This window comes from Schistocerca piceifrons, chromosome 8 (genome assembly GCF_021461385.2).
Source record: "Schistocerca piceifrons isolate TAMUIC-IGC-003096 chromosome 8, iqSchPice1.1, whole genome shotgun sequence".
In the NCBI taxonomy this organism is placed as follows: Eukaryota; Metazoa; Arthropoda; class Insecta; order Orthoptera; family Acrididae; genus Schistocerca; species Schistocerca piceifrons.
Genome location: NC_060145.1, coordinates 46,808,053 through 46,880,141, shown reverse-complemented (window position 1 = coordinate 46,880,141; position 72,089 = coordinate 46,808,053).

Sequence of the window (72,089 nt, the reverse complement as noted above, 5' to 3'; positions counted from 1 at the left end):
AAATTTATGAAGGAAAACGTAAAATTGAAAGGAGGAGAATTCCAGTTTGAAACAAAAGGAGCCTTTTCTGCAGTAAAATGGATGGATAACCATCCAGTCAATTTCCTGTCCTCAATTCATGACCCATGAGAAACAGCCACAGTGAAAAGGCAAAACAAGGATGGTACTAGTACAGAGATTTCTTGTCCTGAAGTTGTGGCAGAATACAACAAAATAATGGGTGGTGTCGATAAGTTTGATCAATTACGAGAAAGGTATGCCATTGGCGGACGTTCTGTAAAATGGTGGCACAGAATATTTTATTTGCTGCTGGAAGTTGCTGCAGTGAACAGTTCTATCCTGTGGAAAATAAGCAAAAGAGAAAGTGGACAGCACGATCAGCTCACATACAGGATCCATCTAGCCAGACAACTGATCGCTGGCTTCTCATCCCAAAAAAAGTCGTGGACAAAAATCTGTCTTTCTGGCAAAAAGGGGTAAAGTACCTGAAGATTTTCGTCATGTGGCTGTAGGGGAGCATCGACCCATTTTAGGAGAAACCTACTGAACGTGCCGTCATTGTAGTACCAAAGCTGCGGAAAAGAGCACTCGCTGTGTTTGTACATATTGTCAAATACCACTTTTCTTAGACTCATGTTTCAGAACATTTCATGGCAAGTAATTGTGAACAATCATTGTAACAAGAGAAGTAAATTTATCAAATAAATATGACCTATATTGAAAAAGTTGTTTTTGTCATTTAACTCCAAGGAAGGGCAGTGGGAAGAATACTTCCCACCTTGTTGTGTGACCTCACTTTCACAGCTGGAGCAAATTTGATATTCTGTATGATAAATACACCTATCTGTTAACTACTATCTGCTCTGCATTCATTTAAAAAAGCTGCTCAATAATTTTGCCCACCAAAGGGTTAAAGTACTGCGGTGTCCAGCTCAGTTTTCGTGTCGAGCACAGTGCTGTTACTTGAAGTTACTAAACTGGAAGTTTTTCTTGCGCACATTCCATTGTATGTGATTTCAGTGTTTTACCACCAAGTTTTATCATCGACCTCCTCCTCCCCCCCCCCCCACCCCCCTCTTCCACCGGCGCAGTAGATTTTGGTCCTCGCATACTACGCTGACAGTTACTTGAGGCGTCTGCCGCGCTGTTCTGTTGACGTGCGTGCAGCGGTTGTCGGCGTGACGTCCTTACGACGCCGGCGTGGGAGTGCGGAAGTGTGTGTCGCAGCCGGCGGTTCACAAGCCGGGAGGTACCGCGACAGGGAAGTTCCGCGCGGGCCCCGTTACACTCGCGCACTTGGCATTCTGCGGAGCACCGCCGCCCCAATAGGCGCACAAGGCTGTAACTGTTCTGGCGATGACAGGCGCGGAAAATGAGGTCAAATGGTCTTGCGCAGCCGACGTGTGAGCGCTAAGCAGTTGCAGACTTATTTGTTCGCCCATCTGGTGTGCATTTCCTACAAGTTATTTAGGCCGCTATTACACTATCAAATTTCTTTGTCAAATATCTTTGTCAAAATTTGGTGGTGTAATAGGGAACTTTGTCAAATGTCGTCCAATATTTGTTCAAATCTAGGGCCTCGCTGTAGATTTGATCAAGGAAGTCGTTTGTCTTCTGTTCACTGCAATGTGACATGTTACCACGTGGAGCGCTAGCATCGCTGCAGCGTTCTGTCGTCTGTAGTGTTTGTATAAACATTGCCGGTGAATACAATTGGTGTGTGCCGACAACTACAAAATTAATAGAGATGTATGAAGCTGATGAGGCCCTTTACAACGTGAGGCACCCTGAAAACAAAAATAGATAAAGAAGATTGGAGACCTAACCTAACCCTCTCCTGTAGCCAGGAATCGGATTGTTACAGTGAGCATGTCCTCTGCAGATGTAGCAGTTCTTAAAGTGAATATTGTGCTTTGTGATATGAGGATACACTTCCACTGAGCACATACAGAAATGTATGCTCATCCATTCTTAAGTAATTGATGTACGAATTGACTTCTTCCACTGTAAGCTCTCGTAACAAGTTTTGTTGAATGCTTTTATCGTGTCGTCGTAAAACCCACGGCTTCACCCAGGTACGTTACCTCCCCCCCCCCCCCCCCCCCACTTCTCTTCCGCATGCGCACACAGTGCAATTGTGGTACATGCAACTGCTGCGGTTAATAACAAGTTGTTGTTGTTGTTGTCAGCCATCTTGAACTTTGACGAAAAATATGATGACAGTGTAATACCCCTTCTAGCGCTACGTCAAAGATCTTTGTCAAATATATCTGACGGAATATTTGATCACATCTTTGATCAAATCTTTGACAAAGAAATTTGATAGTGTAATACCGGCCTTACATTCTAGGACTCAGTGGTTCCCAGCCTTCCTTAGAACAGTACCCCTGAGTGCCATCAGACATTAGAGCCAGTATCCCAGCCCTCCTCCTCCTCCTCCCCCCTCCTCCCCGTCCTCCCCCCCCCTCCTCCTCCTCCTCCTCCTCCTCCTCCTCCTCCTCCTCCTCCCCCTCCCCCCCCCGGCCTGTGCTAAGCGTTGACCTCCCCATCCCCCACAACTTTAGCACCTAACTAAACTGCTGTAGAATGAAACACTTTTCTTGGAACACTTTTATTTTTAAATACATGAAAGATGCCAGAATGAGATTTTCACTCTACAGAGGAGTGTGCGCTGACATGAAACTTCCTGGCAGATTAAAACTGTAACTCCTTCACAGTTGAGGAAGCTAGCTATTCACAGTGAGGGTACACACCTGTTACAAAACAAGCTTTCCCTGCACCACTGGTCTCCATTGTGGCACTTACTTGACATGCACACTGCAGCCCCATTAAAACCCAAACAGGCTCACCTTTGTGCACTATGCTTACTGTTCGTAACTCACTTCATTGTTGCACTCCTTACTTCTACACTGACAGAAATTGCACGACTTCTGGCTGTTAATGCATTGTGTCTAATCACTCTAATAATAACAACAATAATAATAATAATGACACTGTACATTACTACAGTAACACTTATGTAGTTAATGCTCTGTCGTGGTGTCAGTTCATTTATCTGTTTGGAAGAGAGTAACCAAACAATTTCTGGACTATTGCATGTTCGATCTACAACTTGGAGAAAATATTTTCCTGAGGTATTGAGCTTTCATTACGTATATGTCTCACTTTTATCATCATCGATGTTCAAATTCAAATGGCTCTGAGCACTATGGGGCTTAACATCTGAGGTAATCACTCCTCTAGACTAAGAAATACTTAAACCTGACTAACCTAAGGACATCACACACACCCATGTCCGAGGCAGGATTCGAACCTGCGACCGTAGCAGCAGCGCGGTTCCGGACTGGAGCGCCTAGAGCCGCTCGACCACAGCGGCCGGCATCAGCGATGTACGGGAAAAACCACTACACACGAGTGTTATGGGTGGACTGCGTGAGAAAGCTGTAACCTATACCGCATTAACGCTACTGAGAAAAAGTAATTTTTGATAACTTACATAATCAATATTACAGTCTTCACTATTATGGTAATAGCAGTGATTTTTTGAAAATAATTTAGTTTCGTGACCGCAACAGTTTCGAATCGTTTAGTTTTTACCCCTCAGAAAATTTCATTTTACTCCTTAGGGAGTAATTAGTAACTACCTCCACATTGGGAACCACTGTTCTAGGAGTGTCAAACATTCGCGAAGCGCTCAATTTATACTTCTCCGTATTTCTAACTACTTCTTTCTTTTTTTGTGATACCTCAGCCTGTCACCATTTATTAATGCGGAAGTTCTGTGTTCTGTCCCCTCCTGGTGCTGGCAGTGTGTTTTCGTTAGGAACGAGTAGAATTAAAGTTCTGATCAACCCTGGGATGTAGATGGGTGGAGGGGGAGGGGGGGAGGGCGGCGTGGTTTCAACACCTCAGTGATGTAATGGATTCCGCTCTATCGTAGGTGGCAGACATTACATTCCTTCAGTGGTTGAACTGACTCAGCCAACTGATTGTAAGAATGCCTTCCTACTCCACACGGGTTCTGGACCTTTGGAACATGGCATTTTTCACATCAACAAACCACTGGCAGAAGAATATCTTCTACATGTGGCGCTCTGCAGCTTGGAAATTTTCAGGGTGAACCAGAACTCCACCGACAAAACTTCAGAGATGGTAGTACAGATCAAAACAAGAAAAAAAGTCTGGTGAGCATACCCTAAGAGCTATTATGACTAACTCATCTTCACTAGTACGAAACACCTCTTCTGCTGAGCAGGTGCCCATAGCACTTAAGTTATACGTTTTAGTGCTCATGTTTACAAGATCTATTCCTTGTTTTGATCCGTACTAAAACTTCTGAAAATCTGTCGATGGAGTTCTGGTTCACCCTCTGTATACACTGTGCTCTGGTGTGAAAAAATTTACGGATGAAATTAACTTTCGCATGTTGGGCTACTGCCAAGTTACATAGCTCGATAAAAATTAGATTACACATAGAGAGAAATGTTGCAGCATAGTACGGAGAATAACTGAAATAAATACTGAATGAGACGAACAGAGGTGATAATTTTAATTCAAAGACAATAATTACACTGAAATCGTGAATTGCGGTGGTCGCCTGGACGTTACAAAAGGCGGGAAATGTTTCTTACAGGGGTTGTGATCACCACGGGTGCAAAGCGTGCCCTGCAACGAGCTCCAATGGTGACCGCAAGATTGGTAAGGAGTTCTTGTGGTAGGGCTTTCCATTCCTCCACCAGCGGTCGACAAATGCTGGTTGGTCATTGGTGCATTCGGACGTGCTGCAATACCTCTTCACAACGTATTCTAGGGGTTTATACCAGGGTCAGGCCGATCCATTCGTCGAATATTCTCTCCTTTCACGAGTACCTCCGCCTGCGCAGTTCGATGCGGTCTTGTATTGTCAACTATACAAATGAAGTCAGGACCGAATGCACCACTGAAAAAACGCACATGGTGGAGGAGTACAGTGTCACGGTAGTGTTGACCAGTGAGTGCACCATTTTGAAAAACTTGATGTCAGTACACCGTTTACACCCTTGCAACGTTATGCCTCCCCACACCATAACACCTGGACTACCAAAACAAGTCTGTTCGCCAAATTTCCTGGATGCATTACGTACCTAAAAAGACGAGAGATGGGAAAACGTAATGCACATTATTGGTATAGTTGACCTGTCCTGAACTATACTTCATTATTTATTTAAAAAATGAATAAATGCGGCTAAAGATAACTGCATCAATAGTAAACGTCAAAAAAGGGTAATATGCCACTATTTTACCGGAATATGTAGTTTAAAGTTCATGTACTAAATAAAATTATACTTAGTCATTGCCCTAACATCCCTGTGTTGTAGATTACATGCTGTATTAATTTAGACTCATCGCTGATTTCTATTCACAGCCGCAGGGCACTCACAATGTTGGAAAAGTAAAGTTGATACGTATGTAATCCAAACGGCAACAAAACCTGATGTCAGCATATCAAAATATTCGTAATACACATAAAATTTGTGTTATGTATTTCAGAAACAATGAGTAAAAACCCTCTGAGGATGTCATAACTTGGGTGAAACATGTCTAGTGATTAAACAAAAAAAATATTTCTTGCAAGAAGGTTGGCTATCTTTAATTCACCGAATTAAAAGTGGAGTCTGCGTGCTATATATTTCCAACATTGTCAGCGGACTGAATCTTAGAGTTGTGAATTCTTGTGTTCTTATAAGCAATACTATTAAACTTTTTTGTTTTTTTAATTTTTCAGTTTTCTGTTCGTGTTTTATATATCAAGTGAACGTATCTTCCTTATCTATGTCATCTTGGTTAGGCGGTGTAAGGTTAACTATGTATAGTGTCCTTTATGCGTTAGATAGGGCGATGAATAAGTAGTTTCGAAACGATTTTTAATATTTGTGGTTCAGCCTTATTTTCACTTCCCAATGTTGGTTTTATAAATAAGACTATAAGGCGATCCAACGACGAATTGACATTTTTCAGGCAATAGTGTATGTATCCAATGAAAACAGGTTTGGAGGGAGTTGACAGCTGCCGGCTGGCTGAAGAAGGTACTCTTTATCAACTGCGTGTGTTGCCGTTCTGTTAAGGAGGACCAATTTTTCCCCTTTCTCATTTCCAAATTCGATCTTGATCGCGACAGAAGAGAAGATAACAAGTAGCTGCGGTCACACTTCTGTGTGGGCGCTACATGTATTCTCTATTGTTTCTCTTTCATTGCTGCCGTGTCACTGCTTACATCGCAATAAACACAGCTAACTGACATTACAGCAAAGGGTGGTGAACGTCCAGCTAACACACGATGCTGTTGATTCCAAGCTAAATTTCAGCTCTCAGTACGTGGAACATGATACGTGAGCCGATGCTCAGAAAAGTTGTAAGCCAATAATACCTCCAGTAGGATCAGACGCGATTAAGTCGGTGGATATTTGAGCCTTCGTCCGTTCCTCCGGACGTAAGCCTGCTCTTTCTGTCTTCGACGCGGACGTCATCGAGCAAGGATTATGTAGGTTTTACGTACGTGGGTAAAAGCTCTCCCAGCCCACTTCAGACAAATGACAAGTGTAGAAAAATACATCATTTCAGAGGCATCAGGAGGGAGAAGAAAACCTGCATGTTTGAGAAGTCCCAAACGCAGTCCTTGTCTGTGAGATGGTATCTCCCTAACTGTCCATGCTTCAAACTCCGATTTTTTGCCTTACTTTTCTTGCTTTTCTTGCTTTAGTGTAAAATTAAGTTCTTCCCTAAACCAAACGCGTATGTGCTGGTTCATTGCAATTATATTGGACTTTTTCTACATTTCGGTTCAACACGTAATCCGTATTGTAGCTTTAAGTAACACCCCGTTATCTGATTTCTAGGAGCATCGGCTAAAACTGCGCTGATAAGCTTGAATTTTATTCATACTGATCTCTACTTTGGTGTTACCTGATATCCAGCAAAACGTCACACCTGGTTTTTGCACACATTTAATATCAGAGGAAGGAAACATTTTTTTTTTTTTTCGGAAGTAAAATACCATTCGATGACGTGTTGGATCGAGGTTTTCTTCAAACATAAAACCTTCACGAGTCTGTTCCCTGTCTAGTCCACAGGATTAAAGTATCATTATTTTCTGTAGTTCGTGTAAGACGTCCCACGAGGTTCTTCTACAAAGATGATTTCGTTCCCCAAATCCGAGCATGTGCTGCATCTCAAGCGACCTCATCGTTAATGGGAAAATAAACATTGCTCCAAGCCTTCCCTCCCTGGGGGCACGAAGGCGCAATACAATAGTGTATTTGAATTAACATTTTCACGAAATGTGTCTAGTATCTCCTTATTACCGTTAATGAAATTTGCACAGGCATAGCTGGAAAGCCGACAAATTTGGCTGATTCGTTCACATAAGCTTCTTTGTCTCAAGAAAATTTATTATATTCGAACTCAGAGTATCTTCAAGAATTGTGCAGCAAGCCGATGTTACAGATGTTCAGGTTTAATTCCACAGGAGAATGTTTGTACCCAGCGACTGTATTTATTTAAAGTAGAAACGAATACAGCAATCAGTCGCAAATGATGTTTGTTGCATCTAGATTTCGGTCACTGTGTGGCCATCTTCAGTACCGCAAGTGTAATTTAAAACATTACAACTTCTTGTACTGGGTGGGACAAATAAAAGTGGCCCAGAGGACAAAGTTCCAGGGTACAAAGAAACACAGCATAGTAAAGGAACTACAGTACTTAAAGTGACTAAAAGCAGATGTTAAAAGTAACCACCAATCACATCTTGGCGTTTTTGGACCCGTTGCTGAAGGAGGATCGAAGCTCAACTGCTGGAATTGCTGCAGTCTCATGCGAAATACTCGACTGCAATTCTTGAAGACTACGCGGGTTGTTGCGATACACCTTCAGCCTTGAGGGATCCCCATACAAAGTAATCGCACACTGACAGATCAGGTGACCCCGGTGCTCAACCATGGCCGCGACCGGACTGACCTCTGCTAATAACTCCGTCAGGCGTGAAGATTGTGTAACTGTGCTCCAAGGTTCAGCCAGCTATATGCGCAGTTGCTCCATCATCTTTGAAGTAACTGTAGGTCTTTTCCTCCTCTGTTAATGCTGCCACAAATTCGTGTCCAATCATATTCACTAGTCTGGGCCCCATTTATTTGCTCCACTGTGTGTGTACTTTGTTCCAGTTGGCCCGTTCAGGTCAGAGACTGAGAAATGAAATGAACCTCTGATATGAATAGTGCATTTGGGACTATGTGCATAAAGTAGTTGTTACAATGTTTTGATTTACATTTACTGCACTGAACATGGCCAAACAGTGACCGAAATATAGATATACAATAATCGTCATTTGCAACTGACTGCTGTACTCTGTACTGCTTGATAAGGATGTTTCCAGAGAGGCTTTGCATTTAGTAGTGAAATAGGAGAGATGGTAACAAACACGTTTTTGTGCTGTGTGTAAAAAGCTAGTTTCCGACATGTTGCGCAAGGGTTAGGAAGCGGTTGTTATCGCGACTTGTCACCGTGCAGCGATTAGAGAGTCGCCGATAAGGACTCGCTGCGTGACGTCCGTCCTCTCGGCTGAGTCACTCGCAGGCAGCGCGCGACCGATTCACGTCGGCCTGTGTCCCACTCATCGCCTACGAACGCGCTGCGACCTGCTCACATTCCAGCGGCAAACCGACCGCACTAACATGATTATGACACGGCAGTTGGGTAGTTTACTGGGTCCTTCACATCTCACAACCAACGTTCACTCTCCGTATTGTCATTTTCGGAGGACTGGTCTGAATCACAGTCTTAATTGTTCTAATTCAAGATACTTCAATTATAGCCGTATACCACACCAGAGATCTAAGCTGGAAAGCTGCGTTTGCCGGGCGCGACTCTCACAGGCCCGTCCATACAACTTCATCATTATCAGCACCTCCTTCCCCCTTTTCATACGCCGGCCGCTATGGCCGATCGGTTCTAGGCGCTTCAGTCCGGAACCGCGCTGCTTCGAATCCTGCCTCGGGCATGGATCTGTGTGATGTCCTTATGGTTGGTTGGTTTGTGGGATTAAAGGGACCAGACTGCGATGGTCATCGGTCCCTGTCCTTATGTTAGGTTCGTTGTTGTTGTGGTCTTCAGTCCAGAGACTGGTTTGATCCAGCTCTCCATGCTGCTCTGTCCTATGCATGCTTCTTCATCTCCCAGTACCTACTGCAACCTACATCCTTCACAATCTGCTTAGTGCATTCATCTCTTGGTCTCCCTCTACGATTTTTACCCTCCACGTTGCCCTCCAATACTAAATTGGTGATCCCTTGATGCCTCAGAATATGCCTTACCAACCGATCCCTTCTTCTAGTCTATTTGTGCCACAAAATTCTCTTCTCTCCAATTCTATTCAGTATCTCCCCATTAGTTACGTAATCTACTCATCTAATCTTAAGTATTCTTCTGTAGCACCACATTTCGAAAGCTTCTATTCTCTTCTTGTCCAAACTATTTATCATTCACGTTTCACTTCCATACATGGCTGCACTCCATACAAATACTTTCAGAAACTACTTCCTGACACTTGAATCTATACTCGATGTTAACAAATTTCTCTTCTTCAGAAACGCTTTCCTTGCCATTGCCAGTCTACATTTTATATCCTTTCTACTTCTACCATCATCAGTTATTTTGCTCCCCAAGTAGCAAAACTCCTTTACTACTTTAAGCGTCTCATTTCCTAATCTAATTCCCGCAGGATCACCCTATTTAATTCGACTACATTCCATTATCCTCGTTTTGCTTTTGTTGATGTTCATCTTATATCCTCCTTTCAAGACACTATCCATTCCGTTCAGCTGCTCTTCCAGGTCCTTTGCTGTCTCTGGCAGAATTGCAGTGTCATCGGCGAACCTCAGTTTTTAATTTCTTCTCCATGGATTTTAATTCCAACTCCGAATTTTTCTTTTGTTTCCTTTACTGCTTGCTCAATATACAGATTGAATAACATCAGAGATAGGCTGCAACTCTGTCTCACTCCCTTCCCAACCACTGCCTCCTTTTCATGCCCCTCAACTCGTATAAATGCCATCTGGTTTCTGCACAATTTGTAAATAGCCTATCGCTCCCTGTATTTTAACCCTGCCACATTCAGAATTTGAAAGAGAGTATTCCAGTCAACATTGTCAAAAATTTTTCTAAGTAGTTCTAAGTCTAGGGGACTGATGATCTCAGATGTTAAGTCTCATAGTGCTTAGAGCCATTTGAACCAAAATTTTCATAGAAACTCACCTGCATACCTTGCTGGATCCCCACAGCTGGAAGCTAGAATACTGCGGAGAAATCGCTTAAGCACACTCTGGGATATAGTTTTCGGAATGAAAAATTCATTCTGGTGTTGGTGTTTCAGCCGTTCTAACTGAAACGCGCGGTAAGCGTTAGAAAGCTTTGCCATCAATTCGTGAGTGTCAACAGACCATTACCAGCCTTAGAACGATACTCATCTATAGTTTCACTCTCAACCCTGTATACAATCTCGACTGGAGACATACCAATAAGAAAATAGTCTGCTCACTGGGTAAATGCCACGAATCCTGAGGTTCGGGGTTCGACCCCAACTCACTTGCAGTTTGTTCCCGGAGTGTCGGCTGAGAGACTGGTTCTTTATACAGATGTTTGATACTGCAAGAAAAAGACGACGACTTTAAACGTGCACTGAACCAGCTGATTTACCTCTGTAAGTAATGTGTTGAGCTTCCGAAAACCAAGACAAAATAGTTTCCTGGAACAAAGGTGCGGTCCCATCCAGAATAAAAGCGGCTAATGTGATTTTAGAACAAGTGTTGTCCTTCACTTATTTGGGATGTCAAATGAGGCTAAACATTAATAAAGATCTACATGTAAAATTGACTAGATTTTAAAATATTCGTGACACCACTGATCAGTTCAGCGTGTCCCCCTAACCGAAGTCAGGCGCATCTTCTCTTGTGTTTCAGCAGATATTTGCAAATTTCGTTTTTGCATTGTGTAGTTGGAATCAGCCCCGACGAATTGGTTTATTTCTGTTTACAAACAAAGTTATTTTTAATAGGGAATATTACGTCCCCATGCGATTGAGCTGTACCATATTAGTATATATATATATATATATATATATATATATTAACAAGGACAGGAAAACAGGAAGAATAAACCAGTTCTCCAATAGCCTTGGACTGCTCCGACCCCTTCTGCCTTTCAGTGCCAATGAGTCGTTGCTGGATTGCTGTTTATTCTTCGTGTTTTGCTGTCCCTGTCCACACACAGCGATAAAACGAATATCGGATTACACTAATTCTGGAGCCCTCTGTCGAAGGGGCACGTAAAAATTCCGATTTGTAAAATGATTTTGTTCGGAAACAAACCAATGGTTTCTGTTGACAATGTATGTCGCATGAAAGACGGACAAGTAGTAATTAAATGGGCTGACTGCAGCTACACAGTGCAAAAACGAAATTTTAAACATCTGCCTAGATACCGAAGAAAATACACCTGACGACTCTTAGGAGAACAGTGGTTCCCCCAACACTTTTTCTTTGGCGTGAATGCTGGATACCTACAAAAAGAACATCAAATAAAATACAAAATTTCTAGGAAGCACAAAAGACAAATCAAGAACAGATCACATAAAAACAGAAACAGTGAAACAAGAAGTAAAAGTAGTGCAAGTTGAAAGCAGAACAATGACATATCCGGTACGAACCAGCTAAACGATTTCCCAACCTAACCTTAGCTTAGAAACTCGTAGGAAGAAAGAAAGAGATGGAGAGACGTTTGAAAACAGAACGGGCGCAATGTCTACTCCATGATCTGTAGACGAGGAAGTGGAGGAGGAGGAGGATGTGGAGGATAAAGAAAAAAAAAGAAGAAAAGGAGGAGAGAGTTCTTTTTTAATCGCTCTCTAGAAATCTTTACTCAGCGGTATCTTCAGATAAGACTGTGAACCGCCTCACAGCGAAGCAACTCTGTGATAAAAGACGAAACCGATAGTGATTTAACAGCGCTAAATCGACGCCACAACTGGATACCGAAACGTAGATTACTATGTTCCACGAACGCTTATTTGCTGTGTATAGAAAAGTGGCTCAGCGGCCATAGCTCATAATTCACCGGTTCATTCCTAAATAGATCCTAGGATATTTCCTGAATCATTAATTCCTGCAAAACAATTGCCTGCAATGTTGTGTTAACGTGGAAAACGCTTAAACTGTCGTTAGTAGTTCAATGTGGACCCGCCATGTAACTGGTTGTTCAGTAGTCTGAGGAAGGTAACGACGTATCGCTTCCACTCCAATGCGATCAGTAATTCATTCAAACCAAACTTGGAAGTGAGAACACTTGCTCACCTGCAGAGATCAACCTGCTTTTTTTTATGAGAAAGGTTTTCTTTTACAGCGCAGCATGAAACGCACTTCTTCGCCATTTACAAAACCGGTACGGCAACAGTTGCTTTATTCTTTTCACTGACTACGAAAGTAACGCAATTTTCTACCGCTGAAGTACATAACACTCAAGAACTGAATCACGTTTCATTTGCGAACAGACATTAAGTGACCGCGGAATGGAAACGCAGCTACAATTGCTTAATAGAGGAAAGGCGTCAGGGCTAGAAGGAATACCTGTCAGATTCGACGGAGATTACGTGAAAAAACTTGCTCACTGTAGATTGCTGGAGCAACGAAGGGCACGTAGAGACTATGAAAAACCGAAAGTCGTTCCCTTACAAGGGTCATAGGACAGATGCACATAATCATAGGCCTGTATCGTTGAGGTAAATCTGTCGTAGATTTACGGAGTATCTTTTATGCTCAAGAATTATACGTTTTTGGAGTACGCAAGTCTTCTCTTTTGCGAAACTCAGCCTGTACGGTTCGCCCATGAGATTCACAGCGCTCAGGTTGAGGACACGTTCCTTGACTTTAGGAAGGCATTTGATACCGTCCCACACTGCAGTTTACTGAAAACAAAACAAAAAACGACCTTACCGAGTATCGGACCAGATTTGAGACTGGATTCAAGACTTCCTAGAGACTGAACTCAACATGTGGTTCTTAACGGAACAAAAATGGACAGACGTATATCAACCAGTGTCTTTTATTTACATGCTGTTCCTATGTACAGTCGATTCTTAACTATGGCATTCTTTTCTGCGGATTAAATGCACAAAATGCGAAGACCGTTTTCCTACGGGGCTCGATCCTATCACATTTTTTTATTTCTTCTCTGAAAATTCTTGTGCATGGAGAAGATGCCAAGCTTCGCCCTGGATCGAGTTTAGAATTGTACGTTACACTAAACGCCTGAGGTTCCATTTTTGTTTTCAACCTCCTGAAGATCCGATGAAGATAATAAAGTAGAAGATCCAGTAAGTATGTGTGTGCTCTAACCTGTCAAACACAGAAAGTGGGAAAAATTAGAACTGATACTTTTTGTAAATCGCTTTTAAGTTGCTACTCTCTTTCTGTTGGATGTATTTGTCGCGTGGCATAGAACATAAAGACAAAGTAGGTAGCCAATGAAAATGTTACTTGTGCAAGGGGACAGGTGTGTTCAATAAGCAGTAATGTACCGTATCCTCCTGAGAATCGATTTATGTACCTTTTAGATCGTTTGATAAAGGTCTTTCTGCAGAGACCTTTAACGATAAGATTACGTACGGCTTCGAAGCGGAGCTGCTCTGCGATAAACGACGAATGTGACTAGCGGACCAGTGGTGACATCTGTCAGAAAAAGTGGATCCCTTTTTTGTGATGTAATGCTCTGTGGATTTCTGTTCCTAATTATATCTATAGGAAAAGTAAATCGATGGTCAGGTGCGTGTTACGATACTGTTCTTATTCAGCTCCAACTGTGAATTTACTTTAAAACGTAATCGTAGAAGTATGGCTAAATTATCAGATTTCACTCTCAAGGGCATGATATCAAGTGTCTACTTTCATGACCATTCTGATGGGTACCATAATACTAACACACGCATCTGAAAACAACTTCACAGTCGAATAATAGTAATAGAAACGAAATAACAGCGAGTTTTATTTCTGCCAGTGGCACGCAGTGTTGTAAAAGTCTTACAGTTGTGATGACTGTGGATCATGCTACAACCGGCCGGGGTGGCCGAGCGGTTCTAGGCGCTACAGTATGGAACCGCGCGACCGCTACGGTCGCAGTTTCGAATCCTGCCTCGGGCATGGATGTGTGTGCTGTCCTTAGGTTAGTTAGGTTTAACCAAGTTCTAGGGGACTGATGTCCTCAGAAGTTAAGTCCCATAGTGCTCAGAGCCATTTGAACCCTTTTGATCATGCTACAACCAAATAAGGAATCTGCACCAAAGTATAATTCGTACGCACCCTTTCAGATTATCTGGAAATAGAAAACCAGCGCATATCTCCTCTGAAAGTTGTGAACAGCTCCTATTAGTCTCTCTGGCTTCCTTTGCGTTTTACCACAGGGCGATAATCCGATGTCCAAGCGTGCTTCATTTCGCTACTTTAGAAAGAAACGTCTGATATTGCTAACCGAGACGTCTGTGTAGTGTTGCTTTAACTCATGAGGTGCTCTTGAACAGTGGACGGCGAATAGGGAGTGTTTATGACGATGATGTTGACGGCATTCTTTGTGATGATTAAACATGCTTGTTGCTCCGAAGAATATGGAATATTATGATTGTTCCAAAACAGTAATTCATCTCGCCTTTCAGAATTCCTAATCATGAGTTTCTTGTGATACTGAAGCTTTTGAACTTGCAACTAAAATGTGTAATATTTGTCCTCATTTCCCCCTTCTTCCAGTCTTTTAGCCATGTCTCATTGACGAAAATGTGGCCCTGCCAACTACTACTACGTAAGCACTTGAGAGAGAGAGAGAGAGAGAGAGAGAGAGAGAGGGGGGGGGCTATGTGGCGGATGAAAAATAGTACAAAAAACAAACCAGATAAAAAATTTAAAGGTCAGGACATAGTAACGCCGCAGAAGAGAGAATAAGTATGTTCAGAAGACTGCTCACTTGTTCGTCTAACACAGAAAGAATGACACTATGCCAGGGATAAAACAAAGTTCTTTTACGCTCTGGCCCTGAGGTAGAAATGTAAGCAACAGTCTCCTGTCGAATAAATCATTCCTCCACAGGCCATGTTTACTTCGGACAGTCCGAAGACCACCGTAACGGAGCCGTCCTTTATCACGTGACAACCGGAACAGGACGTAACAAGGAAGAAGCCTTCGCAGTCCGGCAGTTAAGTCAGGCGGAAGAGGACCGCTGACAGTCGGTTGCAACATCCATTTCCAGATTTTTAATGTTAATATTTCTCTTTTTAGTGTACTTCTTTTCTAGTTTTATAAATTGGCACCGCTTTGTGCCCAAAAGGATTTGATTTAACTTTTTCCACAACTCATTTTATACATGAACCGAAATAAGCAGTTTTTTTTTAAACGAAAATGACAGTGCGAGCCGGCCGGGGTGGCCAAGCGGTTAAAGGCGCTACAGTCTGGAACCGCTCGACCGCTACGGTCGCAGGTTCGAATCTTGCCTCGGGCATGAATGTGTGTGATGTCCTTAGGTTAGTTAGGTTTAAGTAGTTCTAAGTTCTAGGGGACTGATGACCTTAGAAGTTAAGTCCCGTAGTGCTCAGAGCCATTTGAACCATTTTTTTGACAGTGCGATGTTTTTATCCTTTTCTATACCACACTTGTCTACGGTAACCTAAGACAGTAGCCATTAGACTGCTGCATGTTTGAAACAAACGTTGCAGTTATCAGTGTCAATAACAACTGCGTTGCTTGATAAAATTTCCCCCAATTCGCTAATTCGTAGAAATTTTGCTGAGGAGTCATCGACACGAATGTCCAGGTAGGAAGTAAATTCCTTGAAAAGGAAAAATACGGAGAGAGATAGGTGTTGGACAGAGCACCAGGCAGTCTAGTAAGATAGCTGTTGACGTAACACAGCTGTTGACAATTTTAAAAATCTCTGCGTAACACTATAGCTTATTCACTTTTTAGCAACTCTCTAGTGGGAAAGGCCGGGGGGGGGGGGGGAGGGGTAGGAGATAATGTTTGCTATATTTCTAGGTGCTGACAACACGTATATGGCTTTTACGTCGTACCGAGTAAGTACTATGTATGGTAGAAACGTGATAGATACTAGTAATAAGATTCATGGAAGTACATTTTTACGGAATCGTTCGTGATCACATGTGGTACTTACTAGCAGCAAATAATATGAAATTAAATTACATCGGTTCTGATACAAATATTCAGTGAGAACGGAGGAATGATCTTGGAAATAATTATTAAACTTTTACTTCACAAATAATATAAAGCAGTTGTGAAAGAGAGTAGTGAACTGAACAAGGAGTATAGTAAATTAGAGTAAAAAATTAAGAGTTAAACATTCACGGTAAGTCAGACTTAGAAATCAGTAATTAGTCACTTTTCAAATTTAGATTCTGGTAAAAGAACATGTACGTGTTTCAGTTGGAAGCATGTTGTGTTAACCTTTAACCACAGCTTCAAAATCTGGCTCGACTGAGCTCAACATAATTCTCAGTCTTCTTCAACACTATGTCTGTTCCTGCATTTATTTGTAAAGTACAGCACCTCTGAAAATTAGTGTTACACATTTAAGTAGTAAGAAACGGCACACACAATCTGATTCCTTGTTCGAAAAGAGAGGGAAACTTCGTTTTTGTTCCCATCCAAAACATCTATCGAACTGTCACTAGTGAAGTCGATGAAAGTTTCTTTCTTCATTACTTCTTTTGGCACTTTTCCTGAAAAGGAATTTCTAATCGAGTTGTATTTTGTGTAATATTCGGGAAAGTGCTTTCGATAACTCCTTGTAGGACCTCTAAATGCGTATTAATGTCGCAAACTAAATCTTCCATTGGAACTAGTTCATTGTCTTCTAAAAACGATGTAGGGAATCTGAAGAAGCTTTTGTTCAGTACTTATGAAGTAGTACAAAGTAAAGACACCCGTGGTCTAGGGGTAGCGTCTGTGATTCATAATCAAAACGTCTTCGGTCCCAGACAACACGCGAACCGGAAGCTAACAATCCACCAGAAAACAGAACTGATAAACACGACGATCCTGTCGAAAGCTTGGTACTTGGCGCAAATCTTAAGCATCCCGACAGAAATTGCGCGAGCACTAACGAGCGCAGTGTACTACCTGTTGTGGCGTCGAAATATATTCAAAGTGGCGCAAGCAACGTGCTCGCTGCCAACAAAAGAAGGGGGACTAGGTCTAGTTGATATAAAGACCAAATGTGCAGCCCTTTTACTGAAACGAACGCTCGCCATCCAGGACAAAAACCCTGACAGCGTCACAGCCAAGATAATTGGAAGATACAAGCCCGCATCACAAGAAGCGCCGGTCGACACGAGACACATTCTCTTCAGAATGCGACACGTCGGGCTGCACTACGCCAACAAAAGTTACGTTCTGGACACCGTGGCGAACCCCAGCCACAGAACAGCCAAGAGAATATGCTGGGCCCTCAGGGGGAAGCCGGCAAAAAACAAAATTGAACAAAAACTCCCGCAATACAATTGGAAACAAATATGAGGGAACGTCTCGGAAAACGTGTTGCCTGAACATGCGAAGGAGACATGGTACAAAATAATTAACAGAACGGTACCAACCAACCAAAGACTGGCGGAGATAAAACTCGTCGCAAGTGTCAATTGTGACGTATGTGGCATGACCGACACCCTCGAGCACCGATTCACGTGCGGGAATGCCATCAACATCTGGGAAGCGTGCCAGCAGATGGTGGCCCACATCAACAGAACGGCGCCGGGAAGCATCACAGTGGAAGCAATCACCGCCCCAGACTGCAACCCATTTCCACGGCCCAAGCGACTGGCGACTCTATGGATCCTCGCCATGACGGCACACGCCATCGTAGCGCGGAGGCAGACCGACCAGCTGGCCTTCCTGATGGACCTCTGGGAGGAGAACAAGACAGCCCAGCAGCACAGGCGATGCCACGAGAACTTCAAAAACTTCCTGTAGATTCCACTGCAGACAGCACTCGCCAGAGTCCTTCCCAGCCTGTGACCCTCAGCACCGCCACCAACCACATCACCACACTCACCACAAGAATAACGTGTGCCGTGATAGTGAACAAGTGCAACACAAAAGATAAAGTGCTTTCTCTTCTCGCATCAAATAGTGAAGTATAGTAGTGTAAAGTGTTTCGTCTTAGTGAAATCAGTGACACAAAGTGCTCCTTAGTGGAAAGTGCCAACTACTCATTATTATTATTAGATATATTTTTAAAATGATTTCCTTTATGTTGTGCCTATAAAATTCTATTTATTACTCACACTATCCTTTCTGCTTCTCTTATGTAATATGACAAAAATTTTCTCCCTTCTTCAATTTAGGTATATTCTGTAGTATACGTAAAAAAAAAGTTTCTTCCACTTCTGCTCCACCTATCATGGTGACGTTTCCTTCATACTGTCCCACTTAATAGTGTAACTAGAGGAAGAGATCAAACCAGAATACACAATGTGCCTGTAGCATCACAAGTGCATCACATACAGAAACATAAACTCAAAAGCAATGCATCGATGCCAAATATAAACTGTTATGCCTGTCCTGCAATTTCTACTCCTCTCAAAAAAAAAAAAAAAAATTCGACAAATGGCCATGTAAAAGGGTTTAACGAACAAACAATAAGAGAAAAACTAAAAAGGAAAATACGAAAACGAAAACACATAAAATGACAGTAATATTAACCATCACTAGGAATATAATTGATTAATAGAATAAAATGTCCTTTTTTTTAAATGTATCGTTGTTAATATATTTAAATAAACATTTATGGTTACAAAAAAAGGTTCGATCCCCGCCACTGCCTAAATTTTGATAAATAATCAGCATTGGCGGCCGAAGGCCGAAGACTTCCGGCGTAAAAAGTCAGCCTCATTCTGCCAACGGCCTTGTCAAAGAGGGCGGAGGAGCGGATAGAGGTTCAGGGCACTCTCTCGTCCTAGGCGTGGGAAATTGCCCCTAAAGGCGGAAGAATCAGCAATGATCAACGACATGAGGATGCAGAAGGCAATGGAAACCACTGCATTAAAGACACGTAACGTGTATCCACAGAACATATGGCCCGTAATTGAAGAAGTGTCATGATGATGTCTCCATTGGCAAAAGATTCCGGAATAGTCCCCCATTCGGATCTCCGGGAGGGGACTGCCAAGGGGGAGGTTACCATGAGAAAAAGATTGAATAATCAACGAAAGGATAAAGTACTACGAGTCGGGGCGTGGAATGTCAGAAGCTTGAACGTGGTTGGGAAACTAGAAAATCTGAAAAGGGAAATGCAAAGGCTCAATCTAGATATAGTAGGGCCCAGTGAAGTGAAGTGGAAAGAAGACAAGGATTTCTGGTCAGATGAGTATCGGGTAATATCAACAGCAGCAGAAAATGGTATAACAGGTGTAGCATTCGTTATGAATAGGAAGGTAGGGCAGAGGGTGTGTTACTGTGAACAGTTCAGTGAACGGGTTGTTCTAATCAGAATCGACAGCAGACCAACACCGACAACGATAGTTCAGGTATACATGCCGACGTCGCAAGCTGAAGATGAACAGATAGAGAAAGTGTATGAGGATATTGAAAGGGTAATGCAGTATGTAAAGGGGGACGAAAATCTAATAGTCATGGGCGACTGGAATGCAGTTGTAGGGGATGGAGTAGAAGAAAAGGTTACAGGAGAATATGGGCTTGGGACAAGGAATGAAAGAGGAGAAATACTAATTGAGTTCTGTAACAAGTTTCAGCTAGTAATAGCGAATACTCTGTTCAAGAATCGCAAGAGGAGAAGGTATACTTGGAAAAGGACGTGAGACACGGGAAGATTTCAATTAGATTACATCATGGTCAGACAGAGATTCCGAAATCAGATACTGGATTGTAAGGCGTACCCAGGAGCAGATATAGACTCAGATCACAATATAGTAGTGATGAAGAGTAGGCTGAAGTTCAAGACATTAGTCAGGAAGAATCAATACGCAAAGAAGTGGGATACGGAAGTACTAAGGAATGACGAGATACGTTTAAAGTTCTCTAACGCTATAGATACAGCAATAAGGAATACCGCAGTAGGCTGTACAGTTGAAGAGGAATGGACATCTCTAAAAAGGGCCATCACAGAAGTTGGGAAGGAAAACATAGGTACAAAGAAGGTAGCTGCGAAGAAACCATGGGTAACAGAAGAAATACTTCAGTTGATTGATGAAAGGAGGAAGTACAAACATGTTTCGGGAAAATCAGGAATACAGAAATACAAGTCGCTGAGGAATGAAATAAATAGGAAGTGCAGGGAAGCTAAGACGAAATGGCTGCACGAAAAATGTGAAGACATCGAAGAAGATATGATTGTTGGAAGGACAGACTCGGCATACAGGAAAGTCAAAACAACCTTTGGTGACATTAAAAGCAACGGTGGTAACATTAAGAGTTCAACGGGAATTCCACTGTTAAATGCAGAGAAGAGAGCAGATAGGTGGAAAGAATGCATTGAAAGCCTCTATGAGGGTGAAGATTTGTCTGATGTGATAGAAGAAGAAACAGGAGTCGATTTAGAAGAGATAGGGGATCCAGTATTAGAATCGGAATTTAAAAGAGCTTTGGAGGACTTACGGTCAAATAAGGCAGAAGGGATAGATAACATTGCATCAGAATTTCTAAAATCATTGGGGGAAGTGGCAACAAAACGACTGTTCACGTTGATGTGTAGAATATATGAGTCTGGCGACATACCATCTGACTTTTGGAAGAGCATCATCCACACAATTCCGAAGACGGCAAGAGCTGACAAGTGCGAGAATTATCGCACAATCAGCTGAACAGCTCATGCATCGAAGCTGCTTACAAGAATAATGTACAGAAGAATGGAAAAGAAAATTGAGAATGCACTAGGTGACGATCACTTTGGCTGTAGGAAAAGAAAGGGACGAGAGAGGCAATTCTGACGTTACGGCTAATAATGGAAGCAAGGCTAAAGAAAAATCAAGACACTTTCATAGGATTTGTCGACCTGGAAAAAGCGTTCGACAATATAAAATGGTGCAAGCTGTTGGAGATTCTGAAAAAAGTAAGGGAAAGCTATAGGGAGAGACGGGTCATATACAATATGTACAACAACCAAAAGGGAATAATAAGAGTGGACGATCAAGAACGAAGTGCTCGTATTAAGAAGGGTGTAAGACAAGGCTGTAGCCTTTCGCCCCTACTCTTCAATCTGTACATCGAGGAAGCAATGATGGAAATAAAAGAAAGATTCAGGAGTGGAATTAAAATACAGGGTGAAAGGATGTCAATGATACGATTCGCTGATAACATTGCTATCCTGAGTGAAAGTGAAGAAGAATTAAATGATCTGCTGAACGCAATGAACAGTCTAATGAGTACACAGTATGGTTTGAGAGTAAATCGGAGAAAGACGAAGGTAATGAGAAGTAGTAGAAATGAGAACAGCGAGAAACTTAACATCAGGATTGATGGTCACGAAGTCAATGAAGTTAAGGAATTCTGCTACCTAGGGAGTAAAATAACCAATGACGGACGGAGCAAGGAGGACATCAAAAGCAGACTCGCTATGGCAAGAAAGGCATTTCTGGCCAAGAGAAGTCTACTAATATCAGATACCGACCTTAATTTGAGGAAGAAATTTCTGAGGATGTACGTCTGGAGTACAGCATTGTATGGTAGTGAAACATGGACTGTGGGAAAACCGGAACAGAAGAGAATCGAAGCATTTGAGATGTGGTGCTATAGAAGAATGTTGAAAATTAGGTGGACTGATAAGGTGAGGAAGGAGGTGGTTCTATGCGGAATCGGAGAGGAAAGGAATATGTGGAAAACACTGATAAGGAGAAGGGACAGGATGATAGGACATCTGCTAAGACATGAGGGAATGACTTCCTTGGTACTAGAGGGAGCTGTAGAGGGCAAAAACTGTAGAGGAAGACAGAGATTGGAATACGTCAAGCAAATAATTGAGGACGTAGGTTGCAAGTGCTACTCTCAGATGAATAGGTTGGCACAGGAGAGGAATTCGTGGCGGGCCGCATCAAACCAGTCAGTAGACTGATGACCAAAAAAAAAAAATTTAGTTTTGAAAGACGGTATATTGTTAACTGGTTAGAAAGCTGCCGAAGATATCACATAAATAGGCCTGTCTACTGATCGTCAGCCAAAAAAATCCTTCGTATCAAAACCTCAGACCTGTTTAAATTTTCGATTTAAAATCTTTCTGCGAGAGAGCCATCTTACTTCCGTATGAAGAAGCAAACTTCTAAATTTACCTCACATATATCCACGCAATAGCGTGATAGCCGTGAGTTTAGAGGTCTTGCCTTAATGAAGTTTGCAAACTTTACAACGTCTTTCGTGGATATCCTTGGAAGCCAAGGCTTCCCGTTGCATTATACGGGATGTACTTCGACAATCAGGTGCAACTTCAATTTCGCTGGTAGCTCGCGCAAAACTGCTTGGAGCATGAAGAGAGACTGTTGAAGTATTTCTTCCATTTTAATTCTAAAACTAGCCACATTTGATGCTTTTATCAAGCTAGTATTAGTGTTCATAAAATTTGCCTTGTGTTTGGATTTTTTTTTTTTTTTACGAAACACAGATTTCTTTTGAAATAAGTTAATAAGTAATCAGAGAAGAACTCTGACGACGTTTTAGTAATGAAATTTTCGTGCTTTGCTTTGGAAGCGTTTCTAAGCATACAACGCATCGGAGTATTGGGTTACTACTGGTTTATGTACAGGCCTTCATTGTAAAACCAGATTTTAAGTAGCTTTCATCATTCTTGTGGTCCGGTGTTGGTTTAGGATTTTTAGTTGTATACTTGGAGACAGACGAGCTTCCTACTTCATAACGCTTCACGGTTGATTTAAAACAGTCACGTTTAAGTCACAGAATCAAGTTAAACTTCATAATTAAAATAGTTAAGAATGAGCTCGATGTGGGACCCACGCTGCAGTTCCAGATGCAAGCTTTCTTCGTATTACAAGGCCATTTAACGTAACGTCCAGCAAAGCGCCAATAACAACAATAACCCGTTCACTGCGATATGACTACTGCAGCGCCACGTATTTATACACCAGGTAAGTTGGCGGCAGTTGTAACGCGTAACGAAAGCTTTCGAATAACCGCCGACAGGGCCCGATCAAAATATCGCCAACATCAAAACAGGATAATTATTATGTAAACTGGAGGTGGAGGCGGGAAAAAGGAAAGGATGGAAGGAACTGATGATATCAGCTGCGTGGGGACCTCATGCGGAAACGGCGGCGACGAGTGAAAACGTGTGCGGACAAGGACTCAAACCTTGGCTCTCCTGCTTACTAGGCAGGTGCGTAAACCGCTCGATTACCCGTACACAGTGTTTATCACCAAAACGTTTCCTACCTCGGCAGGCTCCACGGCCGACCCTCATTCCCATCTAGCGCCACCTATACGCGGTCCCAGAGTATGTGCTCCAAGCTCGCTTATTTTAGATTCCCACTGGAGGTCGAATGTTAACGTACATCCGCACTGAAGGTGGATTCATTGCCCATCGAGGTGAATCTTTCACATGAATGCATGTCCGAGGGCGGCCGCTGTGGCCGAGCGGTTCTAGGCGCTTCAGTCCGGAACCACGCGGCTGCTACGGTCGCAGGTTCGAATCCTGCCTCGGGCATGCGTGTATGTGCTGTCATTAGGTTAGTCAAGGGGACTGGTGATTTCAGATGTTAAGTCTCATAGTGCTTAGAGCCATTTGATTTTGCATTCCGAATCAACAGACACCACACATTCGTATAAAACAGAATAAATCACTCCTGGCCAAGGCAGCGACGAACAATGAAGGGAGGGGTAGGTAAGGTGCAGTCCGACCTTCCTTTGTCCGAAACAAACGTTCTGCGGTAAACCAATTTTTTTAACATTGTGCAAATGATACTTTTATTAGTGTTCTCAGTATGAGTTTAGTTTAAAAACAAAGTAACATAAGATTTAGTTCTAGTTACAGCCGTACATACTTTGTTTACTTGTACACGCACCACCTAAAATTTCAATTAGTATCACTATCTGGGAAACTATGTAAGACACCACAGCTTACGACAAACAGAGCAGCGGTGTATAGAGGGAGTAGTAACAGTGGAACACTAGGAATGAAATGTTTGGATTAATGAGGATGTAAGACAGCGATGTGGCGTTTCGCCCCTACTGTTCAGTCTATACATCAAGAAGCGGTGACTGTAATAAAAGAAAGGTTAAAGCCTCGGATTAAAGTTCAAGGTGAAAGGATGTCAGTGACAAGATTCGCTGATGATGTTGCTATTCTCAGTGAAAGTGAAGAAGCATTACAGTATCTGCAGAATAGAGTATATAGTTCAATGAGTACAGAATGTGGTCTGGGAGTAAATCGAAGAAAGAGGAAAGTAATGAGAAGTAGCAGAAATGAGAACAGCGAGAAACTTAACATCAGCCTTGATGATAACGAAGTAGATGAAGTTAAGGAATTCTGCTACATAGGCAGCAAAATAACCCATGACGGACGGAGCAAGCCGGCCTCTGTGGCCGAGCGGTTGTAAACGCTTCAGTCCGGAACCGCGCTGCTACTACGGTCGCAGGTTCGAATCCTGCCTCGGCCATGGATCTATGTGATATCCTTAGGTTAGTTGGGTTTGAGTAGTTCTAAGTCTAGGGAGCTGATGACCTCAGATGTAAAGTCTCATAGTGCCTAGAGCCATTTGAACCGAGCAAGGAGGACATCAAAATCAGACTAACTTTGGCAGAAAGGGAATTTCTGGTCAAGAGAAGTTTACTGGTATCAAACACAAGCTTTATTTTGAGGAAGAAATTACTGATAAGGGAACATCCCCATCGCACCCCCCTCAGATTTAGTTATAAATTGGCACAGTGGAGACGCCTTGAAAAACTTAACACAGATCAATCGAGAAAACAGGAAGAAGTTGTGTGGAACTATGAAAAAAAAGCAAAATATACAAACTGAGTAGTCCATGCCCAGGACAGGCACCATCAAGGCCAATGTTAGCTCAGAAGCGCCGTGGTCCCGTGGTTAGCGTGGGCAGCTGCCGTACGAGAGGTCCTTCGTTCAAGTCTTCCCTCAAGTGAAAAATTTAATTTTTTGTTTTCAGACAATTATTATCTGTCCGTCCGATGCGATCACTTTTTTTTGGGAGTCGTTATCACATCCACAAGAAAACCTAAATCGGGCAAGGTAGAAGAATCTTTTTGCCCATTCGCCAAGTGTACAAGTTAGGTGGGTCGACAACATATTCATGTCGTGTGACGCACATGCCGTCACCAGTGTCGAATAGAATACGACGTGTTTTCCTGTGGAGGAATCGGTTGACCTATGACCTTGCGATCAAATGTATTCGGTTACCATTGGAGAGGCACGTTCTTTCGTCTACTAATCGCACGGTTTTGCGGTGCGGTCGGAAAACACACACTAAACTTATTACAGTGAACAGAGACGTCAATGAACGAACGGACAGATCATAGCTTTGCGAAAATAAAAAAAGTAAAATTTTCACTCGAGGGAAGATTTGAACAAAGGACCTCTCATCCCGTAGCTGCTCACGCTTACCACGGGACCACGGCGCTCCTGTGCCCGCTATAGCCTTGATGTTGCCTATCTTGCGCATGGACTACTCAGTTTGTATATTTTGCTTATTTTTTTCATAGTCCCACACAACTTCTTCCTGTTTTCTCGATTGATCTGTGTCCAGTTTTTCAAGATCTGTCCACTGTGCCAACTATAACTAAATCTGAGGGGGGTGCGATGGGGAGGTTCCCTTGTGAGAATGTGCCGGCCGAAGTGGCCGTGCGGTTAAAGGCGCTGCAGTCTGGAACCGCAAGACCGCTACGGTCGCAGGTTCGAATCCTGCCTCGGGCATGGATGTTTGTGATGTCCTTAGGTTAGTTAGGTTTAACTAGTTCTAAGTTCTAGGGGACTAATGACCTCAGCAGTTGAGTCCCATAGTGCTCAGAGCCATTTGAACCATCTTTGAACTGAGAATGTACGTTTGAAGCAGAGCGTCGTATGGCAGTGAAACAGACTGTGGGGAAAACCGGAAAAGAAGAGATTCCGAGCATTTGAGAGGTAGTGCTAAAGAAGAATGGACTGATAAGAAAAGGAATGAGGAGATTTGTAACACGCCCGGGAGTACGAATGGGTGTGGTACTTCAAACTGACTTCTCGTTTCGACACCGTGCGCCCTGTCCACACTACGTACCTGATAATCCCGCGACGGTCGTATTGTCCTGCTCCACACTACTGTTGGCTTGCCTGAAATTATCTATCGAAATGTGCAAGCGGGTTTAGGGGAGCCACTCAACGTTAAAACACAACACTGTCCTATGCCCGGTATGAACATCTATATTCTGAGACGATATGGAAACTACAGGTTGCAGTGTTTACACTCTAGATCGTGTTTATCCCAATTAACAATCTTGATTATTAACAGTCCAAAAATATTATTCGGACGAGCGTACGCGTAACCGACACGACGCGGGTGATTGTTGATGATGCGGAAGCCGAAAGACCGAACGAAAGTTCTTACTCTCGTCACACATACAGATATCTGGTAATAGTCCTCCTTGTCACTAATAATGATATAACACTTCGTAAAGTTAATTATTCAGTTCTCAGTTCTCACCTGTACGAGCGTGCGCGTAACCGTCGCGGCGCGGCTGATTGTTGATGATGCGGAACGCGATGATCGAACGCACGTCCTCACGCTCGCTACAAGACACTGGCACTTGACTGCACTCGTTTATGGTAACTAATGTCTACTGATTCACATCGGTTCATTCTGGGAGACCGAACACGGCGCGGATGATTGAGACTGTGCGACACGCAACGAGAGGATACACAAATACGTTATCGGCGGCATTGCTCATTTTTAATTACATCTCGACGCACTTTCCTCTGAATTACTTCCATATTTAATCACTTTACTGTAATAGCACTTGTAGCAACACTTCAACCTGAATACTAACAATGCTTCTTACATGCAGAGCCACATACTATACAACATAAGTTTCGTGTCCCGTGCTCTACTCTCTAGACTCGACTGCCCGCAAAGCTACTCCACAACTAAACCAGCGATGTGACAGTACGCTTACAGATTCTCCGGCAAATCGGCGAGGAAAGGATATGGTAAACACTGACGAGATGAAGGGGCAGGATGATAGGACATCTGTTAAGACCTGAGGGAATGACTTCCATCGTACTAGAGGGAACTGTAGAGGGGAAAAACTCTACAGGAAAATATAGATTGGAATACATCCAGCAAGTAACTGAGGATGTAGGTTGCAAGTGCTACCCTGAGATGATGAGGTCGGCACAGTAGAGAAATTCGTGGTGGGCCGCACCACACCAGTCAGAGGACCGATGACTCGAAAGAAAAAAAATTACAGGTATAGATTGATACAGATGGTTCAAATCGCTCTAAGCACTATGGGTCTTAACACCTGAGGTCATCATAGTTCTTAGAACTATTTAAACCTATCCAACATAAGGACATCACACACATCCATGCCACCGTAGCAGCACCGCCGTTCCGGACTGCAGGCCCGAGAACCGCTCGGCCACAGCGTTCGGGTAGATTGATACAGGATGCAGGCTACATGGCCCTTTGGATGGGCATACTGCAGCGACGGCTGCGATTCTCGAAGCAAACCCCGAGCGGCGGAGTTCGGCTGTCTGCTAGTGCACGGTCAGTCAACACCGGCGGCGAACGAAGCGCCGAAGGCAGGCCGGAGTCAACACTTGCTGCGCTGCGAATGCAAGGCCGCCACTGCCAGCCCAGATGGGGGCGTGCGCCCAAGGTCACTAGCGGCCGTTGCCTCTCTGCCCGCAGCTGCGTTCTACACAGCCAGAGAATTCTTTTCCTCCTCCTTTTCTTCCTTGGAGCAATTTTTCACACACACATGAGAATATGAAGGGGCTCCTTTCCTTACGGAAGCAGCGGAGATGTTTTTTTTTTCCCTGCCTCGTGTGTCTTGAATGTATTTTTGTACCTCTTTCATAAGGCGTTTCCTGTACAAGCGTTTCATTAAAACAGTTTTTGCCTACAAAATTCACGCCGGTGGTTATCTTGTTTGAGAAGGCGCAAAGTAATTTTCATTTAAAAATGCTCCGCGTCGCTCGTTGGTTTAAATGCCGAAAAAAGCTGCTTTAGAGGTGATATTGTAATTATTTCGCTTAGTTCCCCCTAGCAATCTCTTCGCTGCCGCATATGATAAAAAAAAAATCTAAATTGTACTAATACTTATGTGCCGAGGAAGCAGCTCATAAAAGTGTACTGCTGAAATACACCATTGCCCAGGATCTGCAGAACAGGAAATAGGAAGCTTTTAAGATATGGTACTATCGGAGAATGCTAAAAATAAACAACTTGAAAGTCGCTTCGGGTTTCCTACCGGATTCTAAGATCAACTTGATTTTAGGATCCGGCAGCAAACCCGAAGAGACTTTCAAGAATTATTACGCCGGGAAAGCCTACGAAGTGGTCATAAGACATACCACCAGCACCACATTCAGCATTTCGTAATGATTCCACAAATACCATACATTCCTTCTGAAATTGTAAATTGAGATTCCCTTAAAAAACCTACATGTCGAGTGTTGAAACCAATTAATCCCATCGCCCTGTATTTTTCTACCATGAACTAAGGATCTATAACAGCTAAGAATCATAAGGAGCTGCTCATTTGGCTAATTCCAATAATTGTACCACATGCTAACGAAGGAAGTTGCGATGAAAATTTGAAATACCGTTGAACGACTGTTTCCAAGAAGTGTTCAGTCAACTAATGCCAGAGACCAGAAGATCATGTTTTAACATATTGCAATCCAAATGTACCAGGTGAATTAATAGTAATAAAATAATAATATATATGAAGTTCTCCATAACATTGGGAATACTATACTCTCAAAATCTAAGACCAGTTTTGGAATCGGCACAAAAATTTCTTTGAGATACATCGCACATCATTTGACAGAAGTTTTACATTTCGTAAAAATTACGTTTATTTTATTTAGTGGAGTTGGGAAAACGGTTTGTGGAAAAAAGTTAACTTAAATATAGTTGTAGCCCCATTAATAAACATTCAGAATAATTTAATACACAAAAAAATCTTTTGAGTTAAAACTAATATAAGATGGCACTAGGTACCACTATGAAGTACATATTTATACGTAGTTTTTGTGAATTCATATCTCGTAAACTGGTGGGGAGAGGCATTGTCCATAAATGTTTTCTAGAGACGCCAAGGCTGACCACAGTGTGGTGACGTTGAGGTAGGTCGTTGAGACCGACAGTGCTTATATCTTTGTGAATATCTTTCAAAAGGAGAATGGCAACAGTGGGAAAACACAATCGATAGCTTTTGTTACTGTGAACTTCGATTGTGAACTGTGTTTGCAAAATACTCATGGTATAGATACATGATTCTTATTTATTATTGTTTGAATAGTACAACTTAACTCTTGGACGAGACTCCTGGAATGGACTGCAGCCTTTAATGAAATCTATAAGTTGGATTTGTGGTGTCAATGGAATTTGTAACCTCCCAATGAATAAATTCCGTAACCCACCAGTAACACAATGTGACTAACCTCTTAATAAAGTTGTGGCTTACTTATAACCTTTCAATAATTAACTGACTGTGAATCTAAAATGGTGAATTTGGACGTCAGCAGTGCTGTGTCATGGCCCTGAAAGATCATACTGAATAAATTGAAAAATCTTACCTCAATGATGTCGTCGGATAACGGGTATATATCTGCTCCTATAAGAAATTTTTCTGGCGCAGCCCAGTACAATGCTGGCCGATAGATTTGTCATGTATAAAAAGAAACGACTGATTTTTCTTTACAATAATCGGGATGACCATGGATTTGATTAATTAGTAAATTCTTTAAATTGTGATGAATGATTGTCAAAAGTTAATTTTTTTAAGAAAGATTATTATTAAGAGATTTTTCAAAACGTTTACATGGGACTTGATCTAACAATACTACATATGCGTGAGGCTGCTTTTACCTTATACTACATCACTCAGCCACCGCCACCGCCATCGTTCCACCACGACCGGCCCAGCCAACACGATACACCAGACTGATAGCTGGCAACTACTTACTCCTACTGCCACACAGTTCCTACTGCATACAACACTGCTCTCTGGTCTGAGATTCTCTTATAGCTTACATATCGCAGGCAGCACATGAGCAGTCCATCGAAATTACATCTGCTGGAGTGCGCTAGTAACAAATTCCTTAGTCATGGACCTCTTACAAATTTAATTTTTTATTGAACTTCGGCTTAGAAAACACCACGTGTTGGTTGAAGTAGTAACGAAGAGATGAAAAGATAATAAAAAAATTCAAGAAACGATTGAGCCAAACCAGTCGAAGGACTGACGTCTTAAAAAAGGAATTGCTTGCTTGATAACGCAATGCGAGCCTCTAATAAATAAGCTCATTTGCTTAAAGAGTTGCTTAGAAGTAATTTGAGGATGCTGTTCTAAATCAACGAAAAAATTTTCGTTTGCTAGCTATTCGAACTGGGGAAAAAAGGGAAGTAGTTCAAATGTCAAACGTTTCGTGCATACGGTGAGAACAATATTGGTAACTGCTTGCACAGGTCGCTTGGAAAAACAGATAATTGTATGTAGCCCATCAATGCAGTGTGGCAGCCTTTTGCGATCACTGCCATCAGGACTAATTTTTAGCCGTAATTGGCTGTCCATTTCCCTTTTGATCTTCGCTTTTCCTGTAGCAAGCGTCACACAGGTATTGATAATTGCTCCGGCCGGACATAACGTAATTAAAGCTGTCTGTCCTATGATAACATTTACGCAGGTCATTTTAGGATCTACCTTGCATGATTGTTCCATAAATGTTTAATCGTTGTGCGCGAGAGTAAGCGTTATTAGCTACTGAATGTAATGAATCTTTCTATGCAGTTATTAGAATAATGTTGCCTATATCATACTACAGTTTGCCCTGTGTAGTCATCTACTCATCTGTTTGACTCTTTCTGAACCCTTTTATCTGACTGCCAGGCTGCTACGATTTATTACAGAGTTATCACCGTTTTCCCAAGTGATACCCTATCAACCTAAATATTACTTGATGTCGTCCATGTTCGACCTACATCTATCACTTCATAATCTACAAGTAATAATCTTAAAAAATATAAGGAATATAGAGCATTCCGCGCTTACCAGGCCATGTCTTTTTCGTCAGGTAATAGAATTCACCTCTTATAAATGTAGATGACATTATGCTAGTAGCTAAGAAAAGCAAATATTATGCATGCTTCAAACGTGAAGATCAGTTTGTTTTAAATCAGAGGGAAGGCAACAGTTTATGTATATTTCGACGTATCGGTTGAAATACCTCAACAAAATCCTGTGACAGACTCTGTAAGAGGGACGGAGGGGTTTACTATTGAAATTTCGAGAGTGTTGTCTCCGGAAAGAGTCTGACGACATATTATTTCCACCACATACATCTCGCGAAATCTCCACGATGGAAAAAATTAAAAAATTGAAGCTAAAACAGTGGCTTGCCGACAGTCATTCTTCCCAAGCGCCATTGACGAGTGTAACAGAGAAGGGGGGATCAGTTAGTGGTATCAAAAGTACCCCCAGCCATGCGCCGTCAGGTGGCTTGTGGAGTATTGATGTAGGTATAGAAATATTATACGCGCTATTCTACTCAGCGCTAACGGTTCTGCGAACACCATTCTCGTAAATTGCCTATCCGGTTCCATATACAGTTGTTTTATTACACGTACTAAGTGTTTCATTAAAACTGCATAGCATGCATTAGTTCAAATTGCAGTTCTTGTTTTAAATGCTTTTACGCATCCCCCTACTCTCCGCAGCCCTTTAAACCCCGCTAAATGGTAGAAACGAGTGGTTTCAAATATATGGCGATAACAGTTTCACTTTTCTGTACACGGATGTACACAGTATAAAAAAGTATTTCGTGTTGGGTCATCTTAACGTAAAAATGTTGGATAATTACTCTTTCATTGTATAGAAAGTTTAACATGGAAAAAAATACGATCTAGCCGGCCGGAGCGGCCGTGCGGTTCTAGGCGCTACAATCTGGAACCGAGCGCCCGCTACGGTCGCAGGTTCGAATCCTGCCTCGGGCATGGATGTGTGTGATGTCCTTAGTTAGGTTTCATTAGTTCTAAGTTCTAGGCGACTGATGACCTCAGATGTCAAGTCCCATAGTGCTCAGAGCCTTGTGCGATCTACATGTACCAACGTGCTGATATTTATTACATGCTCACAAAAATGATAGTTGGAACTAAGACAATAACTAGACGTGGGAGAAAAGAAAATGACCAAGAACTTCCATAAGGGAGAGATCAGTAATCAAGAAATATGTACGCCAACGCACATTCATTTCGTCGTTAGTCGCAGGATTACATCATCATTTGATACAAAGAAGAGTGAACAGTAAGAAGTAGAGACTAAAGTACCTAAAAGTAAGGAAGCTAGCAGTGAAACTCAATCCCTTGTTAGAGATATGAAGTGCTTTTAATAGTCGTAGTGAAGTTTCTGTATTTCGTTTCTCTTTCCTGTAAAGCAGGTAACTTAATCAGCAGAGGAAGGCGCGAGTGGATCTCGTGCAAGCTCAACCATGTGTTTGTCAAATATACCCCCCTGGAAATGGAAAAAAGAACACATTGACACCGGTGTGTCAGACCCACCATACTTGCTCCGGACACTGCGAGAGGGCTGTACAAGCAATGATCACACGCACGGCACAGCGGACACACCACGAACCGCGGTGTTGGCCGTCGAATGGCGCTAGCTGCGCAGCATTTGTGCACCGCCGCCGTCAGTGTCAGCCAGTTTGCCGTGGCATACGGAGCTCCATCGCAGTCTTTAACACTGGTAGCATGCCGCGACAGCGTGGACGTGAACCGTATGTGCAGTTGACGGACTTTGAGCGAGGGCGTATAGTGGGCATGCGGGAGGCCGGGTGGACGTACCGCCGAATTGCTCAACACGTGGGGCGTGAGGTCTCCACAGTACATCGATGTTGTCGCCAGTGGTCGGCGGAAGGTGCACGTGCCCGTCGACCAGGGACCGGACCGCAGCGACGCACGGATGCACGCCAAGACCGTAGGATCCTACGCAGTGCCGTAGGGGACCGCACCGCCACTTCCCAGCAAATTAGGGACACTGTTGCTCCTGGGGTATCGGCGAGGACCATTCGCAACCGTCTCCATGAAGCTGGGCTACGGTCCCGCACACCGTTAGGCCGTCTTCCGCTCACGCCCCAACATCGTGCAGCCCGCCTCCAGTGGTGTCGCGACAGGCGTGAATGGAGGGACGAATGGAGACGTGTCGTCTTCAGCGATGAGAGTCGCTTCTGCCTTGGTGCCAATGATGGTCGTATGCGTGTTTGGCGCCGTGCAGGTGAGCGCCACAATCAGGACTGCATACGACCGAGGCACACAGGGCCAACACCCGGCATCATGGTGTGGGGAGCGATCTCCTACACTGGCCGTACACCACTGGTGATCGTCGAGGGGACACTGAATAGTGCACGGTACATCCAAACCGTCATCGAACCCATCGTTCTACCATTCCTAGACCGGCAAGGGAACTTGCTGTTCCAACAGGACAATGCACGTCCGCATGTATCCCGTGCCACCCAACGTGCTCTAGAAGGTGTAAGTCAACTATACTGGCCAGCAAGATCTCCGGATCTGTCCCCCATTGAGCATGTTTGGGACTGGATGAAGCGTCGTCTCACGCGGTCTGCACGTCCAGCACGAACGCTGGTCCAACTGAGGCGCCAGGTGGAAATGGCATGGCAAGCCGTTCCACAGGACTACATCCAGCATCTCTACGATCGTCTCCATGGGAGAATAGCAGCCTGCATTGCTGCGAAAGGTGGATGTACACTGTACTAGTGCCGACATTGTGCATGCTCTGTTGCCTGTGTCTATGTGCCTGGGGTTCTGTCAGTGTGATCATGTGATGTATCTGACCCCAGGAATGTGTCAATAAAGTTTCCCCTTCCTGGGACATTGAATTCACGGTCTTCTTATTTCAATTTCCAGGAGTGTATAAAGCTGCGACAGAGGTGAGGGTTATAAGTCCACATTTCCATACATGCAAATTCAGTTTACTTCACATAAATAACTGAGCTTCCCCCTCTCCACCCTCCCCTCCTCCACCACGTCGTTCTGTAGAACGGAGACGTCCAGTGTCTAGTAATTTGTCAAAATATTTCACTGCAGACACTTTGACACTAAGAATGTTTCTCTGTTCCTTCGTTCAAGCTAAATAAGAAGTTCGTTCACAAGTTTACGTAATGCCTTTATATTTTCTCCGAAACGAGGAAGTAAAGCAAGAGTTATAACATAACGGCTTGGTGAGCTTTCGCGACGCCCACTATTAGAACAAATCCCTTAATGGTCTTCCGCGAAAGAGTAACGAATTCAGCGTCGAGAGCGGCGCGACTGTCCTACATACACCTGCCTGTCACGGACTGCCGCTGTTAGCCCTGTGGGCAGAAGAGCTGAACACGATTCTTGCCGGGTGATAGCTTCAACCGACTGCAGCGAAAGTGCACTGATGGAGTGGAGTCCACTACAGTAACAAATGAAACCCGCTCATGTTCTGTCTGGCAGTTTTGAGTCACATCGTTATTTCCCTTTGGCTCCATAATTCTTCGCTCATTTACTCCCTTACTCCTTTCATTCGCGAGTTAAGTACACTACTGGCCATTAAAGTTGCTACACCACGAAGATGACGTGCTATAGACGCGAAATTTAACCGATAGGAAGAAGATGCTGTGATATGCAAATGATTAGCTTTTCAGAGCATTCACACAAGGTTGGCGCCGGTGGCGACACCTACAACGTGCTGACATGAGGAAACTTTCCAATCGATTTCTCATACACAAACAGCAGTTGACCGGCGTTGCCTGGTGAAACGTTGTTGTGGTGCCTCGTGTAAGGAGGAGAAATGCGTACCATCACGTTTCCGACTTTGATAAAGGTCGGATTGTAGCCTATCGCGATTGCGGTTTATCGCATCGTGACATTGCTGCTCGCGTTGGTCGAGATCCAATGAGTGTTCGCTGAATATGGAATCGGTGCGTTCAGGAGGGTAATACGGTACGCCGTGCTGGATCCCAACGGCCTCGTATCACTAGCAGTCCAGATGACAGGCATCTTATCCGCATGGCTGTAACGGATCGTGCAGCCACGTCTCGATGGGGACGTTTGCAAGACAACAACCATCTGCACGAACAGTTAGACTACGTTTGCAGCAGCATAACTATCAGCTCGGAGACCATGGCTGCTGTTACCCTTGACGCTGCATCACAGACAGGGGCGCCTGCGATGGTGTACTCAACGACGAACCTGGGTGCACGAATGGTACAACGTCATTTTTCGGATGAATCCAGGTTCTGTTTACAGCATCATGATGGTCGCATCCGTGTTTGGCGACATCGCGGTGAACGCACATTGGAAGCGTGTATCACCCGGCGTAATGGTATGGGGTGCCATTGGTTGCACGACTCGGTCACCTCTTAGCACATCAGTTGGAACTCGCCGTCGTGTTTCTCGAACAACTCTATCACACTTCTGACTTCGTGACATGGCGCATTATCCTGCTGAAAAATGCCACTGCCTTCTGGAAACCTGATCGTTCAAATGGTTCAAATGGCTCTGAGCACTGTGGGACTTAACTTCTGAGGTCATCAGTCCCCTAGAACTTAGAACTACTTAAACCTAACTAACCTAAGGACATCACACACATCCATGCCCGAGGCAGGATTCGAACCTGCGACCGTAGCAGTCCCGCGGGTCCGGACTGTAGCGCCCAGAACCGCACGGCCACCGCGGCTGCCACCTCATCGTAATGAAGGGGTGTACATGGTCTGCAGCCAGTGTACGATACTCCTTGGCCGTCATGTTGCCTTGCGCGAGTTCCACTGGACCCCTAGATGCCTGAGTGAATATTCGCCAGAGCTTTATGGAGACGCCACCAGCGTGTCAGGGAGCTGTTCCCCCTGATAGACGACGAATTCGCGGTCCCTTCGGCTTGATGAAGGAGGTATCGGGATTCATCAGACCATGCCACGCTCCGCCACTGAAGCAACGTCCAGCGCCGATGGTCACATGCCCATTTCAATATAACTGCCGATGTCGTGGTGTTGGCATTGGCACATGCATGGGTCGTCGGCAGCGGAGACCCACCGTTAGAAACATTCGGTGTATTGTTTGTTTAGACAGAGTTGTACTCTACCCAGCATTAAAGTATGATGTCAGTTCCGCCAAAGTTAGCCGCCTGTCCTGTTCTACGAGTCTGCCCAGCCTACGACGTCCGACCCCAAGACGTCTGGATGTGGTTTCGCCACGTGCTGAACATATTCTTCACAGCACTCTCGGAACACCCAACATGTCGTGCGGTTTCCAAACCGCTCGTGCCTAGCCTACGGGCCATTACAATCTGCCCGTGGTCAAGCTGAGATACATCGCGCGCCTTCCCCATTCTACACGTGCACAGCACGCTCACTGCTGCTACATGCACCGTGCACGTGACTAGCCGTCATTCGTAGCCAGGTGACGCTGCTATCTCCTGGCCGGGTTTATATCGATAGTAGGTTGGTGGTAATAATAATCTGGCCTATCGATGTATTTCTGTATATCTAGCCGAGAAGTGAAGTACTAGTTATCATGTATTTAGTTACAAAATTTTTTTAATATAACGTAATATTTTCTTAAAAATTTTCATCCCCTATTTCACCCAAATTTAAAATTTGTAACCAAGAGCCGCGCGGGATTAGCCGAGCGGTCTGAGGCGCTGCAGTCATGGACTGCGGAGGTTAGAGTCATCCCTCGGGCGTGTGTGTAAGTGTGTGTGTGTGTGTGTGTGTGTGTGTGTGTGTGTGTGTGTGTGTGTGTGTGTGTGTGTGTGTGTCCTTAGGATAATTTAGGTTAAGTAGTGTTTAAGCTTAGGCACTGATGACCTTAGCAGTTACGTCCCATAATATTTCACACACATTTGAACTTTTTTTTGTAACCAAGAAATCAAATACCAACTTTCAGAGATATGGCATTAAAAACACTTCATTAATACTGGATTATTCTCAAAAACTTCACCCACTATTTGACGCTCTTAGTGGCTGAATTTCCAAAAATGCTGAAACGCGTATTCTTTTATTTTTGGCTGAACAACCAAATACCAGTTTTAATAGTTTCAGCTTCAAATTAGGCTTAATAGCAGTAGCAAAAACACTATTCATCCCCCATTTCACCCACTTAGAGGTGTAATTTTGAGAAATCTCTTCTTATACGACGCCTACAGTTTAAGATCAACACCCACCGCAAATTTCAAAATGTTCAAATGTTGTATGAAATCTTATGGGACTTAACTGCTAAGGTCATCAGTTCCTAAGCTTACACACTAATTAACCTAAATTATCCTAAAAGACGAACACCCACACCTATGTCCGAGGAAGGACTCGAACCTCCGCCGGGACCAGCCGCACAGTCCATGAATGCAGCGCCTTTGACCGCTTGGCCGCAAATTTCATGTTTGTATTCTTAGTGATTTGGGCTGGGCGACGAGGAGTCGATGAGTCAGTCAGTTGGGACATTGCCTTTTATATACACAGATCAGTTCAATTTAACAGAACACTTCAGTATAGAATACTTAATTTGGATGGAATGAAAGTCCACATGAATGACAATATACATTTAGCAAAGTCGCAGAACAATGATAACTGTCTATTACTTTGAACAGTAGTGAGTGACCGTCAGATATCACGTTCATTTAAGCCTCGCGGGGTAGCCGCGCAATCTGTGTACCACAAATTTCCAAATTTTCACTTTCATTTAACTATAAACTTTGGTGCACAGTTTTGATTAATGATAGTGGCTCGCTGCCCGGATTAGAGTGGGGCGAGCGGCGCTGCTCTCTGACGTAAGCAGTCTTCCATCAGCGGTGGCATACGGTACCTCGTGGGGGCGTGTCTTCGTCGACGTCTCTCATTCGTGGCTGTGCCTGCCAGCGACTGTCCTCAGCACGATTCTTCGTGAGGTTCCAACTTCACTGTGGAACTTCACTCTTTGGACGACATCACAGTAACTACGTAGTTTCGGGTCTGCGCCAAGGAGCGTTCATTTTATACATCTTCTGTGATGACGTGTGGGTGCTATTCTGTCATTCTTCGCAACGGATTAATCTGAGATATGCTCTTTACCCTGTGGCTCCTGAAACATTCGATTTCCACCCCCACACTACTACAGAAGTCAGACAGACGCTCCTAACGTTCTAAAGAGAAATGCCTGTAAAACTTTCAGCAATAAATATCTTCTGGAGACGTCTGCTGTAAGGAAATGACACAAAAACTCACAAAATTTCTTACGTAACTAGTAGGATACTTGGGCACTGGAGTAGTGCTAGTTAGCGTAAGAAAAACGTGAAACTAACGAAAATTATTATTTATTGTGCTACAATTCTGAGAAATCACAATGGCACTTTTAGTTACGAACTGAACAAGTTATTTCTGGGCGGAATGTGAAGTTATCTCTCGAGGATAGGATTCGCTAATGAAATTTCTATACAAAGTTTAAGATTGTTATTGACTTGACAGAATGGCTGAGAGCCACGCCTACTCAACTTGAATAATTGTCCGTTAGAATGTTGCTAGTACTGTCGAGGCTGTTGCGTTTGAAATGTAGTGAAGTGTACTGTTGTAATAAGATAACTCTGGATTGACCTTCGCCAATCAAACTCTCCCTACACCTTGATGAAGTCAAGGACTCCTATTCGCCCCTAGTCTAACTATTGGCGTGGTACACAGGTCAGAAAACCAGCCCACCGCGATGCCACTAAAAAATTCGCTTGCAGGCGTTCACATCACACAATAAGTGTGGCGGCCAACACAGTGAACCATGCTTAATTGCAAGGAGTCAATATAGAGTCGCACTCCGATTTGCTCTCGACAGAGATGCTCTCCCAGTGAAGTACTGAGGAGAGACTTGTTCCTCGCTCTTTGAGTACACATACAACTGCACACGCTCTCATTACGTGTTCTCGCTCCAAGAGCGACAACGGAATGGCCCCTCTCCACGCCAGAAGTGAAGGGGTATATCTTTCGGTCTCTTCCATTACTCCTTCAGCTCAAGGCGTCAGAAATATCGTCGTTTAAGACGACCAATCCGGAAATCTGTAGTATCGGCGTTTGGCGTTTGCTGTCTCCCTGTGAAAATCTCTGAAACTGCGTGCTCTGTTTGCAAAGAATGCATAGGCTGGGCGCTCCCACACAATGTAGCGGAATTTGCTTTTAAGCAGAGCACTGGGTTGTTCCACCTTTCACTCGGGCACACGCTGTCCGCTCCATGGGCGGTCACAGGCCGACGTAGATGGGTTGGTACTGGCCTCCTGGTGTGCAGTTCCTTTCCCAGACTAAAAGCCCCTGTGACCGTCTTGTCTTGAATGTGTGTGTGTGTGTGTGTGTGTGTGTGTGTGTGTGTGTGTGTGTGTGTGTGTGCACGCCAGCCTCGAGTATTTCAATCTCGGAACGCATTTGCGATTTACTAGTTATTTGCATATCGTTTACATGAATTCATGCAACATTGACTTTATCTTATCGAGTTTGGGTTCGAATGAAGCGTCTTGATGGGCGGAATAGGAATGTGAGGGTGGAATATGTAAGCAATGAAGGTCAGGAGACCACGACGTCTTACAATCTTGACATGTTACAATTTTTTTCTTGGGTAGGAAAAATAGCTAGTTCTTACTACCTCGGGGTAAGGTGACCAGTGGAAACTGATATGGTGCTCGACCAAACGTTATAAACGATTTCGCAGTGCGAAGAGTACTGCATCAGTCACTAACAAAGAACTGAAATTGTATGAAAGGGAGGGGCGATGTAGGGTTGCTTTATACATGTACATAAAAAACAGGCCGTTTCTAAAAGGAGTTTACAGTAAACTACCTCCCTCGCTCAGTCTTTATAGTAGCAGTTAAATTTCTGATTTATCCAAGAGCTTAAATTTCGAAATAGTACTTTAGTATCCAGGTCTTCCTCCTCCCCCACCCCCTCCCATCTCCCTCTCTCTCCCTAAAACTCAAGAAACTAAACAATTCCAGAAAGTGTATTTCGAGCACAGAATTGTAGAGAAGCAAGATGTGGATCATCGGAAATTCTGGAAAGAAGATACTAGAAGCTTTTGAAATGCACTGCTGTTGGAGAATGATAAGAATTGAGTGGATTGATGAAAATGGATAACAGATTGATGAGAATGGATAACACAAGAGGTGTATAATGTATCAACACCAGAAGAGAAAAGTTAGTGGAACGTCAGATACGGCATCGAGGAAAAGTTCGTTTGGTGCTGGAATGAGCGGTATATGAGAACAGTAAGGGGGCATATAAAGGCATGGAAAAAGATAATAACGGGTATTGCGGGCAGTAAACTACGGAGAGATCAAAGAAATGATGGACGTAGACTGGTGAATTAAAAAAGAAACTCCAGAAAACTCTTAGAGGTTTTATTGGCATGTTCACTTCAGAGCTCTTCACACACATGTTAATTATCAGATATAACGGTTATTGCCCTGTCACATCGAATAATGTCATGAGGCAAATGTTTCAGGCCAGTTATAATTACTAGGCTAAGAGGCCGTGGTTGATACACCACGGGAGGCAGGCATCTTCGGAGCAAAGACGGCAACTGCATCAAGCGCTCCAGGGGCCTTCCCGCAATTGTAGAGCTGCATATAGGCACCGCCATTCGTCACGTCGACTGCGTCATTATCTCTGGCCGGTACCTGAAGATCATAGGTACGAAACTCACTGAATCGTTGCGACAAGACGACCCTACCACTCAGCTGATCACCCGAGAACATTTCATAAGTAAAATTATAGCCAACGAAAACAATTTTGCATGTTTAAAAAATTTTACGAGAAAATAACACACAAAATACCTCTGTATTGATTCCTCTTACACAACTACAGTCAGAAGTTTTCTGTAAAAGTTACTGTGTCGAGGAAGAAATGGAAATGTCGACACGTCTTTGCTTTTTGAAGCTGATAATCATGGCTGGTATTTCAGATGAAGTACGGCATCACATACGTCTGAAATGGTCTTTCCGCTTTCGAATATACTCTTACTTTTCCATTCCTTTGTTTCAGAGTAAGCATTTTTTAAAGCTATTTGAGATGGACGACTGAATTTGGAGATCTTACACATGCCTACATTGACAACAGTGTATCAACAGAATTTTTAAAAGCACTGAAGTCAGCTTTATGCATTTAAATGGTATGAAATGGTGTCATAGTTTTTATCCGACCCAACAGTCTTACGTAGTGCTTGCAGAACATAGGCATTGTTTGCAAAATCTCTTTTGCAGCTCAAAAGGCTGTACCCACTGACAAAAAAATGGCATTGTCTCTAAAAACATGACAGGCGAAATGGAGGATCTTTGACGCATGGCACTTGGAACTCCATTGGAGAACTCTGCTTGGCATAAAGACCATGCGCCATTTAATAATGAATGTTCGAAACATTTTCTCCATGATTGGACACATGGAACGGGCAGGATCCCCCGTTTCGTTAGATATTGAGGTGCTAGTGCAATACAATTAGAGTGCATCTTCAATACAAAAAACTAAAAACTAAATTCCGCCCGAACTGGCCATCAAGGCCCAATGGTACCTATCTGCCGCAGTGTCTTCCTTAACCCACAGGCGTCACTGGATGCGGATATCGAGAGGAATGTGGCCGTATGTCAGTTTGAGACTGGAGCCGCTACTTCTCAGTCAAGCAGCTCCTCAGTTTGGCTCACAAAAGCTGAGTGGACCCCTCTTGGCAACAGCTCTCGGCAGACCGGATGGTAACCCATCCAAGTCCGACAGCGCTTAACTTCGGTGACCTGACGGGAACCGGTGTTACCACGGCGGCAAGGCCGTCGGCTGGATCCTCTTCGATGCTATTTGAACTTAGGCGTGAATGGGAATTTGGATTGAGGAGATTATCCGTGCAGCTCTGCAAAGCCAGACTGCCAGGGTGCCTATCGAGCAGTCGATCTAGGTTCGAATCCCGGTCTTGGTACAGACTTTCATTCGTCACTTCAGTCTACACATACGAGATCTGAAACCGTCTCTGGAACTATACAGTTTCACTTGGACCAAGTCTACAGACATGCAACAGAATACCGAGAACCTGTAGCACTGAAAAAGTGTTTTGTGAAAAAAATGGCACTTAGAACCGTTTTCTCTCTTCATTGGGAGCACAGTTCTGCACGGGTGTGAAATATGGGAAATATGAAAAAATGAAACAAAATGTCTTTAAACATTTGAGGTATGATGTTGGAGACGACTGTTAAAGATAAAATGGACAGATAAAAGCAAAAATCAGGATATTTTGGAAAGAGCTGGCGAAGTAAGGTAAATTAGGAGAACAATAGATCAAAGAAGACACGATTGATTAGTCACGTAATACGACACAACCAGTTCCTTCTATTGTAAATGTCCTAGAAGGACATAGCTCGAGGAACGCAGCGACTGGCATTTTTTTAAACAAGTTGAAACGTCCTCTTAGAAAATTTTTATGAATTACTGTGCTGGTAAAACCCTTACGTTATTTTATTTTCAAACAGCTGAGCAGAACTGAAGGTAATCAGACATTTCGCTCTTTACTTATTCAGATCAACAGTAAACTGACACACAATATTTTTAGCGCAACGCAATCTGACTTTCAATAATCCCTACAAAAGAATGGGCCTGACTAACAATAACCTAAACCATTCAAGAATCACTTACCTCACAAAAATCTTCATTACTCGAACTACTGCAATACAGCGAGTGCCAGTACTGCCAGCTAAATAAAAGATCCTAACTACTGAAGGCACAAACTACTGATAGGCTTAGTTAGCAAATAAAAGATTTTAATAGAGAACAAACAATGTATTTACCTTAATAACGTTCAAAAGTCATATATATATCAGTTCATGATATCCAGTCTTACAAATTTCCTTTTTATGACGGACACACGTCCAGATCGTCCGCTCTCAAAATTCTACCATCTCTCTTCCCACATCCACCACTGCTGGCGGCTCACCTCCAACCGCGCAACGCTACGCGTTGTTCACATCCAACTGATCAGCACTACAATAGCGGATATTCCAACAATGCAAACCAGCCACAGACTTCACACAGCACAGTCAGTGATTTTCATATAGAGCGCTACGTGGCGTTACCAACATAAAAACCTAAACAGCCTACTTACGAAGTTACATGTAATATAAGAATACTTAACCGTGTAGTACAGAGTTGCCAACAAACCAACAGTAGATTGATATTTTCCATAACTTCTTCAATATGACTCCTCGGATGGAATCTACTGAATGGGAAAATTGTAACCTCCCCCTCACTTATCGACCTTAATGACAGTGAAAAATTAAACCGCGTGTACCTAATGGAAATTTGGGAAAAACAATCGTCACCGAATTTGTCGGTAAAGAGGGAGGAACGGGTTACATCTAAAGGAAAGGAAAAATGCAAATGAAACTGGTGGAAATTAATTTTGAAAAGGGGTAAAGTTAATGAAGAAAGTAAATGTGTGGCCGTTACGTTAACAATTAACTAGCGGTAATTAGATATTTGAGATTTGGGGGAAATTACGGTCGCCAGTCCTAAGGACAATTACTATAGTAACTGAAAAAGAAAGGTTATTACACATATAATTAGCACTAGAAGCGTGGCAACTGAAGGTTGACACGTGTAGTGTGAAAACTGAAAGTTTGTCAGAAGTAATAACTTTCGCTGCACTCTGACTTAATTTAGCAAAAGAATTAATAAAACCGGAAAAATGAAAGTTAATTTAGTGACTGAAATTAATAAGAAGCTTTCTTTCTTAAGCACATCGAAATTCAGAAAAATACGGTTGGTCTTGGACTACCTCAACAATCATTTCAAAAGCTACTTGAATCTACGCAATTTAGAAATAAGAGATTTAACATTGAACTTGAATTAAATGATTCTGAACAATTAACCATAGTAAAATTTAATACATAACAAGCTGCGCTGCAGTCACAGGTAAGCTAAAATACGGTAACAAAACTCGCACTCTTGATTTGTGCTTGTGTAATCTAAATATCGTAGCCAGCTACGAATACCTTAACTGAACTTTGAAATTAAAGTAGTGAAATCGAATGATATTACTTTAATGCTGGCGTTTGATTTTCAACGACACTCGGGTTCATTCCGGAAAAGGAAAGGACCCTGCTTGGTAATGCAATTGGGACAATGAGCAACAAAGGTTCATGCTACGTTGCTGTAATTTAGTGAGAAAAATTTAACAGTTTGAAAAACTGAGGTCTGCCATACAGTTCTAAAACTTTACGTGCTTCCAGTCTTCCTTGTTGGTTGATTGAAGGTTTGAAGTCTTCGAGTCACAAAACAAACCATTTATACATCCACATAAATGCATATATATATATACAAATAGTAAAACAATTACAATATACAAAGACACAGAAATGTTATATCATCAGGAAACAAAATAAGGAAACAATTTATAGTACAATAGATGGAAATAGGAGGATATGCATTTCCGGCGTTACAAAATATTGCATGAAGTGAAGTGTACTGAAATGGAAGGGGACTGCGTAGGAAGTACTTTCAGTAGAAGGTATATTTATTTTCACCTTCCTTCACCTCTTGCCTCAGAACAGAGCAGCGAGGTCGGCCTCCAGAGCGGTCGGTTATAAATGCGTCGAATTATCAGCAGCGTCGTCTTGGTGCCGGTGCGGCATGGCCGCCAATAAACGCTTATCGCCTCTGCGGCCGATAAACCGCCCGCCCGCGCACACCTCCTGGAAGGCCACAGGGGCGTCCTGTATACGGCGGCCGCAGGTTCGCCTGTGGGCGACCTCGCGCAGCTGCTTTGAGACACAGGCCGACGGGAAATGACAGGCCGTGCTGGGGGCCCCAATACTGAGAAATGTACAGAGATACGCAGTGCGGAAGTAAACTGCCTGATTGTGCAGATCTGACGCTACCGTGAGACGGGCGCAACCATATCAAAGGTCCATTGACGACAGGAAGAAGGGATCGGCGGAAATTGCGTGCTTACGGAATATCGTCTCAGTTATGTGACTGAATTTGCGATTTCCTGTCAGAGAGGTCACAGTTCGTAGTAATTCCTGGAAAGTAGTAATTCCTGGAAAGCCATCGAGTAAAACAGAAGTGATTTCAGGCGTTCACCGGGGTAGTGATATAGGCCCTTTGCTGCTTCTTATCTACACCACTGGCCATTGAAATTGCTACACCACGAAGATGACGTGCTACAGACGCGAAATTTAACTGACAGGAAGAAGATGCTGTGATATGCAAATGATTAGCTTTTCAGAGCATTCACACAAGATTGGCGCCGGTGGCGATACCTACAACATGCTGACATGAGGAAAGTTACCAACCGATTTCTCATACACAAACAACAGTTGACCGGCTTTGCCTGGTGAAACGTTGTTGTGATGCCTCGTGTAAGGAGGAGAAATGCGTACCATCACGTTTCCGACTTTGATAAAGGTCGGATTGTAGCCTATCGCGATTGCGGTTTATCGTATGGCGACATTGCTGCTCGCGTTGGTCGAGATCCAATGGCTGTTAGCAGAATATGTAATCAGTGGGTTCATGAGGGTAATACGGAACGCCGTGCTGGACCCCAGCGGCCTCGTATAACTAGCAGTCGAGATGACAGGCATTTTATCCGCATGGCTGTAACGGATCGTGCAGCCACGTCTCGATCCCTGAGTCAACAGATGGGGACGTTTGCAAGACAACCACCATCTGCACGAACAGTTAGACGACGTTTCCAGCAGCATGGACTATCAGCTCGGAGACCATGGCTGCGGTTACCCTTGACGCTGCATCACAGACAGGAGCGCCTGCGATGGTGTACTCAACGACGGACCGGGGTGCAAGAATGGTAAAACGTCATTTTTTTCGGATGAATCCAGGTTCTGTTTACAACATCATGATGGTCGCATCCGTGTTTGGCGACATCGCGGTGAACGCACATTGGAAGCGCGTATTCGTCATCGCCATACTGGCGTATCACTCGTCGTGATGGTATGGGGTGCCATTGGTTACACGTCTCGGTCACCTCTTGTTCGCGCTGACGGCACTTTGAACAGTGGACGCTACAGCAGGATAATGAACGACAGCATGGTGCAGGTCCTGTACGGGCCTTTCTGGATACAGAAAGTGTTCGGCTGCTGCTCTGGATAGCACATTTTCAAGATCTCTCACCAATTGAAAACATCTGGTCAATGGTGGTGCCCGCATCTCGTGGTCGTGCGGTAGCGTTCTCGCTTCCCACGCTCGGGTTCCCGGGTTCGATTCCCGGCGGGGTCAGGGATTTTCTCTGCCTCGTGATGGCTGGGTGTTGTGTGCTGTCCTTAGGTTAGTTAGGTTTAAGTAGTTCTAAGTTCTAGGGGACTGATGACCATAGCTGTTAAGTCCCATAGTGCTCAGAGCCATTTGAGTCAATGGTGGCCGAGCAACTGGCTCGTCACAATACGCCAGTCACTACTCTTGATGAACTGTGTTATCGTGTTGAAACTGCATGGTCAGCTCTACCTGTACACGCCATCCAAGCTCTGTTTGACTCACTGCTCAGGCGTATCGAGGCCGTTATTAAGGCCAAATGGTTCAAATGGCTCTGAGCACTATGGAACCCAACTTCTGAGGTCATTAGTCCCCTAGAACATAGAACTAGTTAAACCTAACTAACCTAAGGACATCACACACATCCATGCCCGAGGCAGGATTCGAACTTGCGACCGTAGCGGTCTCGCGGTTCGACTGCAGCGCCTAGAACCGCACGGCCACTTCGCCCGGCTATTACGGCCAGAGGTGGTTGTTCTGGGTACTGATTTCTCAGGATCTATGCACCCAAATTGCATGAAAATGTAATCACACGTCAGTTCTAATATAATATATTTGTCCAATGAATACCCGTTTATCATCTGCATTTCTTCGTGGTGTAGCAATTTTAATGGCCAGTAGTGTATATAAACCATTTGGGAGACAGTCTGAGCAGCCGTATTCGGTTGTTTGTAGATGACGCTGTCGTTTATCGACTAATAAAGTCATCAGAAGATCGAAACAAATCGCAAAAGGTTTTAAAAAAATATCTGAAGATGCAAAAAGTGACACCTGACCCTAAATAACGAAATGTGTAAGGTCATCCACATGAGTGCTAAAAGGAACGCATTAAACTTCGGATACACGATAAATCAGTCTAATCATTCAACAAAATACGTAAGTGTTACAATTACGAACAACTTAAATTGGAAGGAACACACAGAAAATGTTGTGGGGAAGGCTAACTGAAGACTGCGTTTTATTGGCAGGACACTTAAAAAATGTAACATACCTACTAAGGAGACTGCCTACAATACGCTTGTCCGTCCTCTTTTAAAATACTGCTGCGCGGTGTGGGATCCATACCAGATAGGACTGAAGGAGTTCATCGAAAAAGTTCAAAGAAAGGCAGCACGTTTTGTATTATCGCGAAGTATGGGAGAGATGTCACAGAAATGATACAAGATTTGGGCTGGAAGTCCTTAAAAGAAAGGCGTTTTTCGTTGCGACGGAATCTTCGCACGAAATTCCAATCACCAACTTTCTCCTCCGAATGCGAAAATATTTTGTTGACACCGACCTCCGTAGGGAGGAACGATCACCACGATAAAATAAGGGAAATCAGAGCTCGTACGGAAAGATGTAGGTGTTCATTCTTTCCGCGCGCTATACGAGATTGGAATGATGGAGAAGTGTGAAGGTGGTTCGATGAATCCTCTGCCAGGCAGTTAATTGTGATTTGCAGAGTATCCATGTAGATGTAGATAACTACAATAATTACAGATCATGTACACACACCGCCCTCGTGATTCAGTCTGTTACTGAAAACCTTAACAAAATGTCTACAGTAGTTTATGTGATTAGTCTTGTCATACAGACAGAAAACTGGCGGGGACTGTAATTTATATGTGTAGACTAACCTGGCCACGTAATGTGTGTTCTGTTTTCGAATGCACCACGTTCCTGTAGCAGGCAGTTTCCAACGTACCTCTGGAAAAACAATTTATAATATATAAAAGTTGTCTTATTTGTGTCCTTCTCTTTGAATGCAATCTAGCTAATAACTTGTGATACCTCAAAATATGCTGTTGTACATCATCATTTTCTTCCGCTAACCAAATTAACATTTCAAATGGGTAATACAAACAATCATTCCATGTCCTCACTAAAATCCTTACGTTTGTTTTGAAAAACAGACATCGTAACAACCATTGTAAACACAAACGTAGAGTTTAAAGCACTAGTTGACATAAAGAAAGCCGCGCGGGATTAGCCGAGCGGTCTAGGGCGCTGCAATCATGGACTGTGCGGCTGGTCTCGGCAGAGGTTCGAGTCCTCCTTAGGGCATGGGCATGGGTGTGTGTGTGTGTGTGTGTGTGTGTGTGTGTGTGTGTGTGTGTGTTTGTCCTTAGGATAAGTTAGGTTAAGTAGTGTGTAAGCTTAGGGACTGATGACCTTAGCAGTTAAGTCCCATAAGATTTCACACACATTTGAATGATTTTTGACATTAAGAATCCCACAAAGCGTGCTAAAGTGATTTATGTACAATATGTGTGCCGTTTGCAATACAACAGCAACATATATCCTTGGAAGCCATAAGGACCACAACAAAACTAATCGCCATCAGTGAGAACACATGTAAAAGGAGAAAAATATTTCACCCTGCAAATAAATGCAGGCACAAATTTTTTATTAATGAAACAATACATAAAGTGGCTCCAAATATTCCAATAATGCTCCGAACGATCTCATTTGGGAGAGATCTGGTGACTTGGCTGTCCAAAGTAGGCTTTGGCAAGTTGGAAGACAAGCAGGTGACATGCTGTAGGCGTAAACATCACCGTAATTGGAAATGCACGTACCTGAAGACCAGCATGGTAGCCCGAAACCGGTTATGGCATCGAGATCGTAAAGCATTTGTTGCTAGGTTCGTTACATCAGACAAGCCTAACAATATTCTTAATCAAATAAGTAAGTTCGCAATACCATAAATGTCATGGGAAATAGATACTTCTTCACTGTTCTTCTTTAACTCAAACAATGAGTCTGCCATGGTGTTCTTCACTTAAATGAGAGTGAAAGTGCTTTATACCCGAAAGTTCTTCGAAATACATATATTATGTGTAGATTTCGCAGTCAATAAAAATGTGTATGAAAGTTAGTTTGTACGTTTCTTGAGGCCACTTCAACAACAATTGTATAAAATACAACGTATTGTTAACTGACAGGTAAATTACCAACGAAACCAATTCAGAGTTTTTAAACGTAGGACAGTAAAGTTAACGACTGGCTAGACGGGAAAACAGGTAGACGACTCGAAATAGTCTCTAATGCTTGTGGTAAATTAACTACGATTCAAAACTAAACTTTCAAAGAGTCTCAGAAGAAAAGTTTACAATCTATGCTTATTACAAAGATGCTACAAATGAAGCTAGATGAAGGATGATATGCTTTCCAAAGAAATGCTTCGTTGGCTTGCCATATACAGGGAAGAGACCCGCGCGGTCAGCTAACGCTACAGAAAAACGTGTGGGAGTGTATTGCCGAAGGCCTGGAGAACGTAATTTATAGATTTCAAAGGCCTAGTGGTGGTTATAGTGTTAACTACTTCATAAGATTATGTTGCAATATACTGAAAGACGATTCCCTTACTTGACTGTACTATTCTGTGATTTTTAATTAAAAATTCCAGGCCATGGTTAACAAATGTTTTACTGCTTTAACGATGACTCTTGCTTTACCTGCCCTCTTGTTGCTGTTCTCTGTGTGGTCGAAGTTCTGCAGCTCTTAAATTAAACCCCTGACAAGTTGGAAAAAATAATAAGAACTCTGAGTCTAATTCAGTTTCCGCCGAAATATGTGATAATGGTCACACCACCACATACTTGTTATGAAGGGAGGTACTTTCATAACAACATATTTATGTTTTCATTCGAAAAGAAGATATATGATGTACTATTTCAGCCTTCGCACAGCAGTTCTTACTCTTAAACCACAGGAAAGTAAGGTATTGAGGTTAAAACTAGGTAGTAATATCCGTTATTTTCAGGGCAACTTCGTCTTTAATATTACAACGATGTGACCTACACTACATCACTAAACACCAATTCGCAAACTGAACAATTTGTTTGGCTGTTAATATGCAGTTCCGGATCGAAGCAAAACGATGTTCATGCGATGTAATAGTTAGTGGCTGCGGTGTTTTTTCCCTGATCTTTAGAGCAATATGTCTCTCTCTCTCTCTCTTCAGAAATGACCAACTGAAACAGATATTGTACGGAAAATGTTGAAAGACAAAAGATTTGTAATTATTCAAAACAAGAATAAAAACAAAACATACATTACGTATAATTAAAATTAATGTAGGTGACAAACAGCAATGATAGTTCTCTGTATTTGTGACAGTTTCAATTGAGGAATCTGCTATGTCTTTTCTATTAACAACAGGAGAAGATACAACTACTCGGACTTACAGATGTTTTCTTTCTTTTGCAGGTACTACTTCATCGTGACATAGTTTTTTTACGAACAGTAGCTGTGCTGTAGGAGCAAGTAAGTAAAATTTCCGCCTGAAAACTTCACTGTTTGTGCCTTATGGCTTGTGCCGTAGTCTCACTCACACGACTTACAAAATGCCTTATTCTTAGAATTTTTACTAGGTTCTACCCATCGAGAGCATACACAGTAGCTAATGGCTGACCAGAAATTGCATGAAGCGTGTTTACATATGTTTATCGTCGAATAAAAGACATTTGAGCCACAATATAATATATCAGAATGAAGACTTCGATATTGTTATTAGGTTCGTTTCGACCCTAAGGGACCACGTCATGTTCCACCCTAGTTCTTCTTCATTGCCTTGTTCGCTCTAGTTTTGCTGTTTGTTATCTTATGTGCAAAGTCTTACGGCAGAAATGCAAGATGCTGTACAGGTGGTGATGGAACAAATGTTGGCATAGACAGGGAGAGAGATTATCAACCAGACCAGACGTTCTACGAGCAACGAAAGGAGCACACGTGGAAATGTATCCGTAAAAAATTTGAGGTATTTGAGTTATTTCTTTCATTTGCAGCAAGCCGCATAACTGTATCTATAATAGTTACTTAGAATTTTGTAATGAGGGAAAGACTTAATGGTCACCCTGTATAAGCACAGTGCTGGCCATTACAACATTACAAAAGCCTTACCACTACAACTTGCGTTACAAGTACCATGCTCTGCAGCTCGCGTAATTCCAGGAACTTCACGGCAGCTAAAATTCACCTTCAGCTGCACAGAATTTATTTTTAAAATTTTGTTATGCTAGACCGGTATTGGACATCACGCCTAGCTTACGAGTCACATTTTAACAACCGTTATGTTGTACAGGGTGATAATAATGAACTATATTAAATAAAACAGTCATAACATCTGAATAATTTGCTTTAGGACGTTCATACTGCGCAGTTGGCCGCGGAGCATGATGGGAAATAGTATGCCCATGGATGGTTTGGTTTAATGTCTTTCATTTGGATGTTGTTGTTGTTGTTGTGGTCTTCAGTCCTGAGACTGGTTTGATGCAGCTCTCCATGCCACTCTATCCTGTGCAAGCTTTTTCATCTCCCAGTACCTACTGCAACCTACATCCTTCTGAATCTGCTTAGTGTATTCATCTCTTGGTCTCCCTCTACGATTTTTACCCTCCACGCTGCCCTCCAATACTAAATTGGTGATCCCTTGATGCCTCAGAACATGTCCTACCAACCGATCCCTTCTTCTGGTCAAGTTGTGCCACAAACTTCTCTTCTCCCCAATCCTATTCAATACTTCCTCATTAGTTATGTGATCTACCCATCTAATCTTCAGCATTCTTCTGTAGCACCACATTTCGAAAGCTTCTATTCTCTTCTTGTCCAAACTATTTATCGTCCATGTTTCACTTCCATACATGGCTACACTCCATACGAATACTTTCAGAAATGACTTCCTGACACTTAAATCAATACTGGATGTTAACAAATTTCTCTTCTTCAGAAACACTTTCCTTGCCATTGCCAGCCTACATTTTATATCCTCTCTACTTCGACCATCATCAGTTATTTTGCTCCCCAAATAGCAAAACTCCTTTACTACTTTAAGTGCCTCATTTCCTAATCTAATTCCCTCAGCATCACCCGACTTAATTAGACTACATTCCATTATCCTTGTTTTGCTTTTGTTGATGTTCATCTTATATCCTCCTTTCAAGACACTGTCCATTCCATTCAACTGCTCTTCCAAGTCCTTTGCTGTCTCTGACAGAATTACAATGTCATCGGCGAACCTCAAAGTTTTTATTTCTTCTCCATGAATTTTAATACCTACCCCGAATTTTTCTTTTGTTTCCTTTACTGCTTGCTCAATATACAGATTGAACAACATCGGGGAGAGGCTACAACCCTGTCTTACTCCCTTCCCAACCACTGCTTCCCTTTCATGTCCCTCGACTCTTATAACTGCCATCTGGTTTCTGTACAAATTGTAAATAGCCTTTCGCTCCCTGTATTTTACCCCTGCCACCTTCAGAATTTGAAAGAGAGTATTCCAGTCAACACTGTCAAAAGCTTTCTCTAAGTCTACAAATGCTAGAAACGTAGGTTTGCCTTTCCTTAATCTTTCTTCTAAGATAAGTCGTAAGGTCAGTATTGCCTCACGTGTTCCAGTGTTTCTACGGAATCCAAACTGATCTTCCCCGAGGTTGGCTTCTACTAGTTTTTGATTTGAGTTCATTTGGATGGGTTCATCAATAAGGAAAATTGGCGCCTTTGAGGGACTGAGAATCCACATTTCGCGATCGAGAAGTCTCTTCACCCTCAACGGGCCATGTCCAGTCCGTAATAATCGTTACGATATTTCTTGATGACACCGTGACTCTTTTGGAAGATGATTTCATCTCCATTATCCAAAGTGCCCGTGATTTAGACAAGGTGTGGTTCATGCAAGTCGGAGATCGACCCAATCGAAGCAGGAGAGTGTTTATGTCCTAGACGAGCACTTTGAGAACCGCATTCTGGCTCTGGGATACCCAGAGGCCACTGGCATTGGCCTAAGTTGGCCAGATCTGAAAACATGCGACTCCTTTTGTGGTGCTCCATTAAGCAAAAGTGTACAACAATAACCCTAAAACCTGAAAACAGCCTTTCAGGAGGTCATCGACGGTATCGATATACTGACACTTCGGCGGGTCATGCAGAATTCCGCTTTTCGTCTGTGACACATCATCGCCAATGATGACAGGCATATCGAACCTAAATCCGAATTTCTGTAGTGACGCTTACAAGTTGAATAAAGTGTGTACACGCCGAATTTTTTCACTAATTCACTTTCTTTTTTCGTATGGTTAATAACTGTCACCCTGTAGTATGAGTTAGTATATTTACAGTGCTGGCAATTAAAATTGCAACACCATGAAAACGGGGAACAGCATAGGTCGAATTCCGTGCTCTGATATGAAAATGACCAGCATTTCAGCATAGCTGCGCGAACTACATAGGAGTTACACCTTCTACATTCTGTTAGATTTCAACGCCCTCCAAGCGATTAGCGCCCGAGAGGATAGATCTATTGTTCGTGCAGGATCGTAGTCACCCAACTTGTCTTCAGTCACTATATGGGTTTGCTTTCAGCACCACATCTAGCGTCACCTGGAGGCCCGAAAATTGTCAATACAAAGACCATTGTTGAGGCTTTTCTTGCTGCGGCAGCAGAGAGATGAGACGGATAGTGGTGCCCCCAAGGATATTGCATCACCACGGGCGCATCCACGTGCTCAACCTCAGAAGCGAACGAAGTTCGGCAGATTGCTTTCGGCATGCGGTCCTAATAACTGGTTGGCAGTACTGGGCGACACTGACAAGGAGACCACTCTGCAAATATATATGCAACATGACGTTGGGAACTCAAATATCCATCGCCCAAAGCATTTCAATGCAGCTCTCAAAAATTCTCAAGAAAAAACAATGACTTTGAAGTCTTTAGAGTATCTGTAACCCCCTAAATTTTGGATACGTTGTCTAGTGGACTGTGTGGCTCTGTGGCAGCAGAACATTCTCCTGATACTAGAGCGGGCTGAATTAGATTCCTGGCCGAGTGAGTTTTTACATAAAGAGGCTTGGTCTGTGGGCATTTTCGTGGAGAGCGAAATTTAATTTGTAACATCTTTCTTTCTAATTTAAATGAACTTTTCGAATTCTTTCGGGCCTGCAGCGTTATGGAAGTGTTGTAATGGTATTATATTGGAGCAAGCTAAATCACTGCTATATTCAAAGATTTTTATTAAGATGTTATTTTTTGGGCTGTAAGTTTATTTTGGTCGCATGGCCATTCTCCAGCTATCTCCAAACCCATTCACAGTCTTAGCTACACGTCAACAGAAAAACACAATGTAAACCAAATAAAATACGCAATGCGAATTCCGCACACAACACCAAAGGGCCCCATAATGAAATTTTTAATGACATATAGATCTACACACACACACACACACACACACACACACACACACACACACACACACACACACACACACATACAGTTATCCTAACAAAATTCTTAACGAACAAATCACCTTAAAAGATTAAAATTATATTGAATTATTTATTAAAATTACAGAATATGCTAACGTATAAAACAAATTTACAGACAAACACAACACCAGTGAACATCAGCACAGAAATTACTACTACAACACAGAAACCCGTAGATGAATAAACCAACTATATAACATCGCTGACTTAGTTTTCTATTGAAGCTGCCAAACTTGAGGAAAATACTAAATAGATCTTAGCGAATATTCCTCAGCAACAAATTTCACTGCTGAGATATCACATGTACAGAGAATAACAAGTTTGTCTGCGCTACACCTACGATACGCAGCAATACAAGGCATTAGAGAAAGCGTTAACGATGTGTTGTGGAAGTAAGTACTACGACACACATATACAGAATTGTTACTAATTACGAACAAACAAGGATATATGGACTAACGACTCCAAATGTTTCAAGAAACGTTGATAATGGCCATGGAACCGAAATAAGCATATAGCACCAGCCAATAGCATCTTAATAAAAGGTCTTTGAATGTAGCAGCGGTTTGATTTATGGTTCAAATGGCTTTGAGCACTATGGAACTTAACAGCTATGGTCATCAGTCCCCTAGAACTACTTAAACCTAACTAACCTAAGGACAGCACACAACACCCAGCCATCACGAGGCAGAGAAAATCCCTGACCCCGCCGGGAATCGAACCCGGGAGGTTTGGATTACTATGCATGTTAATATACACTATGTGATCAAAAGTATCCGGACACCTGGCTGAAAATGGCTTACAAGTTCGTGGCGCTCTCCATCGGTAATGCTGGAATTCAATATGGTGTTGGTCCACCTTTAGCCTTGATGACAGCTTCCACTCTCGCAGGCATACGTTCAATCAGATGCTAGAAGGTTTGTTGGGGAATGGCAGCCCATTCTTCACGGAGTGCTGCACTGAGGAGAGGTGTCAATGTCGGTCGATGAGGCCTGACACGAAGTCTGCGTTCAATAACATCCCAAAGATGTTGTGTAGGATTCAGATCAGGACTCTGCGCAGGCCAGTCCATGACATGGATGTTATTGTGGTGTAACCACCCCGCCACAGGCCGTGCACTATGAACAGGTGCTTGATCGTGTTGAAAGATGCAATCGCCATCCCCGAATTGTTCTTCAACGGTCGGAAGCAAGAAGGTGCTTAAAACATAAATGTAGGCCTGTGCTGTGATAGTTCCACGCAAATGAACAAGGGGTGCAAGCTTCCTCCATGAAAATCACGACCACACCATAACACCACCGCCTCCGAATTTTACTGTTGGCACTACACACGCTGGCAGACTACGTGACCCACACCCTGCCACCGGACCGCCACATCGTGTACCGTGGTTCGTCACTCCACACACAGGTTTTCCACTGTTCAGTCGTCCAATGTTTACTCTTCTTACACCAAGCGAGGCGTCATTTGGCATTTACCGGCGTGATGTGTGGCTTATTAGCAGCCGCTCGAGGATGAAATCGATGTCCAATGACTACTGAGGTCGCTGATATGGAATACGTGACAGTAGGTGGCAGCACAATGCACCTAATATGAAAAACGTATGTCTCTGAGGGTGTCCGGATACTTTTGATTACATAGTGTATTTACTGTCAGTCTTTTATAAGAAATTGTTAATTATACCATTTATATTTGCAAAAAGAAAACACCATGTTTGTGCGTGACATGTAATTACTGTAGAAATAAGAAGTCATGCATTTATTGTAAAACGAGAGACAGGTCATAATTAGCGTATACTTAATGAATTTTATATTTAAAGACGTAGGGATTCGGAATGAGTGGGAAAAAGACGAAAAAATAATGACTGAAACGAGGATCGAACCAGTGATCCAGCTACGTTACTAATTTTTTTTCCGTCTTTATGTATTCCTCGCTTCACGAACATGCTCGTCATATATGCACAATTTCTTTAAAAAATGCGTCAGCAGGGAATCGAAGCTAGGATACCCGTACGGCAGGGGAGCACTGTAGAACAGTCACGCTGCCTGTCGAAATATTGATATTACACACCAGCTTTAATAAAAGCTGCTAAGAAAACTTCAAAGTCGATTTTTTCGATAATATTTTTAGAGTTGCATTGAACAGCCTTTGGTAACTGATGTTTATTCTGAACTTCAAGTAATATATATATAAAAAATTATGAAAGTACTATTGCTGTGCATCTCCTTGTGAATAAACAAACTGATCACCTCTAGTTCGACCTTAGCCGCTTATATCTGCGATATGTTAAAGGTGATCTTTGATGTCTCTGCGGCGTTTTGAAGATGATGCTATGCCTATATCTTTGACCGGAGCTCAGTTTGAGTGGATGCTCAGCTGAGTTAGCGCCATTTAGGCTGTCAGAGGTGGCAACGCTGGGTATTAAACTTCTCACCCTGTATACCCCAAGATCATCTACAAAAATATGTAATCTCCTTGTAGACGAATATGCACAATCAGTGAAACGTTGCTTATTTCTATTGTAATGGCCAGGAGCGCACTATGGCAACCGTCATTTGGATGCTAGGTTTACAGCACTGCAATGATGTGTCTAAACATTCCGGAACCACGAGTATATCGAAAATATGAGTTGACTCGGACGGCGAAATTGGCAGAACGCCGCCGAGGAAAGCGAGCGTTAAAAGTTCGCAGTACCTTCCACGCAATTGTAGTCCTATGTGGAAATGATTAAGCATGATTTCGCACTTTGCACTTACTCCAACGAAAAGTTTTTGTACCGTTTGTCACGGAAATTGCCTCGAGTTAGCACGGAACAGCGCCGGGCTCTCTTCAGCAAGTGAGGTACGTGTGTTCACTCCGTGTGTGTGTGTGTGTGTGTGTGTGTGTGTGTGTGTGTGTGTGTGTTCCCGTTCACCTACTTACGCAGAGTTTTCTCCTTCCGCAGCAGGCACTCCGGTCTTGTTTCGGCGATGCTACAAGGCGAAGTTGTGCGACGCACGTCCAACTTCTGCCCTGGCGTCAGCCTTTTTTCATTTTTTCTTTTTAACCGGCGAGCAGAGGCGGCGGCGGCGTTGCTGGTGTAACGATAAACGGCGTTTCCCCGCGGCTAACCAGGCCCACATCTCCAGAATGTCTGCATTTCCACAAGTTTTTCCTCCTCCTCCGCCTGTGTCCTCTTTGTTCTTTCTTCTTATCCCGTCCCTCCCCAGAAGGTGCGGCGGGAGGCGAGGTGTTGGCTGTCCACGAGCGGACACCAGGCGTTCTTCCTCAGTGAAGCGCAGTGGTCCCCTGTAGCAGCGGCAGCGCCCAGTTACTCTGCTGCTTTACGGTTAAGGCGATAATATTATTAGACCAGAAAGCACCTGCTCTGTAACAAAGTTCATACGCTCTGTTGCCCCCGCCCTACTGTACCCTCACCGCTTATGCTAGTACTCTTGTTTACTTTTTTTGTCTTTCGCTCATCCACACGAACATTTCAGTTACCATTATCACAAAGATTGGTAGTCGCCCCAAACCAATAGTCAGCTTCAGATGTTTTAAACGTGAAAAACGAAATTAAGAAACGAACAGCAATTTCGTAAGGGGAAACCGAGACACCAAATATAGCGGAGCAGAAGAGCTTCGATGCAATATCATACTGGCTAACTTAACGCGCAAATGATCTAATTTAATCACGAACAGAACAACAGGTGTGGTCCTCACTTGCTAAATGCGGAAAGTTACGAACGCACTTTACAGCATCGTGTACTGTGTGCAGTAGAGAAATATTTCGGAGATTGTTTGTGTGGTATCCATAGCAACGATGCTACGTATTAGGTGCCAGTTAAGTTGGCACTACGACACCGACGACGGAGCCCTCTAGCCGGCGCTGGAGAGATCTACGAGCATCGCTACAGATTCTCCCCATTTCATCAGGTGCAGACAGCCAGGACGCTTCGCTTCAACTTCGCACCACCTTGCAAGTTATGTAATATGTTTGCATATGTTTATCCACAAGTAAAGGTGCTTAAACCGTATTTGCAGTACCGAGAGATTAGTACCTTTTCCTGTTCCTGTTCCTTTCCCTCGCGCCGCCTCCCAGGCGGCATACAAAAGTTTTTATTAGCATGACACCCCATATTAATGTCCACTAACAGGTGTCCGGATACTCTTGATCACGTAGTGTGTGTCAGTCAGTGGTACTAAGAAATGCTGGAGGAAACAAGGTTGGGTGGTTGATTTGGGGGATAGGGACCAAACAGCGGGGTCATCGGGCCCAGCGGATTAGGGAAGGAACTCGGCCATGCCCTTTCAAAGGAACCATCCCGGCATTTGCCTGAAGCGATTTAAGGAAATCACGGAAAACCTAAATCAGGATGGCCGGACTCTGATTTGAACCGTCTAGCCTTTCCGGGCGTGCAAGCAGTAAATGCGGAAACATGAACTCCGGCGACGTTATTAACAAATGTGTCCATACGGGACCATGTGCTGTTATTCTTTTCTCGGCTGCCACAGGGGAAACACCAGTAATCATCCATCGCAGAATGAAGAATGTGTATGGGACAGCATGTTTGTCGAAAACCACCGCTGTCGAATGGCGTGCCAAAGGCTGCTGCTGCCTGATGATGACGCACATCCCACTGTCGCAAATGTCGTAACGCGGAAGTGACGCAAACTCAAGTGTGAGACAATTGAACACCCGCCCTATAGTCCTGATCTCTCCCCATGCGTTTACCACGCCTTCGAGCCCTTGAAAAAGGCCTTGTAGGGTCATCGGTTATTGTCGGACGTGGATGTACCGCGCGCAGATTCGTACTTCTTCACACAGCAGGACGTCGTGTTTTACCAAACGGGAATCTCCAACCTGGTTCGTCTGTGGGATGGTTGCCTCAGTGCTCACGGCGATTCTGCCTGATTGGCATACCGTTCCGGGACTGTACGGCCTTCGAACGGAGATTATTTGATGGCCCCTTACAGATTAAGAAATAAACAGTCCATGAACATGAAACTCTGAAGGCAAATTTGGCACTTCAGTGACACCTGCTTGTTATGTTTGATAGCATGCTTTTGCCTACCTGCTTTGGAGTGTTTCTGGTATCAGGTTACAAAGTCGTCACAATGCAGTTTCAACAAGTATGTGATTCCCCATTCATTGGTGTCTCCTGAACATTGACAGTCCCAAGTAACTCACTTGCAGTACCCACACGGAAAGCAATGGTACCCACATTTTTATTTTAAAGTCGAACATACAAAGTATGATCATCTACAACAGTACGAGGGTAATCCCAAAAGTAAGGCCTCCTATTTTTTTATAAGTACATAGACCTGTTTATTTCTACAGTGGTTTACGTCAGTTTACAGCTTGAACATTTAGCTATTTACGACATAATCACCATTTCTGTGCCGGCCGCGGTGGTCTCGCGGTTCTAGGCTCTCAGTCCGGAACCGAGCGACTGCTACGGTCGCAGGTTCGAATCCTGCCTCGAGCATGGATGTATGTGATATCCTTAGGTTAGTTAGGTTTAATTAGTTCTAAGTTCTAGGGGACTGATGACCTAAGATGTTAAGTCCCATAGTGCTCAGAGCCATTTGAACCATTTCTGTCTATGCATTTTTGTAGACGCTGTGGTAGTTTTTGTATGACCATGTCATACCAGCTCGCTGCCATGCTGTTCAGAAAGTTATGAACTTCTTCTTTCACCTCGTCGTCGGAGCTGAATCGCTTTCCGGCCAAGTGTTGTTTTAACCTAGGGAACACGTGATAATCACTGGGCGCCAAGTCAGGAGGATAGGGTGGGTGGGTGATTATGTTCCATTGAAAATGTTGCAGGGGGGGGGGGGGGGTCAATGGTTTGCCGAGCGATGTGTGGGCGAGCGTTGTCATGGAGAATGTGTACGCCCTTGCTCAACATTCCTCTTCTCCGGGTCTGAATTGCCCGTTTGAGTTTTTTCAGTCTCACAGTACCTGTCAGCGTTAATTGTGGTCCCAGCGATTCAGCTCCGACGACAAGGTGAAACAAGAGGTTCATAGCTTTCTAAACAGCATGGCAGCGAGCTGGTATGACATGGGCATACAAAAACTGCCACAGCTTCTACAAAAATGCATCGACAGAAATGGTGATTATGTTGAAAAATAGCTAAATGTTGAAGCTGTAAACTTATGTAAATAACTGTATAAATAAACAGGTCTATGTACTTATAAAAAATAGGAGGCCTTACTTTTGGAATTACCCTCAAACGTGGAGGGTATGGCTGCATTATAATCCACAATTGCATTTGGTTTCTTCACTTCACCTCCTCTTGTTCGCACTGTCACAAGCTCAGGTTTGTGTGTGGTTGTCAAAAAAATGACGTCCCTCTTATCATGCCACTTTCCGACAACCACCTTTGTGTTGCTTTCCACAACCGCCATTTCCCCCTTTCTTAATTTTTTTGTGACAATTTATCGATTTCCCTTTTTATTGCGTGGAGTGTTCCCACCAAAGCAGTTCGTTTTTGTAGAAGAATATGTGCCAAGTTCATACCAGTGCAGAAGTCATCTACGATGAGTGTCCTTTCAGAATTCAGAAGTGATTGCATTAACTCCAAATCAGTTGTTGTTGTTACGTCTATAGCATAACTTCTTTACCACGATAAACTTTAACATTTCAAGTATATCCCTTTACAGACACTTTTTGTATAATTTCACTCCATATTTGAAACAGGAACGATGAAAGAGCAACTTTCACGAAAAGGAACCAGTGTTTCATCGATACGAATAGCTTCACCTGGAGTGAGTGAAAGCTTGCTGGAATTTTGTGTTCAGGTGATTCACTAGCTTGCCAGTTTTTAACACCTTTCAAGTTCATCTTTATTTTCATTGTCGTAAAAATATATGCAACGGAGCAACGAATCAAATGCATTTCGGGACATACTAGACAACAAGTGTGTTTTGTAAAGCAGATTCCGGCTCCCAATAATCCCCCATTCTTAGCTTATGATCAAGTCCCATCCACATTAAAGTCCCATAAATTTCCTCAAATCATCAATGCTGACATCAATCCATTAAGACAGTCTTGGTGGCGGTAACAATATCCTTGCAGTTATTCAACTAACAGTCTTTTGGTCAGAGTGACGATTTGTTTTCTTAACTATGAAATTGCACATTTCTTCATCGTGAAAAAAATTGTATACGTCAGTGGGACCAACATTTGCAGGTAGACTGTCCAAAAATGTGTTCTGTACTCTAGTTATCAGAAAAAAACAAGATTGTTTACAATTCCCTGCCCATCAGACCATTTTATTCATGAAGTTGGGAGCCCATCAGTACAATATACCTTTCACTTTCACTGTCTTCGTCGCTGGAAGATGAAACTTCGTTTGTCCCATTTGTGGCTGTATCATTCGTAACTTGCATGTATACCTTTTGTTTCTCGATGGAACTGCTGCATAGTCACTACAAGTCTTGCTCAAGGAAAGAGACCGATAGTCTGGGCCAAATTCCTCCCACTCTGAACAGTGTTCACCAGATAAACCAGATTCCTCCAACTATTTTCAGATTCTCCCCTCTTATGAATCCATTTTTCATCAAACAACCACAAAGTCTTGTTGGAAACAAGCAGTACACAATGCCACGTATATTAAACAAAACGGCAGTACCAACCCTAAGAAGATAAGTTGCTCGTCATTGAGTGCTGCCACTACAAAACTAGCATTACAGAACTTTTGCCACCGGCCAGTAGAATGTGTTGTCCCTTTGTTTTCAATGCAGCAGTGATCATACATGCACCCCAAACAAATACTCACAACCCCTCACGTGATTGAATATGATGCGCATGGCGAAAACGGAAAAACTGCTGTGCGTCATGTGCAGGCAGATTGTAATTAAAATTAAACTTTCAACGCGCTGTAGAAATAACACCACTGGTCAGAATGACTTCAAATTGCAACGGAATACTATCGAAGAAGTGGGTATACCTATGGCAGAAGAAAAATAAATGGTTAAAAAATGTAGTAATAGATGGCGTTGAAAGCATCATAATTTAATAGTGGTCAACAACAAATGACAAATGAATCATACAACAGTGCCTGAGGTGTACGTTTGAGATTAAACAAACTGTACTGCTAAGTGTGCATGGGTGTACAGGTGTGATACTGTTAGTTGTGTAAGGCCATCCACGCCATCCATTATGTCAAGGTCGTATCACATCGGATGGGAAAAATCGGTTTTCAATTTTCCTGAGACCAAAAATCGCATAAAAAGCATCACTCACATCGGTTTTTAATTGCCCTGAGGCCAAAAATCGCATAAAGAGCATCAGTCAAAATCAAATCGGATTATTAATTTCCGTGTGACTGGCGCAAAACATATTCAATGTGCTGTCGGCTGTTTTCTGCAACAAGTTGAAATCGAGAAACAGCATGTTCCACAACTGATCGAAGTGTTTCCGGGGTCACGTTGAGAATGTGTTGAGCAATGCGTGCGTTCAATGCAGCTAAGTTTGCAATCGGTACACTGAACACATCTTTCGGATACACCCCACCCCCCCCCCACTCCCTCCCCCCAGGGCCAGAAGTCACACGGATTAACATCAGGTGATCTGGACGGCCAGGCTGTAGTGAAATGGCTGCTGATATTTCTAGCATTACCGAAATGAAGCTTCAGCAGCTGCTTAACTGGATTTGGAATGTGCGGAGGTGCGCCATCTTGCATAAAAATTACCCATCCGCACATCCAAGCTGTACAAGTAACAGGACAGGAAGCACCTGTCTCTTCGAAAAAAAAAATGACCCTATGATAAATGAGTCCATAAACCGGCCCACACAGTGATCTCTTTAGGATGAAGTGGTAATGGCTGATTTGTATGTGGCTTTTCCGTTGCCGATATTCGACAATTCTGTGCATTGACATATCCTATCAGATGGAAGTGGGCTTCGTCTGCCCACAAAATCTTCCACGGCCAATCATTGTCCACTTTCATGCGAGCAAGAAATTCTAAAGCAAAGGTCTCTTGCTGGCAGGTCAACAGGAAGCAACTCGTGCACATGGGTGATTTTGAATTGATACAAAGAAGGATGTTTCGTAGGATTTTACGCACCGTGCTCACGGTTATGTCCAATGTTCGGGCAATTCTCCATGCACTACACGTTTGCACACCACCACTCGTCTCCTCCTGCATTGCTGTGGCCACTGATTCCACTGACGTCGAATCACTTCCTTTCCTCCCTCTACCAGGTTCCACACTAAAAGAACCCTTCTTTTCGAATTTACGGATCATTTTCTCCAGACCCACGGCACTCATCGGACCAACGTCTTTTTTCAAAGCCTCCAGTGTCCGGAACTTTTGCAGTCATCATTCTTGTAATACAGCTTTACAAGCAGAGTGCGATCCTACATTGAGAGAGTCATGGCGAACGCCGCAGACGCGAAAGGAGGAAAAGCCGTATACCCGGCGTGTTTATACAAGGGTGAGTCAAATGAAAACATATCTGTAATAACAAATCGAAATTTCGCGCCGTTATCCTGCAAGTTGGTTAGTGTTCTACAAACAGCGGGAAGAATGGTCTGTAAGTGGCAGCATAGTGCAGATGCACATATACAGTCGCAGTATCAGTATAAAGATGGCCGCTCCATTTGCGACTTGCACGAGGGAAGAACAGCGTTCTGTTATTCGGTTTTTGCGTAGTAAAGGTGTGAAACCTATTGAAATTTATCTACGAATAAAGGTTCAGTACGGTGATAAATGTTTGCCACAGCAGCAAGTCTACGAATGGAGTAGAAAGTTTGCAAATGGTGTGACTTCAGTGGAAGATGCTCCTTGTGCAGGTCAGGCACAACGAGTTGTGAGTCCACAGAACATTGCAGCAGTTGAAGCCACGGTGAAGGAAAACCGCTGAGTGACACTGAAAGACATTGCAGCATGTTTACAATGGGTCAGCACACCACATTGTGCATGATGTGCTCCAGTTTCACAAAGTGTCTGCAAAATGGGTGCCACAGCAGCTGACTCCTGAAATGAGAGAACGACGTGTTAATGCTTGTGAAGAACTACTTCGGTGCTTTGAACGAGAAGGTGATGGCTTCCTTGCAAGTATTGTTACTGGAGTCGAAACCTGGGTTCACTTCCACCAACCGGAAACGAAGAGAGCGAGCAAGAAATGGCGCCATTCCTCGTCTCCAAAACCAAAGAAGTTTCTAACAGAACCACCAGCAGTGACGGTTATGCTGACTCTTTTGGGACAAAAACGTCATTTTGGAGCATTACATGCCTAAAGGGACCAATGTCACCAGTGCATCATACACAGATCTCCTAAAAAATAATTTGCGGCCTGCAATCAAATCAAAGCGACGTGGATTGCTGTCAGCAGGTGTCTTTTTCCAACATGACAATGCAAGGCCCCACACTGCCCATACAGCAGTTGCAACAATCACAGACCTGCGTTTTGAGTGTGTTCCTCATCCACCATACTCACCCGACCTTGCCCCAAGTGATTTCCGTATGTTTGGACCACTCAGAGACGCAATGGGAGGAAAGAAGTTCCGTTCTGATGAAGAGGTACGCAACGCGGTGCATGAGTGGTTGCGCGGACTACCAAAAGAATTTTTTTCTAAAGGAATTTATGCACTTCGTAAGCACTGGAAGACTTGCATTGAGCGTGGGAGAGATTATGTTGATAAGTGATACAGCTTTGTACCACTTCTGCACAATAAATAATACTTAAAAAATATTTAAGGTTTTCATTTGTCTCACCCTCGTACCGCCGGCCGCGGTGGCCGAGCGGTTCTAGGCGCTTCAGTCCGGAACCACGCTGCTGCTACGGTCGCAGGTTCGAGTCCTGCCTCGGGCATGGATGTGTGTGGTGTCCTTAGGTTGGTTGGGTTTAAGTAGTTCTAAGTCTAGGGGAATGATGACCTCAGATGTTAAGTCCCATAGTGCTTAGAGCCATTTGATTTTTCACCCTCGTACCAACTTCAATGGGTTGTGCGTATGATGGGTGTTTTCATTTACCTATTTTGACACATACAGCCCCATCTATCGATCAATTTTTACACTACTTTTTTCGTTCTGCCGTACGTTTTCCCCATTCTCCGATATTCCGTTGCAATTTGACGTCATTCTGACCAGTGGTGTTATTTTTACAGCGTTTTGAAAGTTTAGCTTTAATTATAATCACACTGTATAATGCACCATGCCGGTGAAAGTGTTAGGCAGACAGTACGTACACTGTCAACGGTACCAGCAAACGTATGAGTGCGTGGTGCCTGTTCTTTCGGACACGTCCGAACCACGCGTTCATGTAATTGTAATGTCTAGCTGGGCAATGGATCCACCTTCTTCAGTGCGGGTGCGGAAATACGTCCGACCTCCTGTGGGAATCTGAGAAGAGGACGGTAGCGTGATGACTAGGTGGCGCTCGGTGGCAATGTGGATCGGCCATGAGGCGTGCCGAGATAGCCCGCACAGTTGCAGTAACGCTGTTTTGCGGGTGGCACAACGGTTAACGCCCCTGCGTAGTGAGCAGGAGATCCGGATTCAAAGCCTGGTCGGGAACATATTTCCGCTTGTCGCTGCTGATTACGAGTAATTTTCCGCTGCAGCTGACAGCAGTAATCCCTCTCAGTTTAGCAAAAGATGTGTTAGAGAAGTGTTTCCTTAACATACTCGTATATTCCTCCTTCGTTATGCCATCATATTGAAATAGCTTTATTGTGCCTTGGAGTAGCATAAGCTTTGTCAATTACAACAAACACGTGAAACTGTGCATCGGACCGGGACCTGAACTCATGATCTCTGTCTCTCCTGAGTTTCGAAGAGTCTGAAAAAAAAAAATGGGAATCCTATGTCAAGCTAAAACTTCAAGACGGGCTATGAAGAGTGTTCGGATCAGAAAATTGTTAGCGCACTGCCCACGAAAAGTAGATCAGTCATTTTGAACGTCTCATGTCTGGCCTACTTCTGATTCTTCTTCAAGCAATGTTAAGGTAAAATACCTCTCCTAGATTCGTAAGGTAATACAGCAAAAACTGCACTGGAAAGTCTTCTGCACTTTGTGTGTGGCGTGCACGGATTGAGTAACGGGACGACTAGAGCCGTTAATGCAGAGAATACCGAAGTAACATGAAACAGATAGAGCATTCCAGTTGAATGAAGTCCGTCTTATCTTAACACGTTGTAATCTGTTATCTCCGCACCGGCACCTGATATATGTTAACGGTTCTAGGAATGAGATACGGCTACGAGACATTCTCAGGAAATGTCACAAGCTGCGAAATGCGTTGTGAAATATTTTCTGCCGGGTTTTCGTACAAATGATGACGTAACAAAGTAGACGTCGAAATATCCCTTTTCTCTGGTGGCTAATCAGCGTGGCACAGATAATATGCTGCAAAAAATCTGTCCACTCGTGTAGTATGAAAATAAAAAGAATGATACGTTTTACCCTTCTCATCACCTTTGTCTCCTCCCCCTCACACCCCCAAAACATAGTCTACGGAAACTACAAAATTCCCACAGTAGACGGTGGAAACATTATTACAGTTTAACATAGAATCAGTGCCAGTTTCGAATAAAATACATTTTTCTCACTAACTGAACTCTTTACACAAAGAGAAGGTACGAAATACTGTTTATTCGTCCTGCTGCGTTTGTTAACGTAACACCAAAAAGAAACAGACTGTATTAAAGAGGCCACATACACTCCATATGTTGTAATTTGTCTTATAACTAGAGGCGGAGCCAAATAACAGATGTTTAATTTGTACATTCAGGTTGATGCAAGCATCTCAGAATACTTTACGTCTTTGCAACAGACCAAACAATACGTGTCTGTCACGGAACAGTGTGTGGAAACTAAATGTATTAGCATGTACTTTTGGAGCTATATAGTCTCTCATACTCTTCTTTTGAAAATCAAATATATTTATGAAAAAGCTTTTTGCAGGTGAATAACAAATTGGTTCTTAAAATTAATTGCATTAATTTAAATTTCTCGGCTTAGGGAAAATAATGTCATGCGCAGCAATTACTCATAAATTGAAATGTTTTAATTATATTTTGGGCCTTTTAGCGTCAGGGTAGTTGAGCCAAACAACAAAGACAGATAATTAAATTTTGTGAATACCGTAGCGATGAAAGCCAATTTTTTTGTTCACTAACGTTAGTAAATGTGAAGGTCAAATGTGACAGACGCTGTAGGCATGGTAGTATGAAAATATTGGGCGTCGTATCGGAGAAATGCGCGAAAGCGAACCTGCGCTGAACAGACGATCCTCAAGAAAAGTATCTGTGACTTAGCGGTGTCACCTTCTGCATCTGCACATACATCGATACTCCATAATCCACCATATGGTGCATGGTGGAGGGTGCCTTATACCATAATTAGTCATTCCCTTTCCTGTTCCAGTCGTAAACTAAGCGAGGGAAAAGCGACTTTCTACATGCTTCGGTACGAGCCCAGATTTCTCTTACCTTGCCTTAGACATCATCAGTCACGATGTAGGCAGATGGCAGTAGGATTGTTCTTCAGTCTATCGCAAATGCTGTTTCCCTAACTTTCTCAGCAGTGTTCCGCTAAAATAGCTTTTAACTCCAGGCATACCCATTTTTCACGGAGAATTTCCGTAATAAATCTTTGAATTGCTGCAATGCCTTCTTTTATCCGATTCGGTGGGGACCCCAAACACTCTTGCAATCCTCAATCTTGAGTCGAAAAGTGTTTAAATACGATCTGGTTTATAGATGAGTTGCACTTTGCTACAACTCTCCCAGTAAACCGAAATCGACCGTTTTTCTTCCCTACAATCGACATTACGTACTTTTTCCATTTCATATCGCTTTGCTGCGCTAGGATGCGCCTCGATATTTAGCAGACTGACCAACAAGCAGCACACCACCAATACTGTGTTCGAACAATACACGATTGTTTCTCCTGCTCATGTGCCTTAACTAACGTTTTTACTTCTTTAGAGAAAACTGTAATTCATCACCCTAAATAGAAACTCCTGATAGACTGCAAAAACGCAGTGTAAGACGTCGTGGCCATTTTGCACTTGAAACTTGTCTTCCGTCAGGCGGACTTTTAAGTGGATCAAATTGACTTACGCGTTTCGATACTAATACTGTTTACAAGGGTTAAGAAGAGTGTATACATGGTATAAAATAAGTAATGACGACATTTCTGCCACAAAAGATCTGATAAATTTATGGAGAAATCGTACCACAAGCAGTGTCATATATTATTATGTAATAGAGGTTCACCTACTGTCACAAAGCAATTAATTATACGACAAATGTGAGTGACAATGTACTAGTCTCATGTTTATTTTGCTATCTTTTGAAAACACTGTATTTCACCCTCCCTTCCGCCGCTCCCTTAGCCGTTTCGCCCACCACTCTTCTTCAGTTCTCTTCCTTATCGCGTTCTACCTCACCCTCTCACATCCCCTACACCCATTCTCACATTACTGTTACCCCGACACCGCCCCTGTCCCACGTACGTACATGGTTGTGAACGATGAATGACAGATTAATAACTGCTCACAATGAATCTAGGTTGTGTATATTTCACAGCAATGTCATCAGTTTTGCATTTACAATATAATAGTGTATCCATGTAAGTCGAATGAAGAAATATAGAGCTATATCTGTTGGTAAATCATCAATTTCAGATGATTTCGTTCTTTCTTTTCCTACAAAGCTGTAGATATTTGCATCATGTCACATGCACTTGTAGATAGGTTGACCTGAAGGACTCCACCAAATTTCAGCGTCTTCCCTACAACTGACCACCTGCTTGTAAGTCCTGACATCGCTTCTTAGTATATTACCTCTATATATTTAACAGATGTGACCTATTACAGAAATCTCCAAAGGTGCAAAATACGAGGGATATTCTCAACTTTGTCAGTGATACGGACCTTTATGTTCTGGCTATTCTAGTGAAGTGGCGATTTAATTGTGTACCAGCAGTGATGACCTGGGGGTACAATGAAACAAACAAATTCAAGGTTTAACTTTATTTTGCAGGAGTGATACTCAAAACTTTGAGATGGAGGTACATACGAAGTGTGGTTGAAGACTCATTTTCTTTGAAATTTCAGAAATGGTTTCGGTTTCACATAGTCTTAGTTTCCCCTCTGGTTTTCTCGCTTCCGCAATAATAGCCTCTCACGTTGAAATTTATGCAGTATACACTCATCCGTAGCTCCTGTGTCTTTATCTATGCCACACAAGCCATCTTTCGGTGTGTGGCGGAGGGTAGTTCTGGTACCACAATCTGACTTCTCCCTCCCCCTCCCTCTCACTGTTAAATTAGCGAATGGCGCAAACTTTACTGTAAACTTCGCTATTAGCTCTAATTTGTCGTATTATTTCGTTGTGGTAATTTCGCGAGTGGTATGTGGAAGACGTACGTCTTCCCGAAACGCATTTCCCCGGAACAATCAATAGAAAACCTCTCCGTGATCCACAACGCCTCTTTTGTAACGTCTGCCACTGTAGTTCGTTGAGCATTCCTTTAACACTCTCGCGTCGACTAAACGATCGCGTGACGAAACGCGCCGCTCTACGTTGAGTCTTCTTCTACCTTTTCTATTAATCCGACCTGGTAAGGATCCCAGACCGAAAAAAAAATGGCTCTGAGCACTATGGGACTTAACATCGGAGGTCATCAGTCCCCTAGAACTTAGAACTACTTAAACCTAACTAACCTAAGGACATCACACACATCCATGCCCGAGGCAGGATTCGAACCTGCGACCGTAGCGGTCGCGCGGTTCCAGACTGACGCGCCTGGAACCGCTAGGCCGCACCGGCCGGCCCCAGACCGAAGAGGAATACTGAAGAATCTGTGGTGGGTGAATTAAATTTCCTTAAGATTCTTCGTCCGAATCTCATCCTTGCACCAGCTTTCCATGCTATTTGGTTTCTGTGGTCATTTCCCTTTAAACCGCTTCAGACGGTTACACAAAGATAATATTTATGGTAGTTACTACTGACAGTAATTAGTCACTAGTAGAGTAAATCTACAATAGTGGATTTCTTCTCCTCTGTACGCGCAATATGTTACATTTATTTGCGTTCACGATTAACTGCCAGTTCCTGCACTTTTCATCAGTCCTCTGCAGGCCTTCATAAAGTCCACGACATTCTGCGTTCCTACCTTCTTACTGACAGCAGCATCGTCTTGGAACGTTATCCACTAGATTATGTATAAACTGGCTTGCGAAAGTAACTATCGTGTGACCTGTCACTGACTAGTAACAAAGCTCGATGAAACTTCGATACATAGAAATGATACAGTACACTGATCAGCAAGATCAAAATGACGACCGACCCACTATTGATATAAGTCCGTCCAGGCGATAGGAGCGTCACCACGCGAGGAATGGCTGCTAGTCAGGATCACGCACGATGGTTGTAGAATGTTAGTGTGGTGTCCGTGTGTAGAGTGAGAAAGGAACGCGATCTCTCTGTCTGACCGAAGACAGACTGTGATTGCACGAGCATTTTGGAAACTGCACAATTTCTCGGGTGTTCGAGAAGTGCTATGCCGAGTGTCGCCAACACGTGGCGAAACCAAGGTGGAACCACAACCGGACATCGTAGGCTGGGCAGTCAGTTGAAACAGAACAGGTCACGCCTGTGGGAGATCTAAATCAGACTTTAATGCAGGGCACCCCGAGATCGGCAACTACGGCTGAAACCGAACGTGACCATCGGCACTGGATGCTGGCACAAACCTTCTTCATCAAGCCGACGGGCCGGCGCCAGTCCGTCGTCTTCCAGGAGAACAGCGGAACAGCTCCTTAACGCGTGTACTGCGGGGCGGGAGATAAGCTGACGGCGGCTCCATTATGTTCTGGGGAACGTGCACATGGGCCTCCAAGGGTCCAGTAGAGTTGGTGCAAGGCACCATGACGGCCAAGGAGTATCATCCACAGATTGCGGACCACCTACATTCCTTCGTGACGATCAGGTTTTTTCCGCTGAATTTTATGGGGGTTTCGGGATGCTCTTGTTTTTTTACACTGATGGCTCTAAATCTGCTGATCATATGGGATATGCCTTCACGTCCTCTGTTGGAACGGAGAATCATCTGCTGCCACCTACATGTGCGGTGTTTACTGCGGAATTGGTGGCAATTTCCCAGGCCCTTACCTTTATTAGACAGTCCCAACACAACCGCGTTTTGTTATGTACGGACTCAATGAGTGGCGTTCTGGCTATTGACCGGTGTTTTTCGCGCCATTCCTTGGTCTCTGCCATCCATGACCATCTCGCTGATATTCACCGTGCTGCTTGTTCCGTTGACTTCCTTTGGGTGCCTGGCCATGTGGGTATCCCTCGCTGATCGTTTGG